General features: G+C 58.1%; 2 protein-coding genes across 2 annotated transcripts; one reads left to right on the top strand and one right to left on the bottom strand.

Annotated features, from left to right (window-relative positions):
- Positions 1 to 7119: 7119 nt before the first annotated feature.
- On the top strand, positions 7120 to 24005 carry ATP8B3 (ATPase phospholipid transporting 8B3). Its single transcript, XM_075723479.1, has 28 exons — positions 7120 to 7174; positions 7799 to 7890; positions 8461 to 8574; positions 9050 to 9148; positions 9616 to 9677; positions 10310 to 10382; positions 10486 to 10556; positions 11120 to 11202; positions 11811 to 11969; positions 12519 to 12607; positions 13450 to 13643; positions 14343 to 14551; positions 14706 to 14708; positions 15872 to 15906; positions 16368 to 16524; positions 16949 to 17137; positions 17569 to 17681; positions 18083 to 18247; positions 18552 to 18663; positions 18980 to 19055; positions 19510 to 19648; positions 20106 to 20373; positions 20894 to 21117; positions 21720 to 21803; positions 22109 to 22348; positions 22555 to 22693; positions 22966 to 23096; positions 23769 to 24005. Exons 1-28 carry the CDS (start codon positions 7120 to 7122, stop codon positions 24003 to 24005), a joined length of 3612 nt encoding a protein of 1203 aa, XP_075579594.1.
- A 9736-nt stretch (positions 24006 to 33741) lies between these two features.
- Positions 33742 to 58151, bottom strand: ONECUT3 (one cut homeobox 3). Its single transcript, XM_075723743.1, has 3 exons — positions 57448 to 58151; positions 57121 to 57401; positions 33742 to 34034 (listed from the first exon to the last, which is right to left on the bottom strand). The coding sequence occupies exons 1-3, from the start codon at positions 58149 to 58151 to the stop codon at positions 33742 to 33744; spliced, it is 1278 nt and encodes a 425-aa protein (XP_075579858.1).
- Between the last annotated feature and the right edge of the window lie 2797 nt (positions 58152 to 60948).

The following is a 60948-nucleotide window of genomic DNA, read 5'->3' as shown; positions in this document are numbered from 1 at the left end:
TCGCTTGCTCCTTCCACCATCTCTGTATGTGGCAGTTCTGGTCCAGGGGCCGGTGGGAGGCAGCAGCCATGCCCGGAGGCAGCGCTGCCCCACCATCGCGCCGTGGCGGCCCCCTCGGCTGCGTCTGCCGGTGGCCGAGCCAGGACCGAAGTTTGGGGCATTAAGGGGAGCCCGGGGAGGTGCCGGCTGGAGGCCAGGGGCTGTGCGTGGGGCTGCCCCCAGGCTGAGAAACAACCCCTGTCCCACAGGGAAACGTCTCTAAATTATCATTATTATTATTTTCTCCAAACAAACGGGGCTTTGTGGGTGCTCGGCCGGTTGGAACGGGGCACCTGGAGCTGCTCGGTCCGCAACCGAAGGTAAAAACCAGGCTGAAAGGTTTAACTCTTCCCTCCAAGCATGGGAGGCTGCGCCCAGGATCCGGCGCCGCTGCCGTGGGGAAGCCCCCACCGGTGTCTTCTGTGCCCCCGGAGAGGGGGACGCGCTGGGACGGTCATCGCAGCGCCCAGCGGAGCATCCGCCGCCCCGCTGCTGGGCTGTACGCGGCCTCCCGGCGCTCGCTTAATTGCGCTGGGGGGGGGGGGGGTCAGCTAATTGCAGGGGGCGATTGATTGGTAAAAATGTCATCTTCGCCAGCCGCGGTTGCCAGGGTGACCTTGGCTGTTCTCTGCCGGCGTTATTGGTTCCCGGGTGCCTGAAGCCACCGCCACATGTCCCTGCGGGGGGGACGCCGGGGTGAGATGTGGAAATCCCTTTCCTTCCTCCAGATCCGGCCCGCTGCTGCCGGAAGCAGTGAGCGTCTGCCAAAGCTGGGGGGACACAGGTTTGGGGCTGGGGTGCGTCCCCGCCATGCCCACGTGGCCGCGGGCCCTTCCCGGCGGTGCCGGTGCCGCCTTCACCCGAGGGTCTTCGCGGGTCTCCAGCGCTGCACGTGCCGTCGGTGCACAGGGAGCGGCAGGGACAGGGCAGCAGGTAGGAGATGGTACATGAGGGTCGAAACGCTGAATTTCCTCGGGGATGCCGCTCCAGGGCCAGGCTTCAGCCCCACAGGAGCTGCCGGGGATCAGCGCCCCGGCGGCGGAGTGACTGCCCCGGAGAGCGGGCGCGAAAGGCAGGCGATGGGCTTGGGGCAATGGAAGGGAGAAACTCCGCTTGTATTTGGAGAGAGGGGTTGGGTTAACGCCAACAGCCATTGTCTGGAGCTGTGAAAACGCAAAAAACTGCTCCCAGCGGGGCCGGCCGGAGCCGACCGCGGTCAAGGATGGAGACTCCCTGGCCCCAGCCCCGCTCCAGCGTGCGGCCGCTCTCACCACTGTTTGCTCAGACCAAAATGTCCCGTCCTGCCCGCCGCGACCCAGACCTCTCCCACGCTTTATTTCAAAATGGCACATGCCACTGCTCACCAGCTTTGTGTGAGAATGAACAAGAACTCGTTAATTTGGCTTCTCTCAGCACCAGCAAGGCGCAAGGGTTGGGTGAGGTTTCCCCCTCCCTTTCCAGGCGGTGAGGAGCAGCCCTGGCATGGGGAAGCCCCCAAATCCGCCCCCACCGCCACAGGTCGGGGGCTGGCCAGCGTCACCCAGCGCACCGCGGGGACACACACGGGGACACGGCGCAGCCGCGCTGTTTATGGACCCTGAACAAGTTATTCATGACTGCACAGTAAATGCTTTATGGACTGTCAGGCCAGCGCTTGGCTGATCGCCTCCAGGTTGCTGTGGTTAATTGCAGTGAGCAATTAATCTAATGACAGCTAACGTGGGACCACTACGGCGGGGGCTCTCTGCGGGCACGCGGGATGCGTGCGGGGCGGGATGGAGAGCAGGGAGACACCGGGCTGGCTCTCGTCTCATTAACTGCCATCACTAACGAGGCAGTTAGTCCCCAGCTGGGTTTGCAGTCCCGGTGCTGTCACCGCGGGGCTGCTCGGTGGCGGTGCTGTTTGTGCCTTCGGCCTCTTCTTCCTCGGCTCCCACCTTCCTCGGTCTTCAAGGCACAGCCTGAACCCCACCGAGCTGCTCCAGACCCCGGCGGCTCTGGGGGGGCACTGAGCACTCCGCAGCAAAACCAGTTCAGCCCCGGTGCAGCCCAACACCCCCGCTGCCCAAATCTGCCCGCTCGCTGCCTAAACACTGCCCCAGAGATGCTCGTGCCCACCAGTTGCCCCCAGACCCGGTCTGGGACCACCCGCCTCTCTGCCGGGGCGGTGGAAGGGACGCCCGGGCCTTGGCACCGTGTCCCCGTCCCCCGGCAGATCCCACGGGAACAGCTCCTGCAGCAGCGGCTCCGGGTTGTTTTGAACCAAGCCGCGCCGAGACGATAAATCAGGGCCGATAAATCAGGGCAGGTTTCGAGCCGTGCCCGGCTGCCAGCGAGGAGGGGGAAGCCCCGGGGGGTGCCCAGCGAGGGTGCCCCGGCAGCAGGCGGGGAGAGGCGGGCAGGGCAGGCAGGTCCCTGCGGGGGCCAGGGCAGGAGGTGTGGCGGGGGCTGTCCCCGCGTCCCTGCGTGGGGCAGGATGGGTGGCAGCAGTCCCGCTCGGTGCCGCGGCGGCGAGAGCTCGGCGGCTGCCCAGGGCTGTCGGCACGGCTGCGGGCAGGATTGGTGCAGGTACGGGGGTCCGGGGGGGGGAGCATGGCACGGGGCAGCGGGTCCCAAGAGCTGCCATCCTCCTCCTCCTCCTGCTCGCTTCGGGGCACCCACGGGTGCCCACTGGGACCCGAGTGGGCAGTGGGTGCAGTGGGGGTCTCATTGCCAGAGGGTCCTTCGGGGCTGTCCTGGTCCCTGCGGACCCCAGGGAGCAGCGGGGAGCCCAGGGCAGCCCCCGCCTCTAACGAAGCTGCGGTTGGGTGCTGGGCACCGAGGAGCGTTTCGGGATGGGGACGGGAGAGCCGCCTTTTCACCTGGAGTCGCGTCAAAACAGGCGGAAAAATAGGGCGAGCAGAGGGAAACTCATGGCCCAGGCATGTCCTCAGAGCTGGGGAAAAAACCCTGAGAAGCTTTAATGAGCCCTGATCCAGCCGGCCGGAGCGCGGGGGCGTTTCCGGCGTGACGAGGGCAGGAGGAAGCATGAGCTGGCTGCTGCCACGCGCACCCACCCGCCGGCTCATCGCCCGTCCTCGGGCCGGCGTCACCCACGCCTGGCGCAATGGGGCCGAGCCTGGGGTGATGCTGGAGCTGCCACAACCGGGGCTTGGCGGAGGGGGGGTCCCGAGGCGGCAGGCGCCGGCTGGGGTCCCACGGGGATGCTGTGAGCGGGGAAGCAGCAGCAGCGCTGCCCAGGCTGGTTACGGCAGCGCCCACCAGCCCCAGGCAGGGGATGGGGCAGGGGCCAGGCTGGTCCCATCCCCCCCCCACCCCAGCTTTTTTTTTTTTTGTCTGGGATGGAACGGGAAGGGCAGAAAGGGAACCAGAAACCCCCAGCCATGAGCGCTGGCTGTGCTGGGTCTGCTGGGTGCTCCCAGGGAGCCCAGCACGTCTCTCACTAATTCCTGTACGGAGCAACGACTCAACATTTATCCGGAGATTTCAGAAACAAAACCGCCACAGAAACCCCGCGGCAGCGGGCCGGATCAGCGAGTGACATAAATCTCTGCGTGTTTTACTAACCCAGGCCAAACCCTTGTGGCACGGTGCCCGTTCCTGCTTAAAACTGGTTTATCTGTGTTCAGCCATGCAAACCCCCGCTAGCTTAAAACTATGGGTTTTGGGTGAAAAAGCCCCACTTTCGGTCTTGTTAGCACCCAGCAGCACCGCGTCGCTGCTTTACAGCTGGAGACCTCAGGGAGCAGCGGACGGGACGCTCCCCGCCGGGCCGGGTGGACCGGCTGGTTCATGCCAGGCACTGAGCTGGAGGAACATCCCGTGGGTTAATAAATCACCGTCGGTCTAGGTGAGGTGTGGAGCAGCACTCAGAGGATGTCTTGTGCCTTTGGCCGTCGCTGGCCCTCGCTGGCCCCGGGAAGCTCTGGGCTGGGGCCGGCGCGGGGTTTGGCCGCCCGCCCGTGCAGCTGGGGCTGGCAGGGCACCCTGGCACCCGCTTCCAGCCTGTTCCCGCCTACCCAAAGTGCAATTTTTGATTTCTAATTATTGAGGTGATGAGTGAGGTTTTTAGAGAGGTTTCTTGGAACTGAGGTTTCTTAGATACCCCCTTGGAAGTATTTCTCCAGTGCTTTGAATCACTCTTTTTTTTGTTTTTTTTTTTTCATTTTTTTCCCCTTTCCCTGTGCTCCTGGGCTCTGGCAAGGGGCTGTTTTCCCGGCTGCCTTTGCACGGTGCTCGGCTCCATGGAGGGTCCCGCATCTGCCAAGTGCAGGTGCTTCATTAGCTGCGCTTTTGTCTGGCATCGCCCGGGAACAGGGGTGCTTCGGAGCAGATGAGTGGCACGTGGAGGGGGGGATGGCAATCGCTGCTGGGTGCAAGGGGGCTCAGAGCCGCCAAGCACAGCGGGGACATCATGGATACTCACCTTCAGGCCAGAGGGACCTTCTGAAAGGATGGCCACAGACAAAACTAAGGCCTTCCAATGTATCTCAGGGAGACGCAGGGCAGGTTTAGATCCTTTGATTAAAACGATCGCACCGTTTGCTGGTTTGGAAGCAGTGAGCTCAAGCAAACATCTTGGCACATATCACTGCCGGCCTCAGCTTTAGTATTGATGCCCTGGGGCAAGGAGCAAGGTCAGAAGATGCTTTGAGCAATAGGTCAGGGTCCCGAGGGCACTAACAGGCACTAATGGCCCCAAGCAGCCTCACCTGGGACCTCTCCCACACCCACCCATGGACATGGGACTCTGTTTAAGCTCAGCCCTGGGGCTTAGTCCTAGCCTAAGCTTTACTGTAGGTGAGTCTGTCTCCAGCCAGGCTATATGCCTGTGCCTGGCCATGGACCCAGCCCTCCACCCATGGACTCACTTTCTGGCTTGGCCTTGGAGCTGTCTTGTCCCAACCGGCCTGCCCATAGCAAGGAGGGCTATGCCTCACCTTGGCTTTTGTCACCACACCTGACGTTGACCTGTGTGTTGACTTCCTGACTTGAATCTGGACCAAACTCATCATCGCAAGCTTGACTGGAGATCTGGGCTCAGGGTTGACCCTGGCTGCCATCCCTGGCTCTGCTCTGCTTGCCCATGGTTGGGGGACTGCAGGATGGTTGGGCACCTTGCTGTGCCCAGTGTTGGGGATGGAGTCGCGGCAGGGATGGTTACCTCCACCAGTACAAGCCAAGGGACGCTGGCTGCTTTAGAGCGATGTGAGCAGGTGGCTCAGTTTTCCCTGTTCTGGATGCCCCGAGGTTCATCTTGTCTTCTGTTGGATGTTCTCCACGGTGCAGGTACCTCCTTTAGCCCATATCCCTTGGCCTGTTTATGGCGCATGAGGAGGAGTACCCCTGCGTGGTCGGGGGAGCCCACCCCTCTGTTAGGAGGAGGCAGGGAACCACGCCTGCCAGGAGCAGGAGATGGAGGGCAGTTTGGTGTCCCCCGCCTTGTCTCTCTGCAACCAGACGCAGCCCAGAATTGGCTGTCTGCAGGGAAAGATGTCCCAAGCTGACAGCTTCACTGGACCAAGGACATGAGTAAGATCACAGCAGGGAGGAAGATGGGAGACTTGCATTTCTCTGTGTCGAACCCTTTGTCACCGTATTTTGCCCAAATACAGTGGGAACAGCCAGTCTGGGCACCAAGAGGCTTCTGTGCAGCTGGGTATGGAAGAAATCTCATCCCTCCAGGTATCCCTGCTCTTCCTGCTCCCTCTTATCTGTGGGACAAATAGTAGCTGGAGCCATGGGATGTTGCACGAGTGTCCCACCACGCACAGCAGCTCCCTGCAACCCTTCCTTCCTTTTCAGCCATGCCGTGAAAATACGGATGGGCCCCAAATGTGCTGAGTTCATGGGTGTCATTTAGGATCCAAGTACAGTGACAAATGCCGAGTCTTTTGTGGTAAAGAAGGATGATGTTGTGGATCAAAGCTTTTTTTTTTTGGATGCAGGGGCCGAGGTGCTGCCCATGTTGCTGTTCAGAGCCTCTTTGACCCGGGATGAGGTGACAGCTCTGGCACAGCTGGTGGCATCCCAGGGCAGCAAATGGTGCGTTGGGGCAAACCAATATCAAATTTGCCTTGTACCATGAGAAGCAATATGGAGACAAGTAGAGACTTCGGTGAAAGAATGGAAAAAAGAAGTGATCAAAGGAGTCAGATAAAAAATAATGGCAGGGACAGACTTCTGTGTGGGATTATATAATAATAAGGTAATTAATGCTTTATACCTCACTGACTCCTTTCATGTAAGGATCACAAAGCGCTTCACAAACATTAATTAATCTTCCCTAACATCCCTGCAGGGAAGGTCACTGAGCTACTGAGCGTAAGGAAAATCTTGTCATTGATGAAGGTAGCTGTTCTCTAGGCATGACGGATGCTCAGGTGCGATGGCAGGACAGGGAGAGATTCTCTTCCTCGCTGATGACTTCAACTGATTTCCCATAACTTCCTCAGAGAGGAAAAATGTCTTTGAGTTGTCATGGGAAGCCGGGACTGGGTGGCAGTGGGTCTGAAAGATGACCCATGCCAAAGCCATCGAGCATCCCTGATGACACTGAGAAGGCAGGGGTCTATCCAGGCAACCCTCAGTGCCAATGCCCATGCAAGGTCTGAGTAAGCATAAGGCACCCATGAAGGGCAAATCTGTGACTGTTGGGGGAAAAAAAAAAATGCCAGGGTGAAGTGGATTTCAATGCAGATCTGAGCTGTGGCTGGTCATGCAAAAGGCAGGGCAAAGGACATCAGGCGTCAAAGGGAGAAAGACATTTTCTGATGACAAATATTCAGCCTGATGATACTGATCTGTGACATTTAGATGGCTACAGAGGACTGCGTGTCAAAATGGGGTTTTACATCTCCAGGGTAGTAAAAAGGTCTACGTTAGTTTGCGGCTCCAGGAAAGATACTCATCCCCAGCTGTGCCCAGCAGAGTGTCCCCTCTGTGTGATGTCCTGCCCTGGAGAGGTGGAGGGCCTGGCTTTGGGATGTTGGAGCATCCCGGAGGGATCGTGCTGCCATTGCTCAGTGTTGCAAATATCTTTGGTTGTCCTCGTTCCTAGATCCTGGTAGCAGCGCCAGCATGGCTGCGCAAGACCCAGCCTCAGGCTGCCAGCATGGAAAGAAGAAGCTGCCAGGTCAGTGTGCAATGAGTGTGTTTTGGGGGTTTTCCTTTTTTTAGACAGCTTGTGAGGAAGTTGAATGTGGGACAGGGTTGTGAAATGGGGAACAAGCAGATCTGGGGTGAAATAGTCTGTAAGGATTGACCGTCAACGGGGGTGTAGGAGTTGGGGAACATGGCTGGGATGTCCCTTGCTTGGTGGTGTGGTATCTGCACTGGGATAGCAAAAATGAAATTGGGAGAGGAACCACCAGCCTTCAGAATAGCAAAGACTGTGCTTGGAGGAGTCGTCCTTCACCTGGCCTGATTATACTGTTAAACCAAAACCTGAGCCCCAGTGGTTAGCCTGAGGCTCAGAGGGGAAGTGTGCACAGCAGTTCTACACCTCTGGAATTTTCTGGCCCCCTGGCCCCTCTGTCCACTCTGTGACCCAGCTGACCCCGAAGATCCAGCTCTGTCCCAGCTATACCTCCAGCTGCTCTCAAGGTGTAGGTGCACTGTGTAGGTGCCCATCTTGCCAGCAGTGGGTGACCATGAGCCCAGTGGCACCATCACTCGTCCTTGTGTCCTTGGAGGCCAGAGGCTGATGGCCAGGGCCTGGCTCTGGTGAGAGCTGGTGGATATCCGCTTCCTTTTCCAGCTTTCACCTGGGAGGTGAGGGCCAATGACCGAAACTACCACATGCAGTCCAAGAAGAAATTTGCCTTCTGTCTGACCAAGAAGAAGTATGCGGTGAGTCAGCCTGGGACATTTCTTTACTCAGCCCCTGATTCCTGAGCTGGTGGTGGTTGGGGGTGACATGACAGAGATGCTGCAGAGTGATCTCCAGTAGGATGGAGAGTCACATACGTAATCCTCAATGAAGAGGAAGGGGCTACTCCCTGCCTGGTGCCCCAGATGCCCTCTGAAGCTGTCAGACAAGGAGCAGAACTGTAAGAAGGATACTTTTTAGTCTGATGGTCAAATCAAAAGAAAGATTTTTGAAAAAAGGTTTGATTGAACAAAACCAGATTTTTTTTTTTTTCCTCAGCTGAATAATGACCATCTTGTTGGGGGTCAGTTAAGTATGCTTTAGGTGATCAGAAGCAAAATATTTTGTTTCAATTTTATGTCATATGGCCCTTTGCTCTAATAAATCTTCTTTTTCCTTATGGCTTTTGTAAATTTTTAAAGGCATCTCTTATGCCATAAAAAGTTGAGAAGTCCTAAAAATACCAGAATGTTTTTGGCATTTGCAAAACACATCCTTGGTTTCATGTGGCTGAAATCCTGTTGTGGCTTTGACCTGCCTTTCTTCTGCAGGGCAATGCCATTAAGACAGCCAAGTACAATGTCTTTACCTTCCTGCCACTGAACCTCTACGAGCAGTTTCACCGAATGGCCAACATCTACTTTGTCTTCGTCATCCTCTTACAGGTGAGATGGACACTCTTGCAAGTGTGTGCGAGACTGTCTAGCAAAGGAGGGTTGTCTGGTGTTCAGAGTAGGGGACTCCAGTCTAAAATGGTGTCAAGGATGCTGCTTTTCAGTGGTGTTCATTGCCTTCCATGAACTCTGAGGGGTTTAACCTACATCAAGTTTGGTTACTTTAAACTGGTTGGATTCGGATGTAAGCTAAGCTCATGTAGACCATACCTAAACGGAAATCCTACCCTCCAAATTCAGTGATCCACATGCATTTCACGCATCCAGTTTAAAAAGAGGTGGAAATTCAACAAAACAGTTCCATGTAGACAGAGATGTTGATTTGATTCATCTTAGATGGGTTCCTGCCATCCTCAGGCACTGGCTGGAGAGCGGATCTGGGAGCAAGCGGGAGTTACTCAGTCACCTAAAGTGTCCCAATGTGGGATGAAAGTTGTGTCAGTGGTGTAAAATTCTCCTTCTCTAGACCTTCCCTGAGATCTCCACGCTGCCCTGGTACACTCTGCTGTTCCCCCTGAGCTGCCTTCTCACCATCCGGGGTCTACGAGACCTGATCGATGACATTGTGAGTATGGGTTGGAGCGAAAGGCTGTGAGTGTTGGGCATAGGTCCTGTGGGGGATGGTCAGCAGAAAGGGTCCCTTTGCTGTGGGGTGAACTGAAAAGCTTGGGAGTTGCTGTCATTCATCGTTCCTGAGGTACCATCAACTCTACCATGTGGAAAACGCTTTGCATTTTCCCTTGGGAAGGATGTGACTGGCCAATTGCTTTCCTTGGGGTCTAGACCCCCATCTCTGTCATCTTTAATATCTGAACCAATGGCTATATTCCCAGGCTGGTCCTCAGAAATACCTTGGGGGAATTTTCCCTTTTTATTGATCAGAATATATCTTCTGATTGCTTCAGAAAGCAGATCTTGCCCTGGGGCTGAGGTGGCAGATTGTGGCATTAAGAGGGTTGTTTTCATGGGACAAGGACTTCTGGCATGGCCCATCCCTTTCTTTTGGCTTCTTTTTTTCTCTCCTATGTGCAGGGACGTCATCAAAGTGACAGAAAGATCAACAGCAGACCATGTGAAATCCTGTCTGGGAAAAGGTGAGGGGCTTTGGGAAGCTGTACACGTTTTCCAGACCTTTGTGGAACGATGGATCATCTGAAGTGCTGAGCATCCTTAAGCATAGCAGCTGAGAAGGGTTTTGGTGGGAATGTCCCTGACTCTGCAAACTCCCATCACTTCCCAAAATCTGCTGCAGGTCCAGCTGTTCCCCTGTAGGAAAGATCATATCCCAGTCACAGACAACAGGTCTAAAAAAGCCCTAATTTGCTGTGATATGCTGGGAGGAGGGTTTCCTGGCCACAGAAGTTCCTCCAAGTTTTCATATCTAACACATGGAGTCTGGTTCATATCTAACCCAGGAATATCCTGCTAAACACTGGTCCAGGGAAGGGCTGACATTTCCCACCTGCGGCCAGGGGGCTGAAAGTCCCTGCCAGCTGTAGGTACGGGGGATACGGATGTGACAAATGGGTCCTGTGCCATCCTCAGTGCTCAGCCATCCTTTGGTCATGCAGACGGTACCACGGTGGCAGAAGAACCTACGATCTGGAGACTCCATTCATGCAAAAAGCTGGGACAGACACAGGCTGGCCCAGAGGACAGAAACAGCTGCAGCCCCCATTCCCACTGCTCTGCAAGGATAAAAATTTCCCTCCTAATTCTCCTGCAGCTTCCGCTGGCAGAAATGGCGTGACATCTGCGTTGGGGACATTGTCCGCCTGCGTAAGGAGAGCTTCGTCCCGGTGAGCAGGGCCCCGGAGCTGGCTGTGTGCCAGGGCAGCAGGGGGGAGTTTTTGGCGAGGAGGGGCTCAGCCAAGTGCTCTCTCCCCCTCTTTTCTCTTCAAGGCCGACATGCTTTTGCTGTGCAGCTCGGAGCCCAGCAGCCTGTGCTATGTGGAGACTGCCGACATCGATGGGTGAGGAGAGGGACAGGGGACCACTATTGCCATGAGGGATGGAGGGGCAGAGACATCCCAGCCAAGGGCTGAAGCCTCCAGTCTTGGAGACCCCTCGGCATTGGCAGGGTCAGGCATGCTGGGAGGGCTGCAAGTCCAGCAGAAACCGTGGGATGTGGGGGATCCTCCACAAGCTAAACATGCAGACACCCCAGAAATGGGATTTGAGCCCCAAATTTTAAAAAATGGGAAGCCAAAACCACTTTTGAGGCTTCCACAGAGCAGCTGGTGACCTTGGGCATCTCTCGGCTCCCTCCCAGCCATGCCGAGGACAGCGGCTGCCCATCCCTCCCGCCTCCATCACAGGATGATTTAATGGCAGGGTCTCCGGGCCAGAGCTTCCTCCCTGCATGATTGCTTGATGTCTGGCATGATAGGTCCCTATCTTGCTTTTCATTGCCATCACTCATGTAATCACCCAATAATTAATGACCATCTCTGTCCCATGGGTCTGACAGCAGAATTAGCAGCTCTGTCACCCCGCAGGGTTGTTTTAGTTTTCCCTCCCTGGCTCTTGTTCACAGGGAAACAAACCTGAAGTTCAGACAAGCCCTTCTGGTCACCCACCAGGAGCTAGTGAGCGAGGAGAGCATGGCCACTTTTGATGGTGAGTCTCCTGGATGGGCGAGGATGCGTCTGTCCCACTGGGATGGGATTGGTTCAGCCTTGTGAGATGCTGTCAGCCTAACCAGAGGTTGCACTTGATCCTACCTACGAGGCTGGAGGATGGTTGATGCCAAAAGACCTTGTGTGGAGGCCCTTCCCCAGCAGAGTGGGTCTGTGATGGGTCCATTGGGGTTGTGCACCTTCCCCCTGCCCTGGATCTTGGTTTTGCCACTGGAATCACGCTTAGCTCCCAAACCTGAGCTCAGACCCTGGATTTTTTCCCCCTTGGTCCTCCATAGGGCGCAGGCTCCCTTCTCAGAGGCTCTGGGGATGAAGGGGGTTGTGTTTGTACCTTGTCCAATTTTATAGCCCAGTGTGGTTCCTGGGCTGAGCACCCTCCCGGTACTGCAGAGTGGCCCTCCAGCTCAGCCTGACCTTAATTTGAGCCATCCATATCCCAAATGCATCTGGAGATGCCCTGGAAAAATCTGAATCTCCCCTGCGAAGCCCCCAGCACCCCTCTTTGGAGGGGGCAAGGGTGGTGGGGGGGAGAGGAAGGACCTCTTGTTTCCCCCAAAGCCATTACCTGAATCGTGCCCTCTGCTCAAGGGAGAGTGACCTGCGAGGAGCCCAACAGCCGCATGCACAGCTTCACTGGCACGCTGGAGTGGAGGGGCGAGACCTACTCGCTCGACAGCGAGAGGATCTTGCTGCGAGGCTGCAAGCTTCGCAACACCGATGTTTGCTACGGCTTGGTTATCTACGCAGGTGAGTGCCCAGGCCCAGATCGGGAACGGCAGAAAATACCCAGGTCCCCGGGGGTTGTAAGCTGCCCAAGCGCTTCTAGCATCAGCAGGTCCCATCCTCAGCTGATGGGAAGACCTTCCCTTCCAGTGGGAAGACCTGCTGCTGTATCCAAGCCCCCAGAAGTATGTCCCAAGCTTTGCTGGTGTTGGGTTTGCTGGCAGGGAGATGATGTGGTGGTACCAAACACCTGCTTATCCCAGGTTATATTTCAGCTGCGTCATGTCCTGTATCCATTTCACTTTGTGGCCTCCTGCATGGATGGCTCAGTGCAGCTGGGAGCTTGGCCATGAGTAGCTGTGGATAGAGGGGTAGGGTAAGATCTGGTGTAAGCAGCACTTCTCCGAGTGTGCAGCCATGGCTTGATTAACCACTGATCAAGAGATGTGGTCCTCTGAAGTCTTCAGAGATGGGGACATGTTGTTATGGAGGAAACCAGTATCACTTAGCTGCAAGTCAACCTTCTGGGAGCTGTGGACTTGCGTTTTTACTTCTAAAATGTTTCTCGTCCAGGATTTGATTCCAAAATTATGAGGAACTGTGGAAAGATCAAGCGGAAGAAAACCAAGCTGGACCGCCTGATGGACCGGCTGGTGCTCATAGTGAGTGTGGTGCCAACACCTCCTGCCCTGGTCCACTGTTGCTCAAAAGTCTCCTCATGAGAGGCTGCTTGCTTGGGTGATGCTGATTTTCTCAAGCTTGCAATATTTTGCTCAAATATCTTGGGTTTAACACGTTATGAGCAAATACCAAGTGATGTTCCCAGGAAGTGGCAGTTGCTGGGTCCGGAGCAGTCTGTGTGGTGGTTGTCTTGCTTAAGCCCTGGGCCCTGGCAGCTCTGAGTCCTCAGCTGCAGAGCAGCCCCTTGGACCAGGGAGCTGCAGTCTTCAGGATCTCCAACCCCTCCTGGGCTGCTTTACTCATCCATGACCGTGCAGGTCCAAGGAGGCCATTTGTGCTGAGGGACCTGGAGGCTGTGGCCCAGCACAGAGTAGATGGAGGACAGGAGAAGGAGGAGCCTTTCTTCTGCGGGAAGCAAAGCAGCATGGACATAACAATGAATTTGGATGTCTCTTATTCTGGTTCCTGGTGGCTGAGTGTCATCACTTCTCAGACTGGCCACCAGCATTCCTCTGTTTGCTGGTAACTTCAGCAGGAAAACTGCAGGACACCCCTTGTCCAGGGAGATGGTGTCTGAGGTGATTAGGAGGGTGGGAAAGTTGGGTTTTGCTGTGTGTGTGTTGTGGATGTGTCAAGCTGAAATACGTGCTGTGACCCTTCATCTCCACCCAGGACGAGCTCTGAGAACCTGCACAAGGACAACTTTCTGCAGGTTTACAGCTAAATGAGAAAAACAGCCTGGAAAGGGCAATGGTTGGTCCTAGAAAAGAGTCTGGTGGGCTCTGTGTGATGGGACATTCTTATCTCTGGCTTCCCACCTCAGATCTTCCTGGTGCTGCTGGTCACGTCGCTGTGCCTCGCCGTTGCCTCTGGGTTCTGGGCCAGGATGTTCCAGGAGAAGCACAGCTACCTCTCCGCTTTCTACAAGCACACGACCCCTGCCCAGCAGGCCTTCTTCAACTTCTGGGGCTTCATGATCCTCCTGAGCATCATCATACCCATGTCCATGTACATAATGTAAGAACAACAGAGCTTGCAAGTGATCAGAGATCAGTACCCCTCTCCCTGCCCTTGGCCATCATCTGGCACCTTGGTTTGCACCACAAAATTGGGCTGCACAAAAGATGCGGCTGTGACCCTGAGCAAGTCATCCCCATGTGTTCCCTTTGCCATAAGAGGGTGAGGATGGATGGGATGTGTATCTTACAAACCTTGATGATGTGCTTTGAGATCTCAGAGGAAAGCCAGAAAAGAGGTGCAAAGACACGTACTGATGTTGGACATTGTGGACAGGCTGAGGATGAGACTGATGAAGGTGGTGTTTCCCCACTAAGCAGCAGCAGGGTGGGGAAGAGAAGGGCGCAGCTGTTGTGAGCAGGCAATAATCACAATTTGTGCTAGAAAGAGGCCGTTTCCAAACTTTTTGGCCCTTCACTGAACTCCAGATCTATGAATTTTGCCATCAAGGGCCAGATTTCCAGAGGGGAGCCCAGTTGCCTGGGACCCAGCGGGCTCTCAGTCCGGTGTGATGAGCCTTCTGAAACCTGGCCACGAACAATGAAAACCTTCTTGCTTTCCCCAAGCTCAGAGCAATAGGATCCAGGTGGGGAGTTCCACTCTGCCCTTTTTTCCTGTGTCAGATCCCCAAGTGCGCCTGGGACGTGAGTAATGGAATCTCCTTCCCCAGCATAAGTTTTCTTCTACCTGACTCCCTAGGTTTGAATTCATCTATCTGGTGAACAGCTGTTTTATCAACTGGGATCTGGAAATGTATTATGCTGTCAAGGACATTCCAGCAAAAGCCAGAAGCACCAGCCTCAATGACCAGCTTGGCCAGATTGAATATATCTTCTCGGACAAGACTGGCACCTTGACACAAAACATTATGAGCTTCAAGAAATGCTGTATCAATGGGACCATCTACGGTAACTTTTGGTGGAAGCGAGTTTGTAGGGACTCATGAGTTAGGTAAACCTTGAATTGGTTCTGTCCACTCCTCCTGGCTTGCTAGGAAGCTTGGGGCATGTGGATTGATCTTGGTGGTCCGGCACGTAGACAGAAGATACTGTAGGAATTCAGCTGGTTCTCATCTCCCATGTTATCAGTGCTTTGCAGGGGCCACCACGCCTGTGGTCACGCTTGTCTCATGTTCCCAGTGCATGGAGTCAGGGCACAATTCTGCCCTCCTAAAATGGGTGCCTACCTGTCAGGAGATGTATTGTGCCCCAAACTCAGCTGAGATCAGCTAGGTTTTCCCTGATAAAAAGGGAGCCTGGGGTTAGGAGCCCAGCACAGCTACATGGCAAACATATAGTCTGAGTGAGACGGATCCCACTAGAATAATTAGCTGACGCTGACCCAGGAGGCTAGCACAGGGCAGGCAGAGGAGCCATGGGGTGATGGGCCAGTGAAGCCCATGGATTTTTATTTTCTATGAAGGTCTTGGAGAGAAAAAGGAGGTTTTTATTCTTCTTTGCATTGTTTGCTGGTGAATGTCCAGCTTGGTTTCCAAATCTGGGCACTTTGAGACTTTCAGGTGACCTATGGAGGAGGCAAAGAAATTATCATTTGCCGTATGTTGTTTCTTTACAGTGAATGCATGTAATTGCTCTTTGCCCTTTTTTTTTTTTATGATTCTGCTTGGTTTCCCCCCTAGAAACCCGAGAATTGCCAAGTCCTTTGTCTTTTTATTGCTATACTTACCTGAGCTCTCCACTGGCTTCTGGGAGCTGTCTCAGTGCTTAATTAGTCAAATTTAGCGAGTGGGGTGGGCCAGAGCTTTAGTGTGGAGCTCGTTTTTCCCGAGATAAGTATCAGGCACTTGGGACAAATGGACAGGGGTAAAAGAAAAGAGGAGGAAAAAAGCTCTAGCAGTTTTTAAGCAGGAATAAAACCAATTTTCCCCTGCCTGATGTTGCACCTCTGATAGCAGTATTGCCGTAATCCCACCAGTCTCTGGCCAGCTGCAGAGTCTCCCAGGAAACGTGGGTGAAAGCTAGACCTGAATTTTTAACATTAAAAACGTGTCAAAAGTCTGAACAGTCCAAGAGCCAAATAAGTCAATCCTGGATATCCTAATGGAGCCTGGCTCATGACCAACACCGAGCAGGCGCTGAAAACCTGTCCCTTTTTGCCAGTCTTTTGGCCAGCAAAGGCAGCAGTCCCTTCTAGAGAGCTGCTCGCAGCCCCTGTTAGTGATGCTCCCTGCCAGCTCGCTATTAATTGAATTATTTTTGTTTTGGCAGGTACAGGCACAGGCCATGAGAACAAACAGCCATCGGTGCGTAACTCCCCTCTCCCATCTCACGGGGCAGCTGCTGCTCCTCACTGGGGCCAAAGTCGTAGCAGTCACTGATTGCCCCAGCAGCGGGCCCAGCCTCTTGTTCTGCAGCACAGCTTGCTTACAGTGGGGTCCCGTGCTGCAAGAGTGCTATGTGCCTCCTTGGGCTGGCGAGTTTGCCGGTCCTCAGCTGCCAGTTAAGGACAGGGGAACCGGGTTTATAAAATAATGCAGTTCTGATTTTTTTTTTTTTTTTTTTTATTCCCAACCTTTTTATACTCACCACCTTGGTGTAGGCAATGCAGAGCTCGGCTTATGGACTCCGATCTGGATCGGACCATACCAGCACAGGGTTGCTGTATTTACTCGCTCTAGGTTGTATGTATTGCAGCATCTCCGGTGCAGAGCCCTGTGCTCAGTTGCTCTCTTGGGTGCCTGCAGCCTGCCTGTGCCTCTTGCAGGGGCTGGGCTTGACCCGGAGCCACCATGGGAAGAAGAAGTTGGACTGTTGCGATGTGACGCTGCTGGAAGCCGCCCGGCGGGACAGCGACCCCGTGCTGAGGGAGTTCCTGAGGCTGCTGGCCCTCTGCCACACTGTCATGGTGGAGGACAAGGGAGGTGGGTTGGAGGTGGTGGTTGACATGCTTGGAGCGGGGTCGAGCTGCCATTCAAGGCATTGAGGCTGTGATGGCTTTTTCCATCGCCCAGAAAAGCTCCGCTGTGCGGGGAGCAACTGGTGTGAGAGCCCAGGGATGCTTTGTGCCACTGTCCAAGCATCACAGACATGTACACTTGAGCTTGTTTTAAAGCTAATTAGTTAGAACAGAAGCACAGGGGGGATAATCCAGTCTGGGCGCTTGTCCTGCATGGGGCAATGAGCAGAAGAGATGACACAAGTAGGACTGAGTTTCCCTAGCCTGGTGGCTTGGACTTCACAGTGTCCACAGATAATGTTGGTGCTGGGCAAGAACAGGATGCTTCAGATGTCCAAGAGTTGCTTGGCTGGGATTCTCCTTGTCTAACCCCTACTCCTCTTCTGCAGACCAGCTGGTTTATCAGGCAGCTTCACCAGATGAAGAAGCGCTGGTGTTGGCAGCCAGGAACTTGGGGTACATCTTTCTGGCCCGAACACAAGACACAATCACCATCAGTGAGCTGGGGAAAAGGAGGACGTACAAAGTGCTGGCCATGCTGGACTTCAACAGCGATCGCAAGAGGATGTCTGTCCTGGGTGAGCGGGAGGGGGTGTCTCAGGGGGTTGCTCCAGGAACACGGAGGGTCCCTTCTGTACTCAGCCCTACAAGGGATGGCACCAGGATGGCTGCGATTGACTGCAACTGGCACAGGGGCTCCTAAGGATCGTCCTGGTCACCGCTGTGGTTTTGCTCGCCCTGATACCTTGGTGAAGGCAGTCAAGAAGGGTTTGAGCAGCTGAGAGAGCAAGTAAATCAGAGGCTCAGAGGAGATGTACAAGGAACTGACAGTCCTTGAGGCCTGATCGTGCCTCGTGGTGGTGTAGATCTGAGGAAATTCCTATGACTGCAGGCAGAAAAGCACCAGCGTCCCCTGTGGTGCCTTCTGCAGCATGGCCATTGCCTGGGGACAGCGATGAGTGGGAGCCATCTCTCTGGGTACCTAAGCTGTCCTTCCCCTCCCTCCCAGTGCGAGACCCCCAGGGCACGATCCGGCTCTACACCAAGGGGGCTGACATGGTCATCCTGGAGAGACTGCAGAGGCGAGGGCCCAATGAGACCTTCACCGAGATGGTGCTGGATGTGAGTCCCAGGCCAGCCTGGGGTGGAAAGGGTTGGTCTCCCTGCTGCTGGCTTTGGGCTGGGTGTCCTGGAGTCCCCTGCTGCTCCTTCTCCCTCTGGCTTCAGGATTTTGGTCCTTCTTTCTTCCTTCTGCTCTAGGAGCCTCACTTGCATATGCGCAGGGGCTAAGAGGGCATCAAATCCACCTTCAGTGTTCTGCATGGACCAGTTGCATTGCAAGGATGTTCATGGGGATGCTGTAGGATGGGGGAGGGAGTCAGAGCCCAGAGGGAGACCCTCAGAAACTGGAGTGTCTCTGGCTCTGCCCATAGGAGCATCACAGCTGGTTGGCATGATGCCCTGGTCCACCATGAGGGTCATCCTGGTCAAGGGAAGGGAGACCTGATGTCTCATCTCTGCAGCGCTTTGCAGAGGAGACGCTGAGGACTTTATGCCTGGCCAGCAAGGAGGTGAGCGAGGTCGAGTACCATGAGTGGAGCAGGAGGCACCATGAGGCCAGCGTCCTGCTACAGGACCGTGCACAGGAGCTGGACAAGCTGTATGAGGAGATGGAGCAGAACCTGCAGGTGAGATCAGGCCGGGATTTAGGAGGAAGCAGCTGTGCTGGTCCCAGAGAGGGGCAGGAGTGTGGGGTTTGGCTCCCCAGGATGGGGGGGTGAAGTGTCCAACCCAACACCCATCCCTTGGGTGGGAGGGCAGGTGGAGTTCCCCCCCCAGGGGTGACTTTGTGACATGCCAGTAGATACTGGGTTAGATATCTGTCAGGTCGTGTCCATCCATGGGCAAGGACTCCTGGTTGGATCCAGGGCAGTTCCCACCTCTGTATATTGCCCTGCCCCATGTCATGACACCCACTCATCCTCCTTCCAGCTGCTTGGGGCCACAGCCATTGAAGACAAGTTGCAAGATGGAGTCCCTGAGACCATCCAGCTGCTGAAACTGGGCAACATTAAAGTGTGGGTACTGACAGGAGACAAACAAGGTCAGTGGAGGCAACCCCAGACCCCACCAACACACTTCAGCTTCTCCCCTAACCAGAATCAGAGAAGAGATGAGACCATGGGAGTGGGCAGCAATCAGGTTCTGCCATTCCCTTTAATATAAAATAGCAGCACATCCCACAGATCATGTCACCTATGGGGAAACTGAGGCAGGGAAACCATCTGCATGATGGCACAGAGCTGGAGCAGAGCCCCCAGGAGCTGCTGCCCACCAAGGGCTGTTGGACCTGAGGGCTGGGGGCTGCCCTGGGATGGGGGGGAGCAGCACCATCGGCCGTTGACACCTGCATGTTGCAGAGACTGCAATGAACATTGGCTACGCATGCAAGCTGCTCACAGATGACATGGAGATCCTGGAGGAGAAGGAGATCAGGTGAGGAATTGTGACCTCCTGGTTCAGGATATTGTCCCCGCTGAAGACATCCGAGGGCATAGGAACCTGTGCAGGGTAGGCAGAGCTCGACTCTGCCAGCGATGCTTCTTTTTCTCTGTCCCAGCCTGCATGTCCATGGCCCTCATCTGCTGACGCTTTTCCAGGCCTCCCCATCTGTTTGTGCCCCTACAGCATTCTCTTCCTCAGCAGGCTTTGACTAGAAAGTGCTTAAGCTGTCTCTCCAGCCTCTAAACCACAGGGACAGAGGCTGATTGCTGACATCAGTGAGCTCTTGGGGTCCCTTCTCTGTCCCCCCTGCTTCCACCACTGGGTACCAGTCCCATCTCCCTGGAGCTGGCTTTGAGATGCCAAAGGCCAACTGTAGGTCTTGGTCGAAGCCAGGCAGCATGCCCAGTGTCCTCAGCTCAGCTCCAACCACCCCTTCCTCGCACAGTGAGATCCTCGAGGCTTACTGGGTGGAGAACAACTTCAGTGGCAGCAGGGAAACCCTGTGCAGCGGCCGACTCTCCCAGCAGCGCCCAGAGGCTTCATGTCACAAAAAGAGAGCTATCGTCATCAGCGGGGACTTCCTGGTAAGGTGGCACTTGGATGCTCTTCTCTGCTCCCTGCCTGCGCTGGCAGATTGCTGTTTCTGCCCTGGTGCTATCAAAGTGCTGGGTGGCACCAGCACACAGAGGATGTGATGGCCCTCCTGCCCAAGGGGCGGGAAAAGCCCATCCTGGGCTGGGGAATGAAGAGTGGAGAAGGAGACAACATTGCACCAATTGTTTGGTGTTGGGGGGCTTTGACCACACCTGCCCGACCAGTCTTCTGGGATGATGCAGGCTGGGGGGTAATCACATGCTCTTCTGGCCATACTGGGACAAACTGGTCTCATGGCCACAGAATCTGCTGCATGATGAACTTGGAGAAAACTGGGGTCACTTTTTTGTAGCATCTACAAGATTTAACAACATCACTGAGAAGCTGGGGGCTCTCATGCTATGAAGGCTATGGGTGAGGTCCCAGCCATGTGTGCTCTCCCCTAAGGACAAAATCCTCCACACGGGAGAGGTGCTGAAGGAGAAGAAGAGGCGGCTGTGGCAGCGGCTGGCTTGCTGCAGGGCTACGGACTCGCAGGAGCAGGGCAGTCTCGTGGAGAAGGCCTTCGTGGACTTGGCCACCAGCTGCCAGGCGGTGATCTGCTGCAGGGTGACCCCCAAGCAGAAAGCCCTCATTGTGCAGCTGGTGAAGAAGCATAAGGAGGCCATCACGCTGGCTATCGGGGATGGGGCCAACGATGTCAACATGATCAAAAGTGAGGCTCGGGATGGGGGGATGTGGGTTTCAGCTGGGGCATCCCGCTGGCGGGGAGGGGTGGTGCCCGGCTGCCATCTCCACCACCTCACCCTCTCCTTTGAGGTGAGGAGTTGGAAGGGGAACCCCCAAACCAGTTCTCCATATTGCTGTGCCAGGAGGCTAACGAGAGGCATGGGACCAGGACCAGGACAAGCCTGGGACAAGAGCAGGGTGGAGCACTTGCTTTGGCAGTGGGGATGAACCTTGTTGAAACGTCAAGCCCCAACCTGGGCAGCTGGCAGACGTCCCTGCCTGTCTCCAGCAGCCCTGACATGGGGCTGTGCTCTTCACATGCCCAACCATGCCTGGCATGTCACTCCCGCAGCCGTGGCATGTGACGGAGCAGGCTTCTTCCCTCTGCCCATGGCTCCTCGATTCACCCTCTGCCCATCAGCCTGGGGGCAATCCACAGGGAAATCAAGCACCTGGCTCCCTGAAAACCTCCCCACCTGCATTTCACACCCTCCTGTCCTCTGCAGCTGCTGACATCGGGGTGGGCATCAGCGGGCTGGAGGGCATGCAAGCCGTGCAGTGCAGCGACTACGCCCTGGCACAGTTCTCTTACCTCCAGCGCCTCCTGCTCGTCCATGGCCGCTGGGCATATCTGCGTATCTGCAAGTTCCTCCGCTACTTCTTCTACAAGACCTTTGCTGGCCTCATGGCCCAGGTCTGGTTTGCTTTCCACAGTGGATTCACAGCTCAGGTGAGGGATGCTGCCATAAGCAGGGATCACATCCATCCTGTGGAGGTTTGCACACCAGTGTTGCAATCCCCTGCTGAGGACCCCACGCAGGTCTCGTGCCTGGCACTGCCTGATGGGCATGTGTCCACATCACTGCCCTGGTGCCCTTTCTCCCTTGCCCTGCTATTGGGCTGTCCCATTTTTTGGGGCTGCCCAGCTGAGATGCAACTGGTTATCTGCTTTTTACCTGTCTGGATTGGGAAAAGCACCCTGGGGAGATTTGGGATGTCCTTGTGAGCTGCAGCTCAGTCTTGGACAGATGCAGGGGAAGATCCCACGTGCATTAAGCTGGTTCCCTCCAAAATGGGAGCTTTTATCCCAAGGGCCATCAGTGTGACTTGACCGTGTGGCTCCAGCCCCCCCACCTCTGCCTGCAGCAAGGCCCCGCAGCCCACCAATTGCTGCAGACGACGTGGGGCTGATGCAGAGCCTGGGGCAAGTCCATAGGGATTTCCCCAGAGTTTGGATGTGAGTCTCTTGGACTCACCCCTGGTGCCTGGGCATCCTTTCTGAGTCTTTCCAAAGCACCACTGAGCTCACAGCTGCTTTCTTCTCCCTTCTAGCCTCTGTATGAGGGCTGGTTCCTTGCACTCTACAACATTTTCTACACCACCTACCCCGTGCTGTCCATGGGCCTTCTGGAGCAGGTATGGGTTCACCGGGCTGCATCCAGCCCCTGTGCCCGGAGGCTGCATCCTCAGCAGGTGTGAATCAGCCCAGTGGTCTTTTCACCCCACCTGCGTGGCTCTGTGTGCTGGGACATGGCACCAAGCAGCTCGATGGGCATCTGTAGGTCACCACCGGGCCTGGGGTGCCTCTGTTCCCCGTCCCCCCGGAGCAAGCAGGTGGAGGGATTCAGCGCAGCTCTCCTGAAGGGTGTGTTGGGTGGGGGTGGCCCAATCCTGCTCCCCGGTCTGGGTGGGGAGGGTGATGCTTAGCCCCCTCCCGGCAGGACGTGAGTGCCAAGAAGAGCCTGGAGTTCCCTGAGCTCTATGTGATCGGGCAGCAAGACGAGCTCTTCAACTACCGCGTTTTCGGCGTCACCCTCCTGCATGGCGTCAGCACCTCCCTCGCCAGCTTCTACATCGCGCTCTGGGCCTTCGAGGACCGCGTCGGCAGCAAGGCTGTTGGCGACTACGAGTCCTTTGCCGTCACAGTGGCCACGTCAGCGTTGCTGTCAGTCCTCGCGGAGGTGAGCGCCAGCCTGCCCTTCCCCATCATGGCCCTGGGGGAGATGTTCAGGGACAGCAGCCGGGCTCAGCCCTGGGCTCTCTGACATGATCCCCAGCAGCTTCGTGGCTGGGGGACGATCTCCCTTGGGGCAGGGGAGGAATTAGGGCTGAGTGGCTGTATGGAAGAGGGCCCACACAATCTCATGCTCTCCCCTTGCCCCTGAAGATCATCCTGGACATCAAGTTCTGGACGGTGTTGTCCTTCCTGATGGTCATAGCCAGCCTGCTGCTCTTCTGCCTCTTCTCCTTCCTGACCCAAAGTATCAATGCCTTCAGCATAGCCCCTGCTGTCTTCTGCTTCCCAGGTGAGATGCCCCAGGGAACCCCACGGTCCTTCCCTTCTCTGAGCCAGGGGAGCCCAGCCTGGGCTTGGTGCTATGAGCTGTTCCCACCTTGTAGATCATCTCTTCATCACCACTTCTCAATCTTGCTGTCTTGATTTTTTTACTCCAGTTTAGGTGCCATCTCCTCTTTAGACCCCTCCACACCTTTGTGGGTGGGGGCCTGTCCCCCAACAGTTGTTCCCTCTGTCCTCTCCACCTTCCCTACATCACCCACCAACTTCTTGCATTGACAGACGCCAGCCGGAATGCCCTGACCGACCCCTACGTCCTGCTCGTGGTCCTGCTGTCCCTGGTAGTGAACACCATCCCCTCGCTCGCCGTCCGCTCGTACCGCACCATCACGGGCAAAAACACCGTGCAGCAGGTGAGGGCTGTGCGGGGGCTGGCATGGGGAGGGGTCTACCTCCTGCTGGCGTTGGTGTCTGGGGCTGGCCAGGGCACTGCTGGTGCTGGAAGGGTGATGTTCCCCAGGGAAGCCATTGCCTGGGCTGTAGCAGTGGGATGTCACCTCTCCTTTGTGGCACTGCTCAGCTGGTGGTGGTCTCTCATGGACATTGGTGTCCAAGTCTGGCTCCAGAGCCCTCTTCCCAAATCAGTTCATGGCCCAACAGGAGGCCCTGAGGCAAGACACCTGCTCCAGCTCTTGGAGAGGGTCTGCTTTTGGCTGCAATAAGGAACTGCCCTCCAGGACTCCCTGGAGCTGCTGCTTAGGAGGCACTGGGGTCTGGTGCAGGTCTTGGTACCACCCCCAGCTTTGGTAGAGCTCACCCCCATCCATGTTGTGGGTCATACCTTGCTGGTGGTACAAAGAGGTCCCAGATGAGAGCAGGGGTTAAGATTGTGCTCTGAGAGCTTTGAAGACCCCCATGAGGGTCCCCACGTTATGCATCCTATCACATCAACTCAGGTCATGGTGGAGCTGGGAGCCAAGCCGTGTCTTGGTGGAGGGTGTCCCTGCTTTCCCTGTGTGGTCACCCTTGGGGTGAGGGCTTGCCTGGGAGGTGGCCACAGCTCTGACTTCCCCATCTCCTTGCAGAAGATCCGCCTGAAGGCCAGGCAGGAGCCAGAGCCCTCGGTGGAGCTGCGTGCCCACGTCCCTCGCGGCTCCTTCCACCGCCGCTCCAGCTACGCCTTCTCCCACCAGGAGGGCTACGCCGGCCTCATCACCCGTGGGGACAGCCTGCGCGCCGGGGGCACCCGCAGTGCCGCCCCGCGTCTCCTGTGCCCAGAGACGACCCCGGCTTTGTCCTCCCTCCCCAGCCCCTCGGCGTAGCTGCCCTGGCCGGCACCAACCTCCCACCATGCTGGGACAGGGGAGGTGCTGTCAAGGCACAGAACTGGCTGGCTCCCTCCTTTTAAGGGCATTTTATTAATCTTATTTGGATGGGTTTGAAGCGTGGGCAGCTCCCATGGCTGCGGAGGGGCCGGCCCCACCTCGTGTGCTGCTGCTCTGGGCCCTGAGCCCTGGGACGTATCCTGCCAGCAGCTCCATCTCCCCCACGCGGCGTGTTCACGGGCTTTGCAGGAGCCTGTAAAGCTGTGAAAACCACCAACCTCTGCTGCCACGCTTGGCCCTCACCCCACAGCTCCCTGGCTGGCACCCCAGCCCCTTCCCTCTGCTGAGCCCCCTCAGAGCTGGGGCTTCCTCCTGCCCAAAGCTGATCCTGCTCCAGGCTGGACCCACAAACAGCAACTCTGCTGCCCCAGGCTCGTTATTCCTCCTCTGAATTAATGCAAAGCCCTGATGCAAGACCAGCAGTGGGGCTGGGTGGTGGGTGCAGCCCTTCGCCCCTGCTCGCTCCCACCCACGCCGGGGGCTGAGCTGCAGCGGCTGCATGAAGACCCTCGTCTTGTTTTCCCATGACCGCAAGGAGCGCGGGGCAGAGCCAGCTGCCCTTGCCACGCAGGGCTGGATCTGGCCCCCGTGGCTTTCACATGCATTGACTCAACAGATTGGATACGAGCAGCATAATTTTGAAATGCCCCCTATTTTCTGGAGGAGGACCTATGTATGGTTGATTACCTGCAGGTGTTTCTCCAGCCTGGCTTCTTGCAGCCTCTCCTCATCGCTCCCCACCTCCTTGTCTTTGCCATCCCCGCATGAGGTGCACACGGCCGTGGTGTCTGCTACGAGCTGTGCCCCATCTCCCCAGCAGCCATCTCCCACTCCCCCAGGACCTATGTCCCCATTTTTGGGGACAGCTTGTGGCCACAGGCTGTTTGCTGCAAAGCCCTGAAAAGTACTTTTTTTCGGGGGGGGAGGGCAAAGCGTCAGGGTGATGTGCATCAGCTCTGCCCAGCGGGCACGGGAGCATGCGTCCTGCAGAGCCGTGCTTTGGGGACGTCAGCAGCGGCTGCTGGCAACGTTGTGTGTGAACAACTGACTGGTGACCGGATCACCCTTTTTATTGTTTTTATTTTTTAATTAAAAGGACTTTAGCTTTTCTCTCCTCTCCTGTAAATCTCTGCTATGCCACCGAGGGCGAAAAATGCACAGAAAGGTCCTGTGGTCCCTCGGTGTGCGCCACCAGCTCTTTGCCACCCGCCAGCACTTGTACCATGGCAAAATTCACAGTAGGACAAGATATTCAGGTAAAAAGATAAATAATTAAATCAGCCATGGGGGCTGGTACCTGCCTGCAGCACACACAACTTGATGGGTTTGTTTAACAAGTGCTTTGGCCTCATCTGCGCTGAGTTTGTGAGAATTAAAGCGTTTTCTTTGGGCTCTGGCCAGAAGGATGCTGGGTGGTGCCAAGAAATAAAGTATCTGAGGCTTCCTCTGGGAAAGCTCTTACCCCTGCACGTACCAGCTGGAAAACTGGGGGGGGGGAAACCCTTCCCAGCTGCCTGGGCATGATCCCCAAACCCAGCCGCTGGTGCTCTCAGGCCAGGTCTAGGGAGAGGGGCTGAGATGGCTAAAATGGGGCTACTCCTCCCAGCAGCCCTCCTCCTGCCCGAGCAGCTCCTGGGGCAGCGGAGCTGCATCAGCAGGGAATCACGCACGCCAGGGTGAATGACTAGAAAATAATTTATTGAAGAAACAGAAAGCTGCAGAAATACAACACAGTCATGACCAGTAGAGGATGAACAAATAGAGATTAATTTTTTTTTTTTTTTTTTCTCTTTTAAAACCTGTTGACAGGCTGGAGTTAAGTTTCCTGGTAACCTCCCCTGCATGAGTCATTGCAAAGAACAAGGAACAAACTCCAGAGCACACAGCACAGTTTGGATAAAGTGCCTGACACATAAGACTCTTTTTTTTTTTTTTTTTTTCTTTTTTAACGTTTGTAAATAGCTTAAACAAATATAGTTGCAAGACACAGAGGAGTAACAATTGCATTTCGCTGTAGAGTAAAACCTATCCCATGAGAGTAACAATGAAGCAGCAGAAAAAAAAAAATCAATTTAATTAAGGAAAAAGTCATTTAAAAACTCAGAGATGCAGCCCTCGGACCGTGCGGGACAAGGGCGAGCGTTGCCTATTGCTATACAGAAAAATGATCAATGTTTTCTGGAGGAGGCTGGACTGGCAAACCCGAGGCTGCGGGTTCTTCCTGGCTGGGATTAATTCTGTCTGACTTCTTTTGTTCCTTTAGAATTTTAAGGGGAAAAAGAAAAAAAAAAAAAAAACAAACAAGAGAAAAACCCTTAATTTTGTTCTTTGCATTTTTAACTTCCTCTCTTTAAAAGCCCCAAAGAAAGAAAGACACAAGAGGAACCGGGTTCTGCGCGGCAGCGTCTGCAGGTCCAGCCCCATCGCCGGCTGCCAGCGCTGCCTCGGTCGCGGGTGTCCTCTGAGACAAGGGAAAAGGAGCCAATTCAGTGCCGGGGACACGCAGCATGCCGGCGCGGTGCTGGCGCGGTGCCGGCAGCCAACCCCACCCAGCGGCATCTTCACGATGCCCAAAGCGGGTTCGGGAGAGAGGTAACGAGGAGCTGATCATCTTCCCCACCCAGACTTCAGACGCTCAGGCAAAGGGATGAGTGGTGATTTTTTTTTTTTTGGCAAAGCCGTTTCTCGGCATGGAGAAACACCAGCTCCTGGCCTGCTCTGTGCTGATGTCCTGTCAGTGGAGCCGTCCTTAGGGCAGGAAAAGCTCAGCTCTGACTACGCCATAATGGAATGACAATGGCTAAAACCCAGCCGGGCACCTCGGGGAGCCCATGCTCCTCCTGCTCACCCGCTGGGACGGGACAGCACTGCCCCGCTGCCAGTGGTGGGTCTTCAAAGCACAAAAGCCATCCATGGAAAACTTCCACCCAAGCTGGAACCGGAGTGCCTGGGGAGCATCACAGGTAATGAAATGACCCAAATCCCTGCAAACTTCCACAACTGAAGTAGGAGATGGTGGCCAGCCGGAACCAGCAGGTCTCAGTGGGAGATCCTGGGTCCCCTCCTCTTCCTCACCCTCCGACAGTCTGCTCTCCATCACCCTCAGAGGTTGCCCCTGGGGTCCTGGTTTTGCTCCTGCTCCCACAGCACAAAAATGCCCTTCGAGGGCAACCCTCATTGAGAGAATTGTCTTTAGGACAGAGCTCAGATTGTCATTACCTGCAGGGAAAAGAAAAAAAATCTTTGGTATCGTGGCAAGTTGCTCCTCAAGGCATTTTGGTTGATGTGGGCAGCAGGCACGGCCAGATCTGGCATGGGGCAGGGCTCAGCCTGCCCACGGTTGATCCAGCAAGTCCTGGTGGGCTAAAGGACAGGGGAGAGCGCTCAGCTCTTGGCTTCTCCGGGGTTTCCCAAGCCACTCGGTTCATGCCCCGTGATGGAAACCAGCTGGTCTCTATAAGGCCCGACGACTTGTGACTGGGTTGCATCCAAGCCTGGTGAGACCTTCTTGTGGTTGGACATGAGGTCTTGGCCTCCAAGCACCAAAGCTTCTCATGGTGGAAAAGGTCTTGTAGGAGGAAATGGGACAAGGGGGGGATGCAGAGCTCCCTGGAGGACAGGAAGGTTGGTTAGTAGATGAATGGTGCTGCTGGAATAAACACCATCTCTTCCTTCCTAAACCCCAGGTCCTCGGTCAGTGGGTCCCATGTCTCCCACCACCACCTGGTACTGAGCATCTCGGTGCTGGCCATGAAGGCGGGGAAGGCTGCAGGGACACTGCATTAGACAAGAGATGCAGATTAAAAAAAAACCAAACCCTACTTTGCTTTTGGGGGCCACTCCGGTGGGGCCCAAAGAAGCTGAGATCTCTTTCCTCGCAGTGGGCTGAGCTTTGGGGCCACCTCTGGTGACAGAGGTGAAGGATGGAGTGGTGAAAGGCTGGACAAGGCTGAGGAATCAGCATTTTAAGGTAAATGCTCTGGTAATGGTGGGGAAACAGAAAGAATTAGGTACCACTGCCTCCTCCAGGCCCCCATCACCTTCCTGACCTCCAAAGATGTGATCCCTTGCTGCTACTCTCCCCCTGCCTGTAAGCAAGGAGAGGAGGAGGAGCAGGGGGAGGAAGGAGCAGGGGATGCAGCCCTGTTCGGGGGAGCTCTCTGGGCATTTGCAGAAAGCTCCCTGGCTGGCTAGGGCATGCAGGGAGACTTTCCAAAGTCCCCTGAGACCTGCTGGTGGCCGGGGTCCTCCGGGGCCTCTTCCACTGGCTGGATTCTTCTTCTTCCTCTCACCCCTTCAACCAGAGCGGGTGTCTCCGTGCAGGGTGAGAGCCGGGCTGGGTGGCACAGGAAAGCCTGGCAGGGGCAGGCACTGTGTGCTGGGTGGTGCCTCTGACCCAAACCACATCCCTGGGGAGAAAGACCTCAGAAACGGGTCACTCCAGTCCATCCCTGGGTCCGGTTGGGCGTTGATGCAGCACCATCTTCAGCGCTTCCTTCCATGCAGGGCAAGGGCAGAGGCACATCTGTGAGGTCGCCCCGAGGGACAGGGACTTGGGAGCATCACCTGGAAAGGTCTCAGCCCCCAGGGGGAGGTTTGGGGTGCTCGGCGGCATTTCCCTTGTCTCAGAGCACACGCGGAGCCCCGTGGCTTTGCTGGCTCAGGTCATGGCGGCTGATTGTCTCTCCTCTTGTCTGCACTTGGGATTTGACCCATGGAGCTGGATAAAGCAAAAAAAAAAAAAACCGCAAACCAAAAAACCAAACCCAAAGCATGGCGAGGAGCTGGACCCCACGGCAGCAGGTGGGACGGGTGGGCGCACATGCCAGGGTCTCGTGCCCCAGATACCCTTACCCTGCTTGCCGGGCACGGGGCCACGTCGTGCACCCTGTCCTCCCCGGGGGTCCTCTGAGCAGGCCCCTGCCTCCCCGCATCGCTGCCATGCAATTTTCAGGGTGAGGAAATGAAGAAAAGATGCGAAGGAAGAAACCGAGGGGATAAATGACGACTCTCCTGTGGTTGCGTGAGTTGGAAAAAAACATGATCCATGCAGAAAAGTCCTCATCAACCAAAAACTCGTGGACAAAAAAAGCACAGTTTGTCCCCTCCCGCTCCCACCCGACCACCCCTCCCGAATAATTATTACATTACTTCAAGAAAGAGTATATTTTTTTCATGCATAAATCAAATTCTCATCTTGTCTTTTTTTTTTTTGTCTTTTTTTTTGTCTTCTTTAAATTACATTTGAACACAGAACACATATAATAAATACTCTTGTACGACATGACTCAGAGAAAAGTAACACATCTGAACGCAAAGGTATCGTCATCATTATTAGTTTTTCTTTTTTTTCTTTTTTTTTAAAAGGACTTGTTTAAATATGAAATCTGTAAACTCCAAGGGTCCTTTTTTTTAATCTTTCTCTCTCTCTTTCTCTCTCTCTTTCTCTCTCTTTTTTTAATCGTGAAACTATCCATCTTTCATTTCCTTAACATTCAATATGTCTCCCACTGAACGCGTCAAAGAAATAAGAACATGCCGTCTTCTGCAAAATTATAATTTAACAGTATAAAGCTTCAAGTCACAAATTCCAAAAACTAGCTAAGTAATTTTTTTTTTATCACATAAACTATACATTAAATATTTTGAGGTATTTCAGAGAACATTGTCAAAGGCTTGTAAGGTCTGTGCTGGGTGGAAAAGAAGGCTTTCTCCTGCATAGAGAACGTCTTTGGTATCACAAGCCATGTGGGTATCAGGTAGAAGCGGGGTGGCATGGCCACGGGGTCGGGCAAGATCTGGCCAAGGCAATAGTGTGGAGGGGGAACGGTGGGACGGGGACGCTCTGACCGGCTCTGCCAGGTTGCCCAGGGGATGGAGGACCCTGCAGGGGTCCCGGCCGGGCTTGTTGTCCCCAGGGGGGTTGGCCCTGGGCAAGTTTGGTCCAACTCAAAAGGAGCCGCCTCGGCCGGAGCCTGAACCAAGTAGGTACAATTCAACCCAAGATTTCCCTAAACTAGACATTCTGGAGATTGCCGAGACCTTCTCCAGCGGGTCCTCCCATTGCCTTTTGCTAAAGCTGAGCGGTGGAGTGGACCCGGCTGTGCCCATCTCCTCCAACAAGCCAAAAATGCCCCTTTGGGGACTTGGAAACGGTTCCTGCTGAAAGGTTTCACAGCTCCAAACCGTTCCCTAAAGCAAGGGTTTGACGAAAGCCCAGGGTGAGGCTTTCCACCACTCCTGCCTTCATCTGCCCACACAGAAATGCCACGAACCCGCCTTGCACTACCCGACAGGGGAACCAAGTCCGAGCTGAGCGAGGAAGGAACGCCCCGTGATGACACCCACACCTACATCTCGTGGGCTTCTGTAGGGCCCCAGTGCCGAGCTGGGCTGACGAAGGACGCGGAGCAAAGCCTTCCCCCGGGAGCACTGCAAAAAGGGACCTGGACACCAGGTCAGCGCTCCTGAGGCAAGAGGGGCTGGATGGAGGGACCCTGGGGACCACGCCAGGTTGGGGGACACAGGGACATCTGAGAGGGGGGGACATGCTGGGAAACCAGCACCTTTCCCACAGTGGGCGGCAAGGGGGGACCTTTTCCCTTCAATTAGGACAAGGGTTGGGTTTCTTTCCTTCATCCCAACACCCAAAGACTACACGAGTTGCCAGAATCCATCCCTTTGGAGAGCTGAGGTAATAGTGAGTCTTTAGGATCAAAGCAGAGGAGCAAAGAAATGGCCACACACCTTTGGTACAAGAAAAAGGCACTCATCTACCACGCTGCCATCCCGGGGTCGCTCGCTCGCCTTCGCCCTCGCTCTCTGGGGACTCGACGGGGCTGGGGGGGCTGGGGGCGGTGAGGGGCTCTCGGCCAGGGCGGGGGGCTCTCGGCCGGCCCGGCCGCGGGGAGCAGGGAAAGTGGCATTTCCAGCACAGACCAGACAAGGCAACAAAATCTTTGGTATCAGACGTGATTTTCAAATCACAAAAATTGAAAACTCAAGTGAGGTAGCCTTTATTCTCGGGTTCTCACTAGAAATGTCTTTGCATCCTTGAGGGCCTGTGGCATTTACTCTTTTTTTTTTCTTTTCTTTTTTTTTTTCTTTTTCTTTCTTTTCCTTTTTTTCCCTTTTTTTTTTTCTGTGTGTTTTTCACTTCCCAAACCAAGGCCCCCTTCCTGGCTTTTCAGCCCTTGAATACTACTTGATGGGGTTCAGGAATCCACCACCATCGTCACCACATCACGACAAGACAAGAAGAAACAACGTTAGGGGAAAAAAAATCAGTGGCGGGGAGCGGGGTCCTGGGGGGGGATGAGATTCGTTTTGCCATTAGTTTTTGGGTTGTGGTTGGCAAAATACGCTGCGGCACCTGCCCCTTCCCGCTCCTTCCCTCTCTCCATCCCTCTCTCCCGCCCTCTCTTTCCAGCAATAAATTGGTTTAGTTTGGTGTGACCGTGTCCAGTCTGACACCCCCCAACCCCTCCACCGCCCACCTACCCCAGGAGCTCTTTGGTTAAAGACGTCCTCTAACCCCGCTGGTGACCGCGGCTGGTCAGGGCTTCGTGTGCAGGGGATTTTTCTTTCTTTCTTTCATTCTTTTGTCCTTTCTTTCCTCATTTTTTGGGGTGCTTTTTTGGGTTTTTTTGGTGAACACATACACTTTTTTTTTTTCCTTTTTTCCTTCTTTTCAACAAGGTGCCTTCCTGTTACACAACAGATTGCTCTCAAAGTAAAGTGAATCGAAGAAACCATAGCGCTAGAACACAGATGGTACTATTTTACCCGCATAAATTCAATAGTGTCCCTTTGGTTTTTTTTGGTTGATGGTTGGTTTTGGAGGGTTGTTTTTTTTTTTTCCTCAAGTGGTGGGGGAAGGAGGGGACCTTGCCTCCCCTCCATCCCCAAGCCTCTCCCAGTCCTCCCCTGTCCCCGGCGGCACCTCCTGCTCCTCCCGAGGACACCCCAGGCTGGCAAGGAGCCTGTGGGGCAGCTGGGACGAGGGCCGATTGTAAGGGTTTGGCCTCGTGATTGCTTTTTTATATGGCACAAGTCACCATTGAGAGCTCGGAGGAAACGATCGTTTTGAAGCTAGTACCATTGCTCCAGAAATTCGCGTTTTAAGGCAGGTTGTTAATTGGCACAAAAAAAAAAATCTGGCGTCTTTTTGGTAAGTTGCCGGTCTTTGCGTTGAGCTTGTTTGGTTGTGGTTTCTGTTGTTATTCCTTTTTTTTGGGTTGTGTTTTTCCCTTTCAATCTCACCGGGGAGTTTTCCCCCTTCTCACACCCAGGGCTGGATTTCGCCACCAGATCCCTCGGATTTTTCTTTTCCCACCGTACACCGACGTTGGTTCCCAGGAGGGAATTTTTTTGTTGTTGGGTTTTTGGTTTTGTAATTTCTTTGGTAACAGAGATGAAGAGGGGGCATGGGAGGGGGCAATAGTGTGTGTCGAGGGGTGGATGGGGCGAGACACAAAGCCAACAAATCTGCTTTGTCTGAGTCCATTCCTCAACCGAAAAGTGAACCAGAAATCCAGCGGTGAATGGTGGAGCCAGTCACCAGGAAAGATCAGATCCTTCGCTCCAAGTCTCTCCTCCCGTCTCGTTTCAAACAATTATTATTTTTAAATACCCGATTTCTGTAGCTAAAATGTGCTTCTTTGACCTGCTTGGGCGCCAGGCGACGCGGTGCAGCCGTGGTCCCCCTCCAGCCGCGGCGCTGGGGGATGCTCGGGCGCGCGGAGGCGGACGGCCACAGCGAGGGCGTCTCCTTTGCTGTGGAGTTTCTCTGGGAGGGATCCGGGGATGGGTGCTCTCGCGGGTCAGGGTGCGTGTGTGCGTGGGGGGCTGGGGGACGTGGGTGCTCTTGGGGGTGTCGGGGGGGGGGGGGGTAGGGTCGGAGGAAGATGCCCGTGGAGGAGGAGACTGGGGCTGCAGGGATGCCCTCAACGAGGTTTTCAAAACCTTCAAGGGAGAGAAACGCCCGTGTGCCAATGGCAGAGAGGGTCTGGCTGCTTGGGGAACCCCACCGCACCTCCGGGGGGAAAAAGCTTCAGCAGCCAGAGCCCTGGCAGGAGCCTGGGGTCACCCTCTGGGCACACGGGGAGCATTTTCCCTGCTCGTCCCCCTTGGAACCACGGGGGCTTTGGCCCTGGTTTGGTGGGGTTGTGCCAGAGCCCAGCCCCATGACTCCATTTCTTGTACCTCCCCCACCTTTACTCCTCCACCGTGGGAGCCGTAAGGGTGGCTGTGGCAGAGATCGAGGTTGGTGGGGGGGTCAGGGGGTGCCCCTCTCCCCAGAGACTCTGGTGGGCAGGTGAGGACAAGGTTCTGCGGTCCCTGAGGACCAGGGATGCTTCCAAACAGCACCTTCCCCTCTCCCTCCATTCCACATCATCCCTCGCTCCACAGGGGTTTCCTCCGAGCCCTCCTGGGGACAGAGCTGACCTGGCTGCAAACCCTTTCCCTGCTCCACGAGCTGGGAGGACATGGCAGCAGGATGTGGCACAAGGCCCACGTCCAGGGGTAACACCCGGCTGAGGGTTTGGGAGGCTGATGGACCCGCAGCATCCAAAAGCACCCACCCCGGTCGGCTCGGGGCACGCGTGTGAGTCTGGGGTTGGCTTTGTCATGAGGAGGATGTCCGGGAAGGGGCAGGGAGGTCTGGGGGACATCATGCTTTGGAGAAAGTGCTTGTAGAAGAAGAGGGGACTCCGGGGTTGGTGCCTGGCTCCTCCTGCCAGCGGTTCATACACCGCCGGCGGGCATTCATGAAGAAGTTGCTGACGGTGTTTAGCTCCAAGCCCAGCTGCTGCGAGATGGTCATCTGCATCTCCTTGGATGGGCGCTTGTTCTCCTTGAAGATGGCGATCAGGGTGCGGCGCTGGAGGTCCGTGAAGACCAGCCGCTGCTTCTTGGGCTGCAGGCTCCTGTCTTTCTGCTGCTCTTGCTCTTTGCGTTTGCAAGCTAGATGTTCAAAAGAGAGAATAGGGCCATTAATTGGTGCTCACCACCCTGGCCCGCTTGCAGGTTGCCTGGCTGCCTCCCAAAAACCAGGCCCTTCCCTCCAGTAAACCTGCTGGCTTGTTGCCCACCACTCCCTAGGCTACCTCCCTCCTCTTCCTCCCTGTGCCTCCTGAGCGTCTGCTGAGATGGGACGACAGCCTCTTGCGACATCAGTATGCGAAAAGCCTGGGTGAAGCCCATCACCTCTTCAGATGCCCAGGAAAAGCCCAAGTCTCAGCATCTCCAGCTGACCCTGGGACTAGAGACCAAGGAAACTCCTGGGCTGACTCTGCTCCCACAGCCTGGCTATTGGGACCTGCTCTGTCCCTAAGTTTTGGGGGTCATCCATCAGCCTCCCTCCCTCTCTGCACTCTGGTGTGGTCTCCCTTGCTTCCTCATCACCTCTGTGGACCTCGCTGGAGGACTCAGGGAACTGGTGTCTCCTGGCCATCACGTCCAGCTGCCACCTCTGAAAGGCAAGGAACAGACAGGGACAGGCACACCGTGAAAAGGCCAGTGTGCAGCCACCACATCCCACAGCAGACAGCCTGGAAGGACCATTCCTGGTTCCACCTGCTCTGGGAAGGGGTTTTCCTGCCTTTGGAGGCTGGAGAAGAGCCTGAGCCACCCGAAAATCCAGGAATTCAGTCTCCCCTGCGTGCCTTTGCTACTGGATTCTGTGGCACGTGTCAGCTTGAGCCAGCACCGAATTAAAAGCCTTCCCAACAGATTTGGCCTGAGCGGTAGGTCAGGACAGAGGTGCTGTCACACGGGGACGGGCTGTGGGAAGCCAGGAAAACCCCCCTGACACCGCCACGCTGTGTGCAAGGGAGGGGGGGAGGCAAGTATGCACCTTTTGGTAAATATATGAATTTTAATTGCAGGAATATTAGGCACGCTGTTGGTGGAAGGGGTGAGAAAAGGAGCCTTTTGCTATGATATTTTTCTAGAAAATTATCGAATAACTGAGGCTGGTGGAGGTTGCTGGTCCAGTTCCTACTCAAAGTGGGGATGACCTCGAATCTGTTGAGGTTAGATCAGGGTGCTCAAGCTTCTTCTTGAGCTTCGCCGGGTCAGGACTTGGCCAGACACGTGCAGGCACTGCAGAGTGCGAGAGGCCCATGGGCAAGGCAGGGCACGGATCTGGCCCTCCAAGGCTGGGGACACACTGTTTCCTCCTGGAAAGCTCAGAAAAGAGTTAGGAAACTGTAGGCGAAAGACTTTCTGAGGAAAGCCCCGCTCTTGCCCCAAATAGCAGCAGTTTTCAGCCTTTGGGGTTTCTTGGTTTGGATCTTCCAAAGGATTTTGCAGGGATGGCACAGGTCCTTTGAGACATTTGCTGTCAGAACGTTGCTGGATGACAGGCTTCAACTTGCTTCTCTCAGGCACTTCCAGGAGCCTCTTTGGTGCACAGACCTTGGAGGGGCCAGAGGCCAAGGCTGAAAGCCACTACTGCCACGATGGGACAGCATCTTGGGTCCACGGGACAGGTGTTCCCTTCAGGCTAACTACCTGCCTGCTATACAAAACGCACCCCACGGCCAGGCTGAGTAAAAGGGTAGGTAGCCATGTAGCCTAGGAGTAACAGGGGGGTGTTTGAAGTCACTTTGTCCTCATTAGAGAACAAGGAAGGTCTTCCTCTGATTTTTCAGTGCTGGCCTGCACTACAAGTCCTCTTTACATGACCTTGAACTAACAGAGAAGGATGATATCCACCCCTTCCACCCAAAGCTGGGGAGATCTAGAGCTCAGTGAAGCAGGTAATTTATCCAACAAATTTAGCCTTGTTAGCCTCGGTCCTCGCCCCGTCCCCATGCGGGTGGTGGGAGCCTTCGGTTCTGCTCCCGCTGGGGCAGGGGACAGGAGGCACCAAGCTTGGCACAACCAACCACACTCAGTCAAAATCAGCCGTCTCTGGTAAAGACGGTTAGTGGAGAACCTTCCCCTCCCCTTCTCCCCCCCAGGCAGGTTTGGCTGCAAACCACCATCCTCAGGGACAAGGGGCAGTGGTGGTGCCGGGGGATCCTGTCCCAGGGGTACCTTACTCAAACAGCCAGCAGAGAATGTTTTAGTGGAAACCTACCCTATGACCATCAGATGCTTGCAAAAAGAACAAACAAAAAAAAGCCTTTATAGAAAATTTGACTTTTTTCCAGACATGAATTAAAAAAAAAAAAAAAAGACCCCCCCAAACTCCCCCCCAAACCAAACAAACAGAAAAAGTCCCCCCCCACACCGCACGTGCACATTCAGAGCAGCACGTCTTCGCCCTGCCGGACCCCTCGCCCGCCCACCACGCACCCTCCCGGCGTCCCCCCGGCATGCTCGGCTCCGGTCCCGTGCCAGTGGCGCGGGTGGGACCTCGTACCGACGGTGGGCACCTCGCACGCTCCCTGTGAGCACGGCTTTTGCTCTGCGTGGATGGCACTTACGCCTTACACATCTTACACTTACACATCTCTCTCCCACGTGCACACCAGGCACCTACAAGCGTGTGTAGGTATGTGCAAATACAGCCATGCCCCCACGGGACGTGCAGGGTGATGTGCTGAGCCAGCCGTAACCCAAGCAAAGCCACTGAGATCCAGGTTGTCCTCTTGCTCTCCTGCCTGCTGGCACCCATTCGCACCAGCGGTGCTGGACAGCCAGCCTGGGACCCAGCATTTCAGCTTTCCAACCTCGCATCCCCACCCCCCGCTTCAATTTTTAGGAGTAATCGTTACAAACTAGTCGCCCATTAATAACTCGAAGCTCCGAGGCAAACGTTAACCGTCGGGGTCTTGCTGGTAAAACTGTGATCCAGCGTTCAAACCGGTGCCGAGTATTGCTCAGACAGGGGTGACACCCTGCTCTGCACCCCTTGACACCCCTTGTTATTTTTGGCCTGCGACGCCGGCAGCGGACACATCCCACATTTCCTGTGCTCGTTTGTTTATTTATTAATTTCTTTTTCTGCTGACGCAGCCCAACACCCCTCTTCCCCAGTTCAATCTAATTACAGCTCCGCACAACAGAAATCAATAGTGACGCTGGTCAGATCTATTTACGGCGGCCATCAACCCCCCAACGGAGGATCTTTTTCCTATTCCCCATCCCCCAGGTGCTGCTTTCCCAGGCAGGCTGGCGGTGGGAGCCGGGGACGGGGGGCAGCCGGGGGTACGGCTCTGACTCCCACCCAGGCCAGCATAGGATGAGGGTTTTTCTTTGTGCTTCAAAATCCCTTTTTTCCAAGTCCCAAGACCCAAACGACTCGCCCTTGGCTTAACGCTGTTCTTTGGTCACATCCCTCCGGGGTCTTTGGGCCCGGCCGCAGTTGGTGGGGATGGGGACACGCTTCAGGGCGCTTCCACCCCTGCCTCTGTGTTATCTCCCCAGCAATTGCTCAAAGCACGGGATTTATTCCCTGGCTTGTCCTGCTCCCCACTCCTCCTGGGGCACAGGAGACCCTGGCGGTACCAGGGCCAACAGTGGGAGAGAAGGACCGGGGTCCCCCGTGGCCAGGGGGGATGCTCCGGTGGCCAGTAAGGGGTTGAGCTCACCCACAATGGAGGTCTTTCCTCTCGCCGTCTCTCCCCAGCTCATTTCACACCACCTGCACCTCTGAGACCTCCGCAGCTCAGCCAGGCTCGGCTGAAACGAGCCAAGTGCAGGAGTGACAAGGAAGGAATGCCAGCCGCAGCGGGATGGGGTGACTGCACGGAGCCCCTTCCTCCTGGACACCGGGCACACAACCCTAGCAGTATTTCACCCCTAAGGTAGATCACCTGGCTGCAGAAAAACCACAGGGAGCAAAGGCAAGGAGGAACCTTGGGGCGAAAAGCAGGAGGAAAGGCCTCTGAAAGCAGAGGCATCCCACCTGCCTCCCCCGGAGGATTTCTGCTGAGGGTTTCTGCCTCCCCGGAGACTTATGTCAGAGGGAGCGCGTTTTCCTTGACTTAACCTTGACAGCTCAAAGCAAAATATCTCTCAAATCATTTCTAAAGGGACATAATAGAGACAATCAAACGGCTGCTGTTCAGAAGCTGCGATTATGCCTCGCAGCGTGAACTCCGCGAAGCATTTAACTAATACCTGATGGCTTTGCAGGCTTCCACAGCCTGCCAGACACTGGTTTCTCTATTATACCCGCAAACCTCTGTTTTCTCAGCCCCAGCGTGCTCTCCCTCTCCATTCACTTGCAATACAACCTGTAATTTTCTGCCCACTTTGCTTAAGTGCTGGTGATTTGTTGAAATCACAAAAGACAGCCAGGGGCTTTCAGAGCCAGCATGCTGGCTGTAAGCGAGGTTAGGGGAAAAAAAAACCCACCAGCTTTTCTCTTTTTCTCCCTGTCAAATCGGCTCGCAGCGGTGCAAGGGGACCAGGAGCGTTTAGGGGCTCAAAGGGAGGTGAAGGAAGGGATGGAGAGGGGGCACCTGGGCCTGGTTGGCCATGTTGGGACAGGTTTCTTCGGTGCAGAGGTAGGACAGACTCTTCGCTGGTGGGCACCAGGTGGGAAATGGCCCTGAGCAAAGCTGGCTTCCCTCCATGCCTTCAAGATGGGTCAGCCCCTGGGCTGCCTCAGTTTCCCCCTCTCCTTGAAAGGGCAGAGGGATCTCAGCCTCTTTCACAGAGGGGGGGCTGGTGTAGGGTTGTGCAATGGGTGTTACTGGTTCAGACCCTGCCCTGATATTCTGGAAGGTTTGGGGAACCGCAGCTCTGAGCAAACTGGGATGAGCCCAGCGCCTCCGCCAGCAGAGCGGTGTCTGATCCTGAGTTGAATTAACCTCACGGCATCTGCTCCCCCAAAGCTGGAGCAGAGTCTGGACCAGAGATCAGGGGGCTTCATCTGCAAAACAAAAATCCTTTGGTCCACAGTTGGACCGGCCAGGATGCTCAGAACTGGAGCAACTTAGGAATTGCAAGAGGTTTGTTTGACTTTTCTTTACATTGTAGGAAGAGCCCAAAAAGATTTCTCACAAATAGGGAGAATTTCTCCAGGGGAAATTCAGGTCCTCTCTAGCTGGGAAGACTCAGTGCTGATGGGAGAGTCAGCAGTGTACAATGCAGGAAGAAAGAGTGCTCAAAAACCAAACCCCAACTTTCTTTTTGCCTTTTTTTTGCTGAAACCTCATTTCATTCCAAAAACTAGCGAACACATGGGCAAAGGGGATGCAGTGTCAACCACACAACTGCCGGGGCAGAGCCAGCCACGCGCTGCCCATTCCTGCAAATGCCACCCTGCAACTCTGCAATCCAACAGACTTCAGCAGCACACAATAAAAAAACCAAACCTTCTGGGCTCCAAAACCTGCAGGGATTTTGACCGCTGGGGTCCCGCAGCATCTGAAAGCTTTGAACCACGCTGCAGTAAAAACTGCCCCGCTCTAGAAACCCGCAGGCTTGGAAAACCGTGCGTCAGAGACCATCCAGAGCCTGAGATTTGCGGCTGGGAGCTGCGATGCGTCTGCAGAGCTGCAGCCTCGCAGTCCTGCTGGGTTGGAGTCACACGGTCCAGCCAGAGCTCCCGGCCCGGCGCGTGTCCCTGCGCCATGTGTCCCTGCCTCGGTGGGGACAGGCTTCCCCGCTGGCGTCCCTGGGAGCCGCCGGAGGATGAATCCCGAGACCCGGGGAGAGCCCCCGGTCATTGGTATGCAGCCAGCGCGCTGCAGGGTGAGCCGCTTCCCCGAGCCCAGCAAATTAAATCTTCCTCTGAAAGCTGCAAATGAGGAGATGAGATGAGACAAAGCGCTCGCCTCTGCGTTGCTAGGTGCATTTTCCTTTCCTTGTGAAGGGTTTCAGTGACTCGTTCCAGTGAGCAGCTCCGATCGACCCATTTGGGGCTGCGAGGCTTCACCAGCCGCCCGCACCCATGTCCCCGGCCCGTTCCCCAGCAGCCCGGGGGCTTTCAGAGCAGCGCAGGTTGGCGGGCGGAGGGAAGGGACAAGGCAAAGCACAAGGCCTCGGTCCTCTGCTTGGGTGACGAAGGCCCCTCCTGAGAGGGGGTTTCGGCCGGGTCCGGCAGAGGCTGGAGGAGACCAGGAGAGCCACCCAAACGTACAGCGGAGCGGCAATGCCAGCCCCGTGGGACGCCTGCTTTGCCTCTCCTGCACTTCTCAAGCTTTGTCTGTGTTTTCACGGCATGGCATTTTCACCTTTTCCAGTGCTGAAGCTGATGAGTTTGGTCTGAGGGCAGCTGAAGGAACACCAAGAAGCTGTGGTGGCTGCAGGTGTGCTTGGCTCCATCCCTCCACCTTTACCCTATTTTTATTCTTGTCCTGTAAGCTGCTACTGGCCCCGGCAGAGACAGCCCTGGGCTGAGTCGGCTGCATCAGACTCCTCTCATGGACACAAATAAACAGTTTCAGATGACTTTAAAATGTGGGTTTGTTGTTAAAAGCATTTCCTTCCTGCAGAGGTTTGATTTTTCACTTGCTTTTCTGGAGACTTTCGTAAAGGGAGACCTGGCACCCTGCTCCACTCTCCCCAGCACCCAGGCGAACTGGGCTCAGCCCCCAGCTCTGCCATCACGTCTGCTGGCAAAGTCGCTTTCCCCATTTGTCCCGTTTCCTCCCTTTCTAGGCCTTTTTTTGGACTAGGGTCGGCTGCTTCTTATTGTCCCCGTGGAGACCGCTGCCATCACAAGCTGCTCAGCGCTCGTGCTGCCAGCACAGCCCGGGACCGGACCTGGCGTGAGGCAGGGCTGGGCAGAGGTGCCCTGGGAGTCCTCCCGGCTGCTCCTTTCTCCTTACTCTTCTCCTGAGTCATTGCCACTTAGTGTGATGAGAGCAAATTGGTGCTAATGAAGTGCTGGAGTCAGGCAGCGCGGCAGGCAGAAGCCGGCAGCGCCGAGAGGGATGGCAGCGGCGGGGGAAGGTCGTCGCCTTCTGGGAGAGAGGGAGGATGCAGGGATGGTTCGGGGGGAGCGCCTGGAGACCCTCCAACCCCTGAAATAAGTTTTCTTTGGAGTCAGCGACACTTGCCTGTGCTCAGCTTTGGCACAAGAGTCCCAGCTGCAGAATCCGGGGGGAAAAAGGGAGTTTGGGGTTCGACTCATGCCACAATGACAGGGAGAACCAAGTAACGCTGGACAAGGAGCCTCTCCCCAAGGAGCAGCTGTGGGTCCCACGCAGGCCACCTCCACCTTTGCTCCTTTGCACAGGAACGGAGCAGCAAGGATCTCCCTTTGGCATCAGCACGGGCTACTGCTCAGTGACTGTCATCAGCCCGTTCCTGTCGGGCTCCTCCTGCCAAACTCCTGCTGCCTTCAGCAGCTCTCAGATCTGGCTCTCTAAGTGGGGACGATAAACAAATTCAGCAATCAATAAAGTGTATTTCACCAGAGCGCACGTTGCTCCCGAGCTGCTCTTGGTGGAGAGAGGGTGTCCAGAGACAGCCCAGAGCCGTTATCAGCCAAGGACCATTTGCTGGAGAGAGGGGAAAAGCAGTGGGGGGAAAAAACTTGACAGTTTTTTGCATTTCCTGATTAAATCTGGTCTCAGGTGGATTTATCGGGTGTGAGATGGGAAGCTCCCTTAGGGTTTGGCCGAGTCAATTCATGGATGGCTGCTGGCTTTCTCGCTCTGCGGTGCTGTGAAAAACAGGAAAATCTGCAGTCCTCCAGGTTTGGGTGTTCAAGGTTTGCTTCGCCAGGGTTTGGGACCCTCTGAAGGCAGGCGGGAGGGCCCAAGCGGGGACACTGGTTGCTCTCAGGTGATCCCTTAGCTCCAGCAGCACAGCGCGGAAGGCAGCTTCCACATTTGAGCCCTTCCCTGCCACCGCGCCCCACCCCGGAAGGCCTTGGTGCTCTGAAGGCAATTTACAGCCTGACCTTGACGGGTGCCACAGCCCAGCCCCGAGTGTAACCCAATTCCCCGGCTATTCGCACCCAGCACGAAGCCGTCCACGTCGCGCGGCTGCAGCCAGCACGGGTGGCACGTGCCCAGGCCGGTCACCACACACCGAGGAGGGGTCCGGGGACAACGGCGGGGCCCAGCGCCCCATTTTGCCGCTCAGGGCGAGCCGGGGCCTGCTCAGGAGCGGGCGGGTGACACAGGGCAGCCGCTCAGACGCCGTGGGGGCCTCCTGCCTGGGCCCCTGGGGCAAGTTCCCCACCAGGCCGGCCCAGGCCCGCGGCGATGCCGGGCCCCCCTCACCCGCGGCCTGGGCGCAGCCCGCTCAGCCGCACCTGCCTGCGGGCTGGGCCGCGAGGGCGGCGGGGCCGAGGCGGAGCACAGGGGACTCCCGGCCCCAAGGCCCCGGCAGCCACCGAGGCCCGGGGTGGCCCCGCAGCCGCCGTCGCCCGGCGAGGCCCACCCCACCGCCCGCCGCCATTTTGGAGCGCTGGTGCCGCCCGGTGCCCCCCGCACGGCGGGGAATGGTTTATTCCGCCCCCCCCCCTCCCCCGCAGACACGATGGGCCGTCCCCGCCGCGCTGGCGCCCCCCCGCGGAGGGACGGGCGCATTTCCCCCCGGGGGCGGGGCAGCGGCACAGCTCGCCCCGCCCCCCCGCCGCTGCCCAATGGCGCGTTGCAGCCGCCCCCCGCCAGGGGGGAGATGAGCCGTTCCCGACCCCCCCCCGCTCAGCGCGATGGGCCGCTCCAGCCGCCTCGCACACACGGGGCGCGCCGGGCCGGAGCGGTCCACCCGCGTCCCGGGGGGGGGGAGGACGGGGCCAGGCAGTCCCGGGAGCCGCGGGAATGGCGCCTCCGGGCGCGGCTGCGGGGCGGGGAACCTCCGCCTGCCCCACGGCTGCCCCACGGCTGCCCCATCCCTGCCCCACGGCTGCCCCATCACTGCCCCATCCCTGCCCCACGGCTGCCCCATCCCTGCCCCACGGCTGCCCCATCCCTGCCCCACGGCTGCCCCATCACTGCCCTGGCTGCCCCATCCCTGCCCCACGGCTGCCCCATCACTGCTCCATCACTGCTCCATCACTGCCCCATCCCTGCCCCACGGCTGCCCCATCCCTGCCCCGGCTGCCCCATCCCTGCCCCACGGCTGCCCCATCAGCGCTCCATCCCTGCCCCACGGCTACCCCATCACTGCCCTACAGCTGCCCCATCACCGCCCCATCGCTGCCCCATCACCGCCCCATCGCTGCCCCACAAACAGCCCCACAGCTGCCCCACAGGCCATCATCGCCGCCCCATCACCCCCCACCCTGGCCCCACAACCACCCACCCCCAGGGAACCCGCTGCCCCCTGGGGCAGCCCAGCCCGTCCCCCCACACATGTGGGGCTGGCGCGGCTGCGGCCGGCGCTAAGCCAGTGACTGTTAATACACCGCTCCGGCGTTATTAGTTCAGCTCCCAAGGTATTTCCCAGAGTAATTGCACTGATCTGCCAGGGATTACGCGCTGCCGCTGTAACGATGGATGATGTTTTAATTCGAGCCGGGCACCTCCGGGGAGGGCAGGGACCGAGACCCCCGAGCACCGGGATTGACGCACGGATCTGGCCGGACACCCTCGCCGCTGGCGTGGGGTGAAGGGGCTGCTCGGGCGCAGGCAGCAGCTCCTGGGAGGGGTTTTAGGGTGAGGAGCAGCCAGAAACCTGGGCCCCGCCGGGTGACCGAGCATCAAGCGATTCCCTGGCTGGGAGCTTGGCCAGCTCCAGCACAGGCTCCGGGCACCGGGACACCGGCGATCCCAGCTGACCGGGGTTCAGCATCCCGCCATGGCTGCAAAGCAGCCGGGGATGCTCCCGAGCGGCTGGGGAGGGCCCTTCCCAACTCTCAATTCCCAGCCTGGGCTGTGCCCGCTGTCGCTGCCCCCGGGTCCTGCTCCCTGCCCTCTCCAACCCTGTCCCGCCGGGAGGGAAACTCCCGCAGAAAACGGGCTTTTGCTTCCTCCTGTCCGAACACGGCAGAGAAACCTCCCCCACAACGTTACCTTTAAAAATGACCCCCACGCAGAGCTGTTCCTTCTGGTAAAGCAGCAATTAATCACGGCAAGTATGGGATGGATTTGTAATCAGTGCCCCCCCTTCCACCGCCCCATTTCACAGCCCTGGGTATTTTTCCTGCCCCCCCAGCCCCAGTGTGCAGGGATGGGGCTGGGGCCGGCGCAGCCCATTGATCCTGCCCGGTCGATTTTATTGAAACTCCCACGAGTGGCTTTAACTGCGTGTTGGATATTGCTGGCACATCAGTTTGATGGCTACGTGACTGGCGGGGAGCTCGCGGGCAGGTTTGCGGGGAGGGAGGCAAAAGGGCTGCGGGAGCGGGGGATTAATCCCGACGGAGCTGGGTTATTCCCTGGGTTGTTCCCTTGAGCTGCCCGTCCCCAGGTCTTCTCCCCGAAAGTGGGAGAACGAAAGGTAATGGCACGGCTTGAGGAGGAGGGTTTGGAGCGGGGGTTAAAGGGAATGGTTTCTCTTGGCCAGATTTCATTGCTGGATGGGAAAGGGGCTGTGGGGGGCAAAATGGGCTGAGAAAGATAGGAGGAAAGGGGGGGAGGGAGAAGAAAAAGGGGAAAAAAGAAAGAAAAGTGAAAAGAGAAAAGGAAGAAGAAAAGGAAAAGGAGGAAAAGAAGGAAAAGGGAAAGAAAAGGAAAAAGAGAAGAAAAAGAGAAAAAGAATAAGAAAAAGAATAAGAGGAAGAAAAAGGAGAAGGAGAAGAAGAAAAAGAAGAAGAAGAAGAGAAAAAGAGAAGAAAAAGAGAAGAAAAAGAAAGAAAAAGAGTAAGAGAAGAAAAAGAGAAAGAGAAGAAGAAAAAGAAAAAGAGTAAGAGAAAAAGAAAAAGAAGAAAAAGAAAAAGAAAAAGAAAAAGAAAAAGAAAAAGAAAAAGAAAAAGAAAAAGAAAAAGAAAAAGAAAAAGGAAAAGAAAAAGGAAAAGAAAAAGAAAAAGGAAAAGAAAAAGGAAAAGAAAAAGAAAAAGAAAAAGGAAAAGAAAAAGGAAAAGAAAAAGAAAAAGAAAAAGAAAAAGAAAAAAGAAAAAGAAAAAGAAGAAAAAGAAGAAAAAGAAAAAGAAGAAAAAGAAAAAGAAGAAAAAGAAAAAGGAGGAAAAGAAGGAAAAGGGAAAGAAAAGGAAAAGGAGAAGAAAAAGAGAAAAAGAATAAGAAAAAGAAGAAGAAGGAGGAGAAGGAGAAGGAGGAAAAGAAGAAGAAGAGAAAAAGAGATGAAAAAGAGAAAAAGAGAAAGAAAAAGAGTAAGAGAAGAAAAAGAGAAAGAGAAGAAGAAAAAGAAAAAGAGTAAGAGAAAAAGAAGAAAAAGAAAAAGAAAAAGAAGAAAAGTGAAAGGAAAGAAGAGAAAGGAAATGAGGAGAAGAAAGAGAAAAGGGACGGGAAGGCGAGGAGGACGCGCAGCCCAGCCGGGTGTCCCAGCTCCGTCCGAGCCCAGCGCCCAGCAGCCACCAGCCCCTTTGTTTTCCCCACGTTCCCGTCCCCCTTTCCCCTCCCGCCTCTTTTCTCCCGGTTTTGCAGAACGGGAAGAGCCGGGGGGCTCTGCCGGGACGGTGCCGCTGCCCGGGGGGCCGCCCCCTCCCACCGCCAGCACCCCGGGGCCCGGGCTGGGCTCCGGCACCTCCGGGAGCACCCAGGCGACGGCGAGAGGAGCGGGCTGGAGCGAAATCATAAACCTGCCACAAACACCACTAGAAAAGCTCTCGCGCAGGAGCCCGGGGGGGACGCCTGAGCCCCCCCGTTCACCAAATGTCCCCCCGAGACCCCTTTCCGGGGGAGACGACGGTGCCGTAATGGCACCCCCGGGCTGGACCGGTGAAGCAGCATCTTCCCGTGCAGAGAGCGGGACCGACCCTCCTCCATCCCCCGGCACCCACCGTGGGGCAACCGCCTCGTGACGGTGCCAAAAATCAAAGCAAATAAATAATTTGGGTTTTTCTTGGAGGTGTTGAAGGTGGAGGAATGGCCGGGTATCATCGATTTGGGGAGGAAAAGGATGTTTCCGTTTCGGGGAAATGCTTTCAAATTTTCTCTTGGAAAAGCAAGTTGGTTTGAAATCAGCGTTATTTTAAATAAAAGCCCTGATTTGGATGACTTATTTTTCAATTTCTTTTTTTTCTCTTGGCACGCAAAACACCCGATGACACCCGCACCCTTCGCCGCGTCTTTCACTCGCCTCCTTTTGCCCCATTTCTGACCCAGCCAAACTGAAAGCAGCTGCAACGCAGACGTGCGTGCGAACGCCCACCTCGCCACAGACGCGCGACAGAAAGCGAATTAAATGCCCTAAATCAAGCGCGGTCCCGCTGCTGGCTGCCCGTGCGTGCGGGCAGAGTGGCTCCCCTGTACGGGAGCTCCCCTGGGAATATCAGCTCCCCTGGGAATATCAGCGTAGGGGTTCACTGCCCTCCGCGTGAGCAATGCCATCAAAACCCTGAAGTTTGGCCCCAAAAAGAGAACTACCGGTGGGCGTTGATCCACGGATCCATTTCCAGAGGCCTCTTGCTGAAGCCCTGGGTGCCTCCGGGTGACTTTGCAGCCCGGCAGCGCAGTGCCGCTGTCCCACCCTCCCTCCTCCTCCTCAGCCCCTGTGATTTGGGAGGCAAATGGAGAAGGGACCCCCCCCCCCCCATTCTGGGGGGGGCTTTGGAGGCACAAACCGCTGCAGCACCAACCCCAGCACTTTTTCAAGCGTCGCGTTGGAGCCGAACTGGGCCGGATGCTGGTCCGTGCACGGAGCAACCACTGAGCAAAACCCAGCGGAGATCCATCCGTCACCCTGGGCTGTAACTTATCTGGGGGTGCCAGGTCCAGGGCAGAAAAGGACGCTCAAAAGATGGGAAGCAATACAGAGTAGGGCCAGATCTCCGGAGAAATTGCAAGGGTTGGGATGCTGCCGGCAGGCACCGGTGTCATTGCCACGCGCTGCTGCACTCCCCGACCCCGCGACAGGCGCTGAGCGCCGGGGTCTCCGATGCTCTGTGGTGGGAGCAGCCTTTGCCGGCGGCAGAGCAGAGCTGTTGATATCTCTGTCAGCCCCTGATACCATCGCCCGTCAGCAGCTCCCAATACATTTGCAATTTTATCCCTAATGGAGAGAGTTTGCTCATTACCTGCTCTTTATCGGCCGAGGGTAGTGTGACTCCCACAAAGGGGTATCGCTCGCTGGAGCTCATCTTCCAGCTTAAAGGTTTGGCCTTTTACACGGCATCACCGAGTTCCTCGGCTTTAATCACCCAGCGCTGGTGTCTTCATACGCTCTGTAAAAGCACTGTCATCGTACGAGTGGGGAAACTGAGGCACGGAGGGATTTGCGGGTGCTCAACCTGTCAAGCCACAGCCGAACCGCAGCTCGTGCCCCTTCGGCTGCCGGTGGCACGTCACGCGGGGAGGGGAGACCACGCTTTGGGACGTTTCCCGGCGGCCAGAGCCAGCCTTGCCATGGCTCCCGGCTTCCCAGGGCCGTGCCCGGCACCGCTGCGAGACCATCACCTTCACAGCCCTTGGAAGATCACTTTGGCATGAGGTGTTTCCCCTGATTTTGGTCCGCTTTGGGGTTTTTTTAGGGCGTCTGACAGCCAAACCTGGTGCATTGGGTTCCCAGCTGTGCCCTGCAGGGCCATGCCACGCACCAAGCCCCCCCCAGCATGCCCCCAGCCCGCCAGCCCCCAATATTTTGGGCTCCCTGGACTCATGCTGACAGCAGGAGACCTCGCTTCTCCTCTGATGTGGGTGGGAGACCAGCAGCCCCCTGCTCCCATCGCTGCCTCCTCCTGCCGAACCCCTGAGCTGGGTCGGTTACCGCTGCCCGTGCCATCAGCAGCAGAAAAAGCCGCAATTTGCTTTTCTTTTTTTTTTTTTTTTTTTTTTGGTCAAAATGTCGGGGTTTTCCTTGCTGCTCTGCAAGCAAGGAGATGACAGTCAGTCCCAGCGAGTGCCTTCCCACAACCAGCCCCTGCTTTCCCCTCGGCAGGTTCCTGCACGAGGATTTTCTGGCTCCTTCTCCCAGGCTGGGCAGAGCCGAGCCACCTCCAGCCTGCCAGGGGTGATGAGGTTTCCCGGACCCCAAAGGGGTCACTCCCTCTTGTTGAGTTCTATACCTTGGGTTTGGGAAGAGAAAAAGAAGAGGGACGATCACAGAGATACAGAACTGAGGCAGGACGGCGGGTCCAGGTCTCCCGACGGGGACATTGCCCCACGCAGGGCAGCGGTGGTGGCATCTGCCGTTCCCCAGGTTAGGGGCCAGGCAGCAAATTCCACCCCCCAGCTCCCCGAACTCAGCTCACGGCGACACCGAGTCCTCCTGCATTCCGAAATGATGCCAGAGGAAATCAGGGCACGGTTTGGTTGGAGCGACAAGGTCCTGCGGTGCAGAGCGTGGAGGCAAAACGCCAGGGACGAGAAGGCGAAGGAAAGGAGCGTCACGGATCCCTAATGAGGGGACAAAAAGTTGGTGCCCGCAGCGGGATGGGGCCAGGGAATACGACCACCCTCGCTGCAGCCCTGCCCCTCTCAGCCCATCGCCTCTGCCTGCATCCCACCCATCGTGGGTGTACGTGGGTGTACGTGGGTGTATGTGGGTGTACATGGCTGTACGTGGGTGTATGTGGGTGTACGTGGCTGTACGTGGCTGTACATGGGTGTACGTGGGTGTATGTGGGTGTACATGGCTGTACATGGGTATACGTGGGTGTATGTGGGTGTACATGGCTGTACGTGGGTGTACGTGGGTGTATGTGGGTGTACATGGCTGTACGTGGCTGTACATGGGTGTACGTGGGTGTATGTGGGTGTACATGGCTGTACGTGGGTGTACGTGGGTGTATGTGGGTGTACATGGCTGTACGTGGCTGTACATGGGTGTACGTGGGTGTATGTGGGTGTACATGGCTGTACGTGGGTGTCAGTGGGTGTAAGTGGGTGTACATGGCTGTACATGGGTGTACGTGGGTGTATGTGGGTGTACATGGCTGTACGTGGGTGTACGTGGGTGTACATGGCTGTACATGGGTGTGGGTGTACGTGGGTGTCAGTGGGTGTAAGTGGGTGTACATGGCTGTACATGGGTGTACGTGGGTGTAAGTGGGTGTACGTGGGTGTACATGGCTGTATGTGGGTGTACGTGGGTGTAAGTGGGTGTACGTCCTCGCACCATACAGCACCTCTGGCCCCGCTTTTGCTCCGGCAAAGCATTGCCTTCTCCGTGCCTTAACTGCACCACCCGTGAAACACCTTGAACCCCACCGAATCCCTTTTAAATCATTCCTGGACCTCCTCGCACTGCACTGCAGGAACCCCCGGGACTTAGAGCAACGGTGCATATCCCTAAGGAATACGTACACACGTTAAGAGAGAGTTATTAAGGTCATTCTGGAAATCCCAACCATGTCCATGCAAATGTGTCTCGATTTTAATATTGGGTCTTTATTTTTCAAATGTCCTGGCCCCTCCTTCCAGCAACAGAGAATCCAGCTTGCCTTTTTGTTTTGCTCTTTCTTAACAACCCCAGCGTTTTAAAAATCCATCATCTCTTTTGCCTGCCCAACCCCGCCTTGGTTTAAATCTTGCTGGAGATGCTCTATATCATTCAAGGTATTAACGAGATTTTTAAATTTTTTTTTAATCGGCAAAATCTTGCCACTCGGTGGCCACAGTCCTGCGCGGAGCCAGGAATAAACGCGCTCGGCTGCTGAAACCCGCTGCCGGCTGCTCGCCGGCCCCTCGCCGCCCCGGCGCAGCCCTGCATCGCTCCCATTGCACCCACGCAGCATTGCTTTCGGCTGAGGGCGGATGGGCTGGAGGAGAAAATTTTTTGCTCCAGCTCCCCTTTTCCACCAGTTTTCAGAGCCAGGGGCTGACCCCAGACTCTCTGCGCTGCCGCTGGTGCGGCGCGGGTGGAGAGCGACGGCCAAGAGCACATCGCAGGCGGACGGACGCACAGAGCCAGCCTCAGCTCGATGCTGAGCTGAGGATTTGTGCTCCTCACGGCAGCTCGGCTCCGAAAAGGGCGCTGGGGCAGAGCCGCGCGGGTGCGTGGATGCAGGGGGTAGGGCAGGGCAAAGCTGCCTGATGTCTCCATCAGCACTTGGGGTGCCGCGCTCCCTCTGCCCGAGCCTTTCCGAGAAACCTCAGGGAATCAGGCGGCAAGGGGGGAAACCCTTCCCCACCAGCCAACAAGGTGCTGGGCTGGGAGGTGACCGGTCCGGCTTCTGCCGAGGCAGCGATTCCCGCGGGAAACGCAGCCCATCCTAAGGCAGCAGCGTCGCAAACCGCACCCCGAGGTCTGGAGCAGGAGGACACGGCGGGTCTTCGAATCCCCACCGAGCTGCAAAGCCCCAGCCTCTTCGTGCCAGGCTCTGGTGGTTTTGGTTTTTTTTTTAATTTTTCCTCTTATTTTTTTGTTGGTGTCGCGCATCGGCCATCGCCACCCTGCCACGAGCCCTGCGAAGGCTTCGCACAAGGAGACCCGCGTGCACAGGAGGTTTCCGTAGGGGATTTCTGGTGGTGCTGGAGGGATGCCGGGGGAGGCGAGGTGCCGTGCCCGGGCAGGGTGGGATGAGCCCCGGGCAGGAAAACAGGCGCCCGGGCCCTGGCTCTGCTCTCCTCCTGCCTTCACCATCCCTCCTCTTCCTCCTCTCTGGCAGACCCTGCGTTTGTCCCCGGTTTTGGCACCGAGGAAGCTGGGCAGAACCCCCTGCGACGGGGAGCGCAGGCAGAGGCTCCCCCGCGGCCGCTGCTGGGGGGCAGAGCTGCCCCCACCCAGAGGCACAGGCTCCCGGCCCTGCAACCGCATCTGAGCAGAATGAGAAAATATTGGATTTGTTTTCTGGAGGGAAAAAAAAAAAAAAAAATCCAATATTCTGTCTGCGATCCCAGACTCCGTGCCTGGTTATGGCAGGAAAATGCTGTAAATCTCCCCTTTCCTCACCAGCTGGGGAAGAAAGAACGATTTTCTTTTAATATTCTTATTTTCTCTCCTGGTTTAAACCCCATCATTTTGCAGGCGGCTCTGCAATCTCTTTGTTGACCAGGGCTTAAACCTGCTCTCCCGGCTCCCCCGACCCTGGGAAGTCGCCTCGCACACCCTTCCCGGCAGCTCCCAGGCAGCGGCAATGAGATTTTAATAGATGTATTTTCAAATTAGTTCTGGGCCTTTCAAGACTTATCAGTTAAATGAGGTTTTTCAAATTGATTCAAAGGTCACTCCGAGAGTTTTCTCTTCTCTGTTATCTCTCCCTTATGGTTTCAGTGGCGATTGACAGGACAGAGAAAAAAAAAAAAATATCACCCCCACGTTGTACGCCCAGGAAAAAAAAAAAACAACAGAAAAAACAAACAACAAAACCCCACCCAAAATGTGCACCCAAAAATGAGGAGGCGGCAAGAAAGGCCCCGGGTCGGGCAGGCGGCGCTGGCTCTGCTGCGGGGTTGGGGGGTCCCTCCCGGGAGCGGAGCCCGGGGGGGATTTGGGGGGCGGCGTTTGCGGGAGCAGGAGCCCACGGGCACGGGGGGGCTGTGCCCGGAGCTGCCGCCCCGCAGGGAGGGGGGGTTGTGTCCTGCGGGGGGAGGGCGGGGGGGACCTGATTTAATATTTAACCGGCGGGAGGTTTATGGGCCCCTGCCGAGGCGCAGATTAGGAGCGAACAGGAAAACAGCCGCGGGCGGAGCGGGGCGGCCCCGCCGCGCTGATAAGGGCGCGGTGCGGGGCAGGGCAGGGTGCGGGGCAGGGCAGGGTGCGGGGCGGTGCGGGGCAGGGCTGGGGTCGGTGCGGGGCAGGGCTCGGGGCGGGGCGGGGCAGGGTGCGGGGGCGCGGTGCGGGGCTGGGCTCGGTGCGGGACATGGAGCGGGGTGCGGGACACGGAGTGCAGTGCGGGACACGGTGCGGGACACGGAGAGGGGTGCGGAGCGCAGAGCGGGGTGCGGGGTGCGGAGCGGGGTGCGGGACATGGAGCGGGGTGCGGGACACGGAGTGCAGTGCGGGACACGGTGCGGGACACGGAGCGGGGTGCGGGGCGCGGAGCGGGGTGTGGGGTGCGGAGCGGGGTGCGGGACATGGAGCGGGACACGGAGCGGGGTGCGGGGCGCGGAGCGGGACACGGAGTGGGACACGGAGCGGGACACGGAGCGGGGTGCGGGGCGCGGAGCAGGACACGGAGCGGGGTGCGGGACACGGAGCGGGACACGGAGCGGGGTGCGGGGCGCGGTGCGGGGCGCGGTGCGGGACGGGGCGCGGTGCAGCCCCCCCCGCGGATCCGGCGGCCCCGGCGGTGGCGGCCCCGGCGGGCGGCTCCGCGCCGGCGGAGAAAGTTGCCTGTTATTAACGCGCTAAAAAGATACCTAAAATAAAACAGTAATAATTTCAGAAAAAAAAAAAAAGAGAAATTTAAGGAAAAGAAAACCCACTTTTTTTTTTTTTTTTTCCCCAAGGGGGAAAACGGGACCTTTTTTCGCTTTCTCGCTTTCTCTGCACTTCCCTGGGTGGGCAGCTCTCCCGCGCCGGGGGGGAGGTGCTGGGCGCCTGCCCCCCCAAATTCTCGTTTTCCCCCATTTCACGGCGGCGAAGGAACCCGCCCGCCAACCTACGCCTCCCCCCGCGGCCGCGCCGCGCTTCCCCGCCGCCCCCGGACACGCGCGGATCGAAAGCAGCGAAACCGCCCGCGATTTTCCGCCGCTCTCCCGGGCCGGGGTCTCCCGGAGCCGGCGGGGAGGAGCCGTCGTTGGGCCAAAGTCGTTTGGAAGAGGCTGAAATTAAAACAAAACTCGTGAAAAAAAAAAAAACCCCAAATTTCCCGAGTTTTTACGCGGCGCGATCTTGTCCCTGATTCTGGCAATTCTGTGTTCGCAGCATTAATTAGCGGCGTTAATTATTGGCATTGCCAAACCTCCCGGGCATTTGCCTTGGCCCAGTCCCGCCATCGTGCTTGCAGTTTTGGGGTGGTTTGGGGGTTTTTTTGGATAACAACGGTTCCCGCTGCGGCGGCGATTTGCTTGTTGGGGAGAAAGCCCGGGGAGGAGAGGGAAGAAAAAAGAAAGGAAGAAAAGAAAATAAAGGAAAAGAAAAGAAAGGAAAAGAAAAGAAAAGAAAAGAAAAGAAAAGAAAAGAAAAGAAAAGAAAAGAAAAGAAAAGAAAAGAAAAGAAAAGAAAAGAAAAGAAAAGAAAAGAAGACAAGACGACAGAGTGAGAAAGAAAGAAAGAAAGAAAAGAAAGAAAGAAAGAAAGAAAGAAAGAAAGAAAGAAAACGAAAGAAGGAAGACGAAAGAAGGAAGACGAAGAAAGGAAGACAAAAGGAGGAAAGGAAAGGAAAGGAAAGGAAAGGAAAGGAAAGGAAAGGAAAGGAAAGGAAAGGAAAGGAAAGGAAAGGAAAGGAAAGGAAAGGAAAGGAAAGGAAAGGAAAGGAAAGGAAAGGAAAGGAAAGGAAAGGAAAGGAAAGGAAAGGAAAGGAAAGGAAAGGAAAGGAAAGGACGAAAAGGAAAGGAAGAAACGAAAAGGAAAGGAAGAAACGAAAAGGAAAGGAAGAAATGAAAAGGAAAGGGAAAAACGAAAATAAAATAAAACACGAAAAGAAAACGAAAACAAAAAAAGAAAAAAGGAGAACGAAAAACGGGGCGGGGGGGAGGCTGAAGCAAAAAGGAAAATAAGGATGAGAGAGGGAAAGGGAAAAGAAAATGTGGAAGAAGCAGGGACGGGCCGGCTCGGGGGGCTGCCCAGGCGTCCTGGCCACAGCCCGGGGGTCTCCCCCGGCCACGGGCTCCCACGGGCAGCGCGGCCGCGACCCCCCGGCTCCGCCCCACGGCAAGCACCGTGGGCAGGAGCAGCCGCCGCCGGGTGCCGGGGGCCCACTCGGGACCGCGCCGCCTCCCCGGGGCTGCCAGCGGAGCCCGCTCCTTGCGCCGCTCCCGCACCCACCCGCGGCCCGGCCGCTTCACGCCGGCGGGGGAAACTCCCGCACAGACACGCGTGTCGAGGATGGGTCAGCCGGGCGCTCGTTCGAGCTCAGTCGCCGTGTCGCGACAGGGACACGGCGATGCTGTGGCCCTCCCCTGAAACAATCACGAGCGAATTTCCCGGTCCTGAGTGTCGGAATAAATCCGTGGCGGGGAGGGGGCTTTCCACCGGCGGGGGCTGCGACAGGAGGGGAGCGCGCCCACAGACGCGCGTGGTGGGAGGGCACCCAGGGACACGCGTGGTGGGAGGGCACCCAGGGACACGCGTGGTGGGAGGGCGCCCACCGCCCTCCGCGGACACGCGGGGATGGGAGCGTGGGAGCGCCCCCGCCTCCCGCATCATCCCACGGGAACGAAGCCGCTGCCGCCTTCGCCCCCGGGACACGGGGGATGGCGGGCGGGGGGTGTCGCGAGTGGGGGCTCGGAGCCCGGCTCCGCCGCGCAGGGACCCCCGACGGCGTGGCGGTGGGGGCTCCCCGCCACCCACGGGGGCTCCCCGCCACCCACGGGCCCTCGCAGACCTCGTGGGGGGGTCACGAAGTTTGCGGGGGCTGCATCTGGAGCGGGGGTGGGGGTGCTGCGGCCGTGACGGCTGCCCCGAGGGGCCGGGCACCGCCAGCTGCCGCCCAGATGTTTCCCCGTGGGACCTCCACTATTTTGCGGACCCCCACGGGGGGAGCGGAGCCGGAGGGAGCCCGAGGCGGGCGGGAGCTGCAGCCCCCCCGGTCCCGGCTGAATAATTCATGGGTCATCTGCGGCCGGGGCGGGAGGGGGCTGGGGTGGAGAGCAGGAGAGCGGCGATCGCCATCCCCAGGGCCCGGCGTGTTCATTGATCCGCGATTCGCCCACGCGGGGGGATCCATCGGGCGGGCTCCTGCGGCCGGCGGCACCGGGGCCAGGACCGGGGCCAGGACCGGGGCCAGGATCAGGCCAGGAGCAGCCCTCCTCCCGGCCGCGTCCCCGTCGAACAGCCTTTTTTTTTTTTTCTTTTTTGCTTGCACTGGGAGGGAAAAAAAAAACGATCGCTCCCCAGGCGGGGAAGGGGTCCCTTCCCTGCTTGCCGGGGGGGTCGCAGCCCCCCGGCCCCCCCCGCCCGGGGCGGCCCGACGGGACGAGCAGCCCGGGCCGCGGCCCCGGGCCGGGTCGGGGGGATTCGCCTGCATCGATCGGGGCGGGCGGGAGCGGCCCCCCCCCGGCGCGCCCCCCGCCCACGTAACCCGGGGCAGCGGGGCCGGGGCCGAGCCCGCGGGCCTGAACCGGCCCCACGGCCGCCACGGCGGGAGGAGCGAAACGAAAGCGGGTCCCCGCGGGGCGGCAGCGGCGCCGGACAAAGCGGCCGGGCCGGGGGGGGCCGCGGGAGGCGGGGGCGGTCCCGTCCCGGTGCCCCCCCGGGCTGGGGCCCGGCCGATCCCCGTGGGGCGGCCGCGGCCCGGTCCCGCGTGGGGAGCCGGGGTGCAACGCGGGCGAATTCATGGCGAGTTCATTCGTTTGTTGTTTTGGTGGTGGTTTGGTCTTTTCTTTTTTTTTTTTTTTTCTTTTTCCCCCGTCTTCGCAGAAAGCAAAGAATTAAACCCTGTCCGCGGGAAATGTGCAGCTTTAATTTCCGTAAATAACGCCTCCAAGGCGCCCCTGGGGCCGAGGAAAACTCGGCGCTGGGGAATAAGAACCATTTTGGGGGAGAATAAACCTCCCCTGCGGCCGCGGGAGGAGCGGAGCGATCGCAGCGGGGGCAGAGCCCGGGCCGGGCCGGCGGGCAGGGACCTCCCCGAGCCTCCCCCCGCCGCGGCCGCATTTTTCTCATCGCCATCGTGGCTATTATTTCAAATTTTGGCGAGTCAGAAACCAGCCACCCGCTGCTCAATTAGCCCGAACGACGGGGGCATTAAACGGCCGATCGCGGCAGTGTTTAAATCTTTATTTACCAGAACCTTGTAAAGCCAGGAACAATTTGCATTCTATTAACTGCTTTTCAATAGGGCATCGACTGGAACTAAAAGATGCCACTACCCTGCCCTAATTAAAGAGCAACTGAATTACACTAAATACATATGAACGCTGCTCTCCTCCATAAATAACGTCGGGCTCCTCGCCGTGCGGAGCGCCCGGCGGGCCGGACTCTGCCCGGCCCCACGGGGAGCTGGGATTTCTTTAAAAAAAATAAAATAAAATTAAATTAAATTAAAAAAATCATACACGCGCGTTTTTTACCCCACGGCCGCCCGCTCTCGGCCCCGCGGAGCCCCGGCACGGCGGAGCCGGGGGCAGGGGGGGGCCGGGGGCTGCGGGGGCAGGGGGCGGCTGCGGGGGCCGGGGGGGTCGGGGGCGGCGGGCAGGGCCGGGGGCGGCTGCGGGGGCCGGGGGCGGCGGGCAGGGCCGGGGACGTCCCCGTCGGCGCTGAGCCCTCCGCCCGCCCTCGGCCCGTTCCCCCGCGGCCGCTCCGCGCAGCGCGGAGCCGCGACCCCCGCCCGCCCCCCGCAGCCCCGGCGCGGCCGCGCAGGAACCCGCGGTTCCCCGCAGAGCCCCGGGGCCGGGCAGCCCCGGCTGGGGAGGCCGCGGGGAACGGCGCTGCGCTCCGCACCCGCGGGACAGCGGCCACCCCCGGGGCCGGGGCCGGGGCCGGGGCCGCTCCCCCCGCCCCAGCGCAGCCGGTGCCCCCGCGGGGAGCGGAGCGCAGCCCCGGCGCTGCCCGCCCCTCCCGGCCCGACCCCCCGAGGGGCAGCGGCCGGCCCGGGGCTCGCCCGGAGCGCGGCTCCGGTACCGAGCGGCGGCGCCGAACGGGCGGCGGCGGAGCTCCGGGAGCGGCCGCGGCTCGGCCCGCACCCACGGGCGGCGGGGAGCGTGGGCCGGGGGCTGCCCGCCGCTCTCCGGGGTCCGCCCGGGGGACGAGGGGCCGGCTCGGCGGGCGGGACCGAGCGGAGATCGCCGCCGGGGTAGGGGCGGCCGAAGGGGCGGCGGGGGGCGGCGGGGGGCTCCCGCCACCCGGGATCCCTCATTTCCCGCTGGCAGGAGCAGGCCCGGGGAGGGCAGGGTGGGGGGGATTCGCCTTAAACACAATTCCCTTCCCTCTCTTCCGAAGGCTTCACATGGGCTCGGTGACACCCGGCCCGGCCCCCGGCCGCGACGGCTCCCCGCGAGCGAGGGGTCCCCACGCGTGTTCGCGGCACCACCCGCCCGGCGGCGTGGGGCGGCCGGCCGCGGCAGCTCGCCGTGCCCTGCCCTACCTGCCAGCCTGAGCGCCGACATCCTCTGAAATTCCGGCTCCTGCAACCATTTCCACATCCTCCGGAACGTCTCCCGGCCCGACTTGAGCTTACTCCAGGGCTTGGGGTTCCGCAGCAGGTCCGAGAGGGTCCCCTGGGAGCGGCACAAGATCCGCTGCGCGAAGATCGCCTGCGGGATGCTGTAGCGCTTCAGCTCGGCCGTGATCCGCTGAGCCACCTCCTTGGTGTTGATCTCCTCCACCTGCCCGGAGCCACCGGGCTGGGAGCCGGGGGGCCGAGGCCTGGCGCTCCCGCTCGCCCAGGAGGGAGGCACCGGGCTGGGCGTGCGGGTGGCCGTGCGGGTGCATCCCGTTGAGCGGCGGCATCATGGCCGAGCTGGGCGCCGCCAGCCCCCGCGCCAGGTGCTCCTCGCCCCGGGACAGCATCGCGGCGTGCGAGTCGAAGCCGTTGGGCGAGAGCATCTTCTCGTTGGGCAAGTGGCCCCCAGGGCCGTAGGGGGCCAGTGGCTGCTGGGCGTTGTGCAGGCTGCCCAGCCCGTTGGGCAGCGGCGAGAGGGGCTGCCCCATGGCCGGCATGTCCTTGGGGTAGTGGCTGTAGAGGTTGCCCATGGAGGCCAGGCTCCGCTCGTCGCGCATGAGGGTGAAGCTGCCGCTCACGTTGCCGGCCAGGCGCTGGTGCGGGTGGTGGTGGTGGTGGTGGTGGTGCGGGTGGTGGAACTTCTCCGAGACGGTGGAGATGGGCGGCAGGTGCTGCAGGGGGGTCAGCGTGGTGTAGGTGCTGCTCAGGCTCATGCCGGAGGGGGACTCGCAGGACATGCTCATGGCGGGGTGCAGCGGGGCGGCCAGGCTGTGCTCGGCGCGGTAGTCGCCCCCCTCCAGGATGGAGGCCATGCCCGAGACCATGGCGGGCCGGGCGTGCGGCACCAGGTTGCGGTGCGAGCCCTGCCGCCCGTGCGCCGGGCTCAGCAGCTCTGCGGGCTGCGAGTGCGGGACGCCGTGCAGGCTGCCCAGGTTCTCCATCGCCAGCTCCATGGTGGCCGCCGGGCTCTGCCCGCTGCCTCGCCCGCTCGCTCGCTGCCTTCCTCCCCCACCCCCCCGCCGCCGCCGCCTCCTCCTCCTCCTCCTCCTCCTCCTCCTCCACCGCCGCCCCCGCCCCCCCGCGCCGGCTGCCCGGATTAATTCAGACTCCGCGCTCGGGGATCGATCTCCCGCGCCCCGCGGTCAGGCCAGCATGGTGCGGTGCGGTGCGGTGCGGTGCGGTGCGGTGCGGTGCGGTGCGGTGCGGGGGGGCCGCGCCCGCCCCCCCCCCAGCCCGCCTCGGTGCGCTGCGGCTGCGGCGGGGCGCGGAGCGGGGCGCGGGGGCGTGCGCTCGGGGCGGCTGCGGCGCCCCTCGGCCGCCGGCTCCCGGCAGCCTCGCTCTGGGCCGCGGCGTGACGTCAGCGCCGCCCCGCCCCGCCCCCCCCCGCCGAACCGAGCCGCACCGCCCCCCCCCCCCCCCCCTCCCGGTGCGGAGCGGGGGGGGCGCGGAGCGCAGCCGGCGGCGCCCGGCACGCGGCGGACCCGCACCCCCAGAGCCGCCGGTGTGACCCCCCCCCCCGCCGGGACCCCCCCCCCCGCACCGGGGTGACCCCCCCCCGCAACGCGTGCCCCCTTCCCCCGCCACGGAGCGGTGCCCTCCCCCCCGCACCCCGGTGCCCCCCGCTCCCGGCGCGCATCTGGCGGCGCTGCGCTGCCCACCTGCCCCCCCGCACAGCTGGCTGCCCCCCCTGCACACAGCTGGCTGTCCCCCCCCGCACACAGCTGGCTGCCTCACCGCACACATCTGGCTGCCCCCCCCCCCACCTAGCTGCCCCCCCCCCCGCACACATCTGGCTGCCCCCCCCCCCCGCACACAGCTGGCTGCCCTCCCGCACACATCTGGCTGCCCCCCCCGCACACACCCTAGCTGCCCCCCCCGCACACATCTGGCTGGCCCCCCCCGCACACACCTAGCTGCCCCCCCCGCACACATCTGGCTGCCCCCCCCCCCCGCGCACAGCTGGCTGCCCCCACACACAGCTGGCTGTCTGCCCGCACAGCTGGCTGCCCCCCCGCACACACCTAGCTGCCCCCCCCGCACACATCTGGCTGCCCCCCCCCGCACACACCTAGCTGCCCCCCCCCGCACACATCTGGCTGCCCCCCCCGCACACACCTAGCTGCCCCCCCCCGCACACGCCCTGACCCCAGCGCCCCCCGACACCCCACGCTGCCCCCCCCCGGCCCTCCCAGAACGCCGAGCTGCCCTCACCTACCCCAAAGGCACCCGTCCCCGCACACCCGTGTCTCCCCACGGCGTGTCCCCGGCATCGCCACCTTTCCCCCGCCCTCCCCCCGGCGGGCACGGCCTCCCGTTCCCGGGCAACGGAGGCTGCCGGGAGATGGGGGGGGGGGGGGGGGGGGTTGCACGGCACGGCGGGGGGGGTGACAGAGACACGCGTGGGGAGGCACACGGTGCTGCGCTGCAGCGCCCTGGGCAGCGGTGGTGAAGGAAAAACGGGGAAAAGGAAAGAAGGACAGAGAAGGGGAAAGGGAACATGGAAAGGGAACATGGAAAGGGAAAGCAAAAATGGAAAGGGAAAGGGAAAATATGGAAAGGGAAAATGGAAAGAGAAAATGGAAAGGGAAAATGGAAAGGGAAAGGGAAAGGGAAAATGGAAAGGGAAAGGGAAAATAGGGAAAGGGAAATGGAAAGGGAAAATAGGGAAACGGAAAATAGGGAAAGGGAAAATGGAAAGGGAAAGGGAAACTGGAAAGGGAAACTGGAAAGGGAAAATGGAAAGGGAAGGAAGACGGGATGAGGACACGACATGAGCCGGGTTGAGGCCACGGGACGGGCTGGCGCTCGCTGTCCTTCCCACGCGCGATTCCAGCCGCCCCCGGCCCCGCTGCGCCGGGCCCCGCACCCGAGGGGCGGCCGAAGCGGCTCCGGCAGATCCCAGCCGTGCCCCGTCCTCCATGGCGGGACGTGCGGGTTTCCCGAGCCGTGCTGAACACACCGAAAAAAACCACCCCCGTGGTTCCCCGCGGGTGGGCCCCGCCAGCCCCGCGCCGGCTGCTCAGTGCCCAGTCGCTGCCGGGCTCCCGGCAGCTCCCGCAGCCGAGGGTCGGCCGGGTGCGGGGCGGCGGCGGGGGGCAGCGGGTCCCTGCTCTCCGGGGGGTCACCGCACCCGGCCTGCAGTGGGCAACGGCGGGGACGGACGGCTCGCCCGAGCCCGGCGGGGCTGAGCCCAGCCCGGCACATCCCATCCTATCCCATCCTATCCCAGCCAGCCCAGCCCAGCCCGGCCCGGGGCCATCCCAGCCGTCCCATCCCATCCCATCCCATCCCATCCCATCCCATCCCATCCCATCCCATCCCATCCCATCCCATCCCATCCCATCCTTCCCAACCCATCCACCCCGTCCATCCCATCCAGCCCAGCCAGCCCAGCCCAGCCCGGCCCGGCCATCCCTTCCTATCCCATCCCATCCCATCCCATCCCATCCCATCCCATCCCATCCCATCCCATCCCATCCCATCCCATCCCATCCCATCCCATCCATCCCAACCCATCCACCCCATCCATCCCATCCAGCCCAGCCCAGCCCGGCCCATCCCATCCTATCCCAGCCAGCCCAGCCCGCCCATCCCATCCCATCCCATCCCATCCCATCCCATCCCATCCCATCCCATCCCATCCCATCCCATGCATCTCAACCCATCCACCCCGTCCATCCCATCCAGCCCAGCCCAGCCCATCCATCCCAGCCCAGCCCAGCCATCCCATCCCATCCCATCCCATCCCAA

The sequence above is a fragment of the Pelecanus crispus genome, chromosome 20, assembly GCF_030463565.1.
Source record: "Pelecanus crispus isolate bPelCri1 chromosome 20, bPelCri1.pri, whole genome shotgun sequence".
NCBI classification, from domain to species: Eukaryota; Metazoa; Chordata; class Aves; order Pelecaniformes; family Pelecanidae; genus Pelecanus; species Pelecanus crispus.
This window is presented reverse-complemented; position numbering and strand designations above follow the sequence as displayed.

Excerpts from the sequence above, each read along its gene's own strand:
- ATP8B3 (XM_075723479.1), top strand. The coding sequence starts at position 7,120 with ATGGCTGCGCAAGACCCAGCCTCAGGCTGCCAGCATGGAAAGAAGAAG. Across the intron at positions 9,149-9,615 it reads GAGACCTGATCGATGACATT|GGACGTCATCAAAGTGACAG; the intron begins GTGAGTATGGGT and ends TCCTATGTGCAG. Across the intron at positions 22,694-22,965 it reads TGCTGTCTTCTGCTTCCCAG|ACGCCAGCCGGAATGCCCTG; the intron begins GTGAGATGCCCC and ends TTGCATTGACAG.
- ONECUT3 (XM_075723743.1), bottom strand. The coding sequence starts at position 58,151 with ATGGAGCTGGCGATGGAGAACCTGGGCAGCCTGCACGGCGTCCCGCAC. Across the intron at positions 57,402-57,447 it reads ATGCACCCGCACGGCCACCC|GCCTCGGCCCCCCGGCTCCC; the intron begins GCACGCCCAGCC and ends CGGGAGCGCCAG. Across the intron at positions 34,035-57,120 it reads GTCGGCGCTCAGGCTGGCAG|CTTGCAAACGCAAAGAGCAA; the intron begins GTAGGGCAGGGC and ends TTGAACATCTAG.